The sequence below is a fragment of the Azolla caroliniana genome, unplaced genomic scaffold (genome assembly GCF_043228905.1).
Source record: "Azolla caroliniana isolate FFs.n. ecotype wild unplaced genomic scaffold, voAzoCaro1.0.p SCAF_11, whole genome shotgun sequence".
NCBI lineage: Eukaryota > Viridiplantae > Streptophyta > Polypodiopsida > Salviniales > Salviniaceae > Azolla > Azolla caroliniana.
In genome coordinates, this window is record NW_028230446.1 from 5,529,526 (window position 1) to 5,601,614 (window position 72,089).

The 72,089-nt window shown below is 43.0% G+C and overlaps 2 protein-coding genes across 2 annotated transcripts; both read right to left on the bottom strand.

Moving 5' to 3' along the window:
• Positions 1 to 36,609: 36,609 nt before the first annotated feature.
• On the bottom strand, positions 36,610 to 43,549 carry LOC147857639 (GPI transamidase component family protein / Gaa1-like family protein). Its single transcript, XM_087327413.1, has 6 exons — positions 43,335 to 43,549; positions 43,132 to 43,223; positions 39,165 to 39,258; positions 38,154 to 39,030; positions 37,868 to 37,995; positions 36,610 to 37,770 (listed from the first exon to the last, which is right to left on the bottom strand). The coding sequence occupies exons 1-6, from the start codon at positions 43,433 to 43,435 to the stop codon at positions 36,900 to 36,902; spliced, it is 2,163 nt and encodes a 720-aa protein (XP_087183539.1). The 5' UTR covers positions 43,436 to 43,549; the 3' UTR covers positions 36,610 to 36,899.
• A 3,836-nt stretch (positions 43,550 to 47,385) lies between these two features.
• Positions 47,386 to 50,061, bottom strand: LOC147857640 (uncharacterized). The gene is made up of 3 exons (XM_087327973.1): positions 49,211 to 50,061; positions 48,169 to 48,591; positions 47,386 to 48,024 (listed from the first exon to the last, which is right to left on the bottom strand). The coding sequence occupies exons 1-3, from the start codon at positions 49,793 to 49,795 to the stop codon at positions 47,707 to 47,709; spliced, it is 1,326 nt and encodes a 441-aa protein (XP_087184099.1). The 5' UTR covers positions 49,796 to 50,061; the 3' UTR covers positions 47,386 to 47,706.
• Between the last annotated feature and the right edge of the window lie 22,028 nt (positions 50,062 to 72,089).

Genomic DNA, 72,089 nt, shown 5'->3' on the forward strand with positions numbered 1-72,089 from the left:
TTGAGCTTTGTAGCGGTTTACGGAGCCATCGACGTTATACTTCACCTTGTAGATCCATCTGCATCCGATCGCCTTCTTGTGTGGTGAGGTGGGAACGAGATCCCACGTCTCGTTCTTCCGTAGTGCTTGCATCTCCTCTGTTAACTCTTAGGTCCGGACGATGGCCTAACACAGGGTGTCTACGGAAGACACTTCACCAAAGGGTGTTACGGCAACCAGATTAGACTCAACGCTTAATCCGATTTAATTCAGTTACTTAGCATGATCGTCTTTCATAATCACACGCGTAAGATATAACAATTATCTTATTGTACATCGTTGATCAGCTTTTCCTGGGTGGATCAGGTATTCCCTCAGCCTAGAAAGCGATGGTTTGCCTGTCCCTACCCGCGCCTCTACCTGGGGAGATGCTTTCTCCTCCTCAGACAGAACCCTTCGATCGCGTGATCAATAACTTTTTGATATTGAAATCTTTTTAGAGAGAGAAAACAACTACTCTCCATCTTCCGACTTACAGGCGAAAAAGTGGACATTCGTTGTCGACACTGTTTGGTACCATTCGTATACGTCTTACTGAGTAACTCCCATTGGTAGTAATAACAACTTGACCTCCCCAAGCTCCCGTGGTAAAATCTTATTCCCACGGAACCTGGATTTCTGATCCGGTCCACGGGGGGGGAAATAGGACGCAGGCCTCGACTCAGTGGCTCGTCACGGAACAAGCTGGCTAAGCCAGAATCACCGAGACGAATAACCTCTCTTTTCGTACATACCCCCGGTTTCCTCTCTCATTGCTGCTTCAGCATCATCGCTACTAGCAGGCCTCGAGCAGTCATCGGATCCTATCCCATAAAGATACGTATCTTTACTCACCTACTTATTAGGTAGCTAGGTTACCGAATCCCTCTCAGGTAGCCTCGTTGGAACGAAAGAAAGAACGAAAGTCAGATATCGAAGCTGTCTCCATAAAATAAAATAAAATTCCTTATCGAAGCGTATTTAATGATAACAACGCTAAAATTTTATTAATTAACCGCTCCCCATTACATTGTATCCGGGCCTTTAAATAGGTTTCCGGTCTGTATTACAAAACGGTGCCATCCGCACCTGTTCGGGATCGGTCCGGATCCGGAACGGCTTACCGATTCCAATCCGTCTGTCCACACTCATAGCTTAATTACAACCACATTCCTACTACTTAAATAACTCTCCGTTTCCCACTCTGGACTCCTTTGCCGGCAAGTAACACATGGCACGCCCGTGGGACAGTACCTTGTACGTCGAATCCACAACCGACCCTTGCTATTCTTCGTCCAAAATATCCAGAATGCTTTGTTCGAGAGTCTCCAATGGTTCATCTGGAATTGGTTGTTGTTGTTGTTGTTGCTGCTCTGTTGATGTCTGCTGCGACGGGTCCGTTGATGGCTACTGCGGCTGCTCCTCCGTTTGTTGCTCTAACACCGGCGTCTCCGTCGTTGCTCCCTTCGTCGTAGTGGTCTCCGGTTGACTGGTTCCAGGCTGGGACTCAGCCGGCAATGGTTCCTCATCACTAAGGTTAACCGTTGCCGCTTCCCGTGCTTTTTCTTCCCGAACCCGGGACCGCTCGTAGCTTTCAAACTGGATTTGAGCGTCCAACCTATCATCGTCTAGCTGAGCTACGAGCTGCCTGACCTGCGCCAGCTGTTCATCCGCCAGGACTTGGAAGTCGTCGGCCAGCTCGTCCCGTATGGCGGTGAAGTCCTCAGAAATCAACGTATAACAATCATCTCCTTCCTTCCGCCGGTTTGCCACGTCTGCCCATAGCAACTGGAGTTCCGTCGCGTTTTGTGCCCACTTTGTCCACCATTTTACGGAGCTTTCATTAATCAAGTGTTTTGTCTTATTCAGCCATGCCCGGAGGATGGACTGAATCCACGCCGTTCCCAATTGCGATTTGGTTTCCGCCGCTTGCTGTTCCTCCTTCAGTTGCTTGATGATTTTGACGTTGTCTTCCGCCTGCGCCTTGTAATGCGTCAATTGCTTTTGATATGTGCTTTGTAATTTCTGCAATACTGTTGACGCTCTCTCTTTTTCTTCTTGTTGCTGCCTCTAGAGCTCCATCCGGACCTTCTCCGCCTCGTCCAAGCGTCTTGTATTTTCCGCACGTTCGTCGGCGATCGCCGTCGCAGCCCGATCAACTTCCTGCTAGAGCTCGGCCATCTGCAACCAGAACGGACACGGCACCCACTCGTGGATTCCTAGGGCATCACACGTTTGGAGGCTTATTACATTCACCCCAGAGCCTCTGTCTATAACTGTGCCGGGGAGTTCTTTCCCTTTTACAATGGAAGTGATTACCAGACTGCTGGTGTCCACCACCGTTGGTCCCTCCTCCGGATTCGAGAAGAGTACCGGTGCCGGTGATGGTTCTCTTGCCGTCATGGCCGTCTTCAGTCCTTCCGTGAATCTTGGCACGAGTTGTAGGAGTCTTCCTAGTGGCAACGTAATCTAGCATTCTTGCAACGCCTGCCATGTCTCGTTCTCGGAGTGACTACCGCCAGCAAGCCCTACGGTGTTCTCCTTTTGCCGCTGTAAGTCTGTGACATTCTGCTCGTTTGCTTTCTTTACCCATTCCGTTGCTTGTTTCCGGATGGTCTCCTGCGTCTCCCATTCCTTGGCCATGCCCTTCGACCTTGTGGTCACCTGCTGTAGATCTGCCGCCTCAGGGACTACCATATTTACCGCCGGTCGTTTTTCATAGCTCTTCACCGGACATTGGTTACTATAATGGCCTTCCTGTCGGCAATAGTAACAGTAGGCTTTCCGGGTATTGCTAGATTCGGCATTGTTTGTTGTACCCGGGGCAGGTCATGTGGTACGCGTGGGGTTTTGGATCGGTTGGCTGCTTGGAGCTCCTTGTTCCGGATCCCGGGGGTAGCCACCTTTTTTAAAATGCCATTTTTTGTTATAGCTCTTCTTATTGCGGTACTCTTGACGGGGTTGCCCGTTATATCTGCCGTATTCCTCCCGTTGCTGATGATACCCGGGGGAGTGCTCCCGGTCGTAATGTTCGTATCGTCTATTGTAATCCCGGTACTGATCATGCCGATCATAGTTATCCCGCCGATCACCGTACCGAACATCATTCTCCCGTCGATCGCCATACCGGACATCCTGTGTCGGTCGGTCGCGGTCCATTCGCCGCCAGCGTTCCTCTTCTTCATCCTGGCTGCTGCGTGGCTCAATTTGTCGGACGGGTGGTGCTTGCCGGTTCAATAGATTATACTCGCACCTATCCGTCGTATGGCTCTTGGATTGACAGATTACACATTGCGTCCTCATAGTGCATTCTAGAGCTGAGTGTCCGGAATTCAAGCAGGTTGTGCATTGTATTGCTTGCCGAAATCGGAGGTCTTCATCGGACGGTAACGCCCGTTGGAGTGCTCCCAGTGTGAGCCAGGAGCTTGTCTTTTCCATCTCTCTCACCCGGTCAATGACCTGGTCGATGGTACTTGTGTGGAAGTCAATTACCGTGCAAACCGTGCATAGGGGTTCCCGGAGCGCGTTTAGGAATATAGTCCGTAATTCTTCCTCCAGGGGTGCGCGGGCAAGCTGACTATGCATCCGTTGAAACCGGATGACAAATTGGGGAATGCTCTCCCCTGCCTCCTGTCGGATGGTATAAAATAAGCCTACCATTACGGTCTGGTCCACCTCCTTTTGAAAAAAATGCAAGAATTTAGCTTTTAAATCTGCAAAGGTGTTGATCGTAGACGGGTCATGCGTCTGGCGCCATCTTGCTGCCGGTCCCTCCAATGTGATGCCAAATTCCGCTATCTTAGAGCGTTCTGCTTCATCCGGGGTCAATCGCTGGGACACATGGTTGGCTTCCCATGTCTGTTCAAAGGCGTGCACATGAGCTTCCGCGTCCGGATCATCTCTATACTTGGAGTACTGGAACGGCATGTCGTCGTCCGGTATCGGTGTGGAGGCTGGCAGTGTTGGTGCTCGTTCCGGAATTTTCTCCGGCGTCGGTGGTTTTCCCCGATTTGTTTCCGGCGTCGGTGGTTTTTCCTCTTCTTTTGGTGACGGAGGCCTCTCCTCTTCGACTTCCGGTGTCGGAGGTCGCTCTTCCTCTGCTAGTTCCGGGGGTTCCAGCGTTAGCATTTCCGGTTCCGATGTCGGTAAGGTATCCGATCCTTCGTCCTCCGGTCCGCCCGGGGTTTCGTTGCTGTTACGGTAGTTCGTGTGCACGCTGTATTCCCCGTCGGAGTCCGATTCATATGTTGAAAAGGCTTCTGCTTCGCCTTCTCCGTTTGCCAACGCGTGGAGAAGGGATTCGGTTTCCCGAAGGTTGCTTAGGCTGCTGCCGTCGTCCGGGTGCGATGTTTGCTGTAACCAGAGGGAGTCCTCCGCTACTCTCCGGATTACGTTGGAAAACGAGCAATCCGCTCTAATTTCCTGCGCCGCTTGCTGGAAAGCCTCGCGTCTCCTTTGCCTTTCGGCAAGGCATCGAGTTCGATCTGTAACCAGGTCGTGCGTTGATCTAGACATCCATTCGTGCCGTCGTTCGCTGCAAAAACAGGAATCGTGGTCGCCAAAAACTGTGTTAACTCTTAGGGCCGGACGATGGCCTAACACAGGGTGTCTACGGAAGACACTTCACCAAAGGGTGTTACGGCAACCGGATTAGCCTCAACGCTTAATCCAACTTAATTCAGTTACTTAGCATGATCGTCTTTCATAATCACACGCGTAAGATATAACAATTAAGACAGAACGGCAATTAACACAGAGAGATAACAACGCTAAACTTTTATTAATTAACCGCTCCCCATTACATTGTATCCGGGCCTTTAAATAGGTTTCCAGTCTGTATTACAAAACGGTGCCATCCGCACCTGTTCGGGATCGGTCCGGATCCGGAACGGCATACTGATTCCAGTCCGTCCGTCCACACTCATAGCTTAATTACAACCACATTCCTACTACTTAAATAACTCTCCGTTTCCCACTTTGGACTCCTTTGCCGGCCGGTAACATCCTCGTTCATTGCTTCGATCCATCACGGGTCCTTCGCGGTTTCCGAAAAGGTTTCCGGCTCCCGTACTATCGCTACCTTCATCATAAAGGCGTAATAGTATGCCATATAATCATTTCAGCTGAATCGGCTTATGAGGCTCTTCTCACGAGTGGATCGGCGGAGCTTTTCATTTGCAGAGATGACGGCTTTCTTAGCACGGATTGGTACATCGAAGCCGCCGACCTCACTATCGAGTGAGTGAGTCGATTCATCGTCATCGAAGCGACCGTCTTCTTATTCCGCCATTTTCGCCTTGCCTTTGTCCATCTTCGGGCTAGGCCGTGATGTGCTTTGATCTCTCAAAGGCTCTTGTGGTCCGCTCAGTCGGGTCGTGATCGGACTTTCTTCGATCATGCGCGTAGGGCAATCTTCATCCTCGATCTCCTGTTTGGCAAACTCCGGGTCGAGCGGAGGCGAAGTTGTCTCTAGTGCGTACCAGGATGCGGACTCCTCAAAAACGACGTCTCGACTTACTCGAGATTTTCGAGTTGAGGGGTTGTAGCACTTGTACCCCTTTTGCTCCAATGAGTATCCTACGAGGATACATTTCTCCGACTTCGGGTCAAGCTTTTGACGCTTCTCGTCGGGGATGTGCATGTACGCTATCGCGCCGAATATCCGGATATGCGATAAGTTCGGCTTCTTCCCGAAGAATTTTTCGTGCGGAGTGACCTCGTGCACGCCAGATGTTGTGCACCGGTTCATTAGGTAGACGGCCGTATTTGTAGCTTTGGCCCAATATGACTTGGGCATATGCTTCTCGTTCATTATGGCCCGCGCTACTTCGAGGATGTGCCAATTTTTGCGCTCGGCTACTCCGTTTTGTTGTGGAGTGTGTCGGCAAGTGAATTCTCGCCGAATTCCTTCCTTTCGGAGATACGTTGTGAATTCGTCCGAAAAGTATTCCTTGCCGCCATCCGATCGAAGGCATCATACATGTCGGCCCATGGCTTTCTCGATTTCTTTCTTGAAATTTTGGAAGTGTCCGAACACTTCGCTCTTTTGCCGCATCTGGTAGATCCAAGTGTGCCTAGTGAAGTCGTCGATAAAGAGCACGTAATATCGGCATCCACCGAATGTAACTGTCTGCGTTGGTCCCCATACGTCGGAATGGACTACGTCGAGTAGACCTTTGCTCATGTTCCGCTCTTTCGGGAATGGGTGTCGGTGTTGCTTGCCGAATTGGCACGCTTCGCATACACCTTCAATCTCCTTCTCTTTGAATGTCGGGAGTCCAATGACGACTCCTTTCGATTTCATTGCTTTGAGTTTGTTGAAATTGATGTGGCCGATTCGCTTGTGCCATAGCTCTATGTCGGAGTCGGCTTTCGTGTTTTTCGCGAACATGGCGGATTTCATCTCGCGTGAATCGAGAATGAACATCCAGCCCTCTCTTCATCCGCGTGCGATGAGTCGGCCCTCTTTTTCGATGAAGCAACCGCCTTGATTAAATCGAACTTGCATCCCTTGCTCTACAATTTGGCTGACGGAGACCAAATTCTTCGTAATGGTCGGTACATGCAAGACATTTTTAATGTAATTTTGCTTACCCTCTTTTCCGAACGGAACATTGCCAATGTGTCGAATCGAGTGCGTAGTATTGTCTCCAGTTTCGACATAGCCGGGTCGGTCTGGCTCTTGAAGTTCTCGGAACCATTCTTGATGCGATGTCATATGGTTCGAGGCACCGGAATCGACGAACCATACGTCTTCCGGACCGGAGGCACTAGTTGAGGTAGCAGCCGACATAGAGTTTGCTCTATGTTTCATCATGAACATTCCGCCACGGTCGGAGTTGTGCGCATACATTCCGCCACAATCTTCGTAGTCGGAGTTGTACATGTACATTTCACCACGGTCAGAGTTGTGCGCATACATTCCGCCACGATCTTTGTAGTCGGAGTTGTGTGCGTAATTCGTGAGCTGTCGGCTTGTGGTAGCCGATTCACGCATCTTCTTTGGGTACTCTTCTTCGTGGTGGCCGAGCTTTCCGCAATATCCGCATTCGGTTGTGTTTTGACGACTCGGGCCGGAGTGGAAGCTCCCCCTTCTTGCGAAGGTTCCTCGTTGTCCTCCATTTTGCGGCCGAAATTGGGAGTTGTTGTCGTAGGTCGAACCTCGTCCACCTTGTCCTTGGCCGAATCGGCATCTCGCTCGTCCGCGTCCTCTTCCTCCATTAGAGTGCGTGTAGAGCATGTGACCTTCCGACTCATTGCTCCTTGTACGCACGTGGTTTTCTTCGACCAATAACATTGATTGGAGCTCGAAGAAGGAGGGAGATTTCTCCCGTGCTAGAACGTCGGTTCGCATCGCGCTGAACTGTGATGCGAGGCCACCGAGGAATATTTGCACCATCTCATCATCATCTATACTTACGCTTATTGATCCGTGCGAGTTGCAAAGCTCCTTGATCTTCAAGGTGTATGTCGTGATGGACATGTCCCTTTGTTGAATGTTGTTCAACTCTTGGCGGAGTTGAAGCTTCCTCGCGGTCGTGTTGGCAGCAAAAATCTTTCGTAGATTTCCCCACGCTTCCTTCGGCGTCTTGGCTTCTCGAATGTAATCGAGCATGTGGTCGTGAACACATGTCGCCAAACAATACATCACGCGGCTTGCGGTTTGCTCCCATGTCGCGTATCCGGGAGCCGCTTCGGCGGGTCGGTCTTCATGTGCTCCTTTAATGTAGCTCCAATAGCCCTGTCCGACAAGGTATTGGTGCATCTTGTACTCCCAAGATGCAAAGTTGTTTCAATCCAACTTCTCGGTAGGGAGAGCGCTCCCCATTTGAGTATTCATTATGTCGATTCTTCTTCTTCTTCTTCTCTCTTCGAATGCGAGCTATGTAGCGAAGCTACGATAGCTATGAGCCAGTTCTTGGTCGTCGGCGTAGAGCACAACACACGATCACGATGAGGCGAAGGGGCTAGATCGAGCTACCAAATTGCTCTGATACCATGTAAAGAATCAAGAGATGGATTCTTGTGAATTGGAAGAGATGTGAGTTATGTGTGTGTGTAAGAGAGAGAGAGAGAGAGAGAGAGAGTGAAACACAGAGAATACGCAAGGTAAAAGTATATTGACAAAGGAGAAAGACTCAACATTATACAAGGTGGGAGGAGGGTGCTTTATGTAGTCACCCTCTCTCTTCATTAACTACAAGAGTCATGGAGCATGGGGAATGTGAAAGTTCATAAGTTATGTGTCATAGAATATGATTGTATGACTCATACTAAATGCTAGAATACAAAGTGGTGACATAATGGTGACTCTTGACCGTTGGAGTGTCTCTTCACTTTAAAGGTGAGTTCACACACTAGACCAAGTTGAGCTTGATTCTCAACATATGCCAACAAACATTGGTAACCTCATGTATTTAACTGTAGATAGATGGTATTTTTATGTGTAATTTTAAACTCGTAAGACTTTGTCTACGGGTAAGTGCATTAAATTAGCCCCACAAGCTTGTCGATATGTCACAATTCTCAAACATTTTGGTTTATTTGCATAAGTCATCCATCTTTTAGTTGTCAAAACACATCAAAACACACTTCCCTCAAATCGTCATTGCAAACAAACTGTTTAGAATCAAGCTCAACATAGTGCAACTTGTGAACACACCTTTTGAGAATCTATGATTACTCAAAGGTCAAGAGTCACACCACTACCCTCTACACATTAACTATGTGTCATAGAATCATATTCTATGACACATAACTAATGATTTACATATTCCCCATGACTATGGGTCTTCACATTCCCCACGAGAGAGTGGTTGTTGTAGTTAGTTAATGAACAGAGAGGGTGACTATATATAAAGCACCCTTGTAATGTATTAGAGATTAAGTACTAAAGTAAGCATAAAATAAGGATATATCAATGATAGATCTAGAAAGAATAGAGAGAAAAGAGAGAAAGAAGGGTGCCGATCCACCCGACCACCCCCGAGCGAAGGGATCGAGACGGACTCGAGCCTCGATCGGCGTCCCATACCACCGCCTTGGCGTCGAGTCGTACCTGGACGATAGCGCGCTTGCTACAAGAGTCGTTCCACTCACGGACAGAGTCTCGACGTAGTCAATGCATGCCCCAAATGAGGGTAGCTAGGCCTCTTATTTATAGTAATTCTCAAGGCCCCCAGCCATGTTCACACTTGGCCTCATGGGTTGTCTCAATCCCGAGGATTAAAAGTAATCCTCCCCTTCTTTAGACTCTTTGTTTAACCCTCACACTTATCCACGTGTATAGAATATTACGACAATTCTCACCACGAGATATTATATGGTCATGCCCGTAACATAAAACTACATATTAAGTATACACATGTATAGAAGGGAGAAGAAAAATTAGATAAAAAATTAAGGAAAATTTACCGAAGTTCTTTCGCTAATCCTTGTCTGCATGAAGGCGACCGCACAACGATCAATCGCCATCCCACGCGAAGACAAAAAGAAAACCAAAAGAAACGTTAGTACATAGGCTCTGATACCAAATATTAGAGATTAGGTACTAAAGTAAGCATAAAATAAGGATATATCAATGATAGATCTAGAAAGAATAGAGAGAAAAGAGAGAAAGAAGGGTGCCGATCCACCCGACCACCCCCGAGCGAAGGGATCGAGACGGACTCGAGCCTCGATCGGCGTCCCATACCACCGCCTTGGCGTCGAGTCGTACCTGGACGATAGCGCGCTTGCTACAAGAGTCGTTCCACTCACGGACAGAGTCTCGACGTAGTCAATGCATGCCCCAAATGAGGGTAGCTAGGCCTCTTATTTATAGTAATTCTCAAGGCCCCCGGCCATGTTCACACTTGGCCTCATGGGTTGTCTCAATCCCGAGGATTAAAAGTAATCCTCCCCTTCTTTAGACTCTTTGTTTAACCCTCACACTTATCCACGTGTATAGAATACTACGACAATTCTCACCACGAGATATTATATGGTCATGCCCGTAACATAATGCTACATTTTTGTATCTCTTATTCTACTTGTGAATATACATCTTCTTCTTGAGCACTTCATTATGTTCCCATTCTATCTAATCTATCTTGTGTTTCTCTTCTCTTCTCTCTTTCCTCTCACACATACACATAACACACATCTCTTCCGCTACACAAGAATCATACCCGATTCTTTACATGTTATCAGAGCGGTTTGGTATCTCGATCTAGCCCATTCGCGTGTGTTGTGTTCTACGCCGACGTTCAAGAAGTACCGGTCCATCGCTATCATAGTGCGACTACATAGCTCGTATTCGAGAGAGAAGGAAAAGAAAAGAAGGAAGAAATCTTCTTCGACAATGAATACTCAAGTGGGGAGTGCTCTCCCTAGCGAGACGCTAGATCGAAACAACTTTGCATCTTGGGAGTACAAGATGCACCAATACCTTGTCGACCAAGGCTATTGGGTTACATCAAAGGAGCACAAGAAAACCGACCCGACCCAAAAGACATCGACTACGCAACATGGGCGCAAGCGGCAAGCCGAGTGATGTATTGCTTGGCGACATGTGTTCTGTTGGGAGACAGGTCCCTCCGGATGGGAAGGGAAACCGGATGAGGAGTACCCGGCTACGGAGAGCCGGATGGTGCAGACCCGGCGAGAATCGGATGAGGAGTACCCGGCTATGGAGAGCCGGATAGTGCAGACCCGGCGAGAACCGGATGAGGAGTACCCGGCTACGGAGAGCCGGATGACGCAGACCCGGTGAGAACCGGATGAGGAGTACCCGGCTACGGAGAGCCGGATGGTGCAGACCCGGTGAGATCCGGATGAGGAGTACCCGGCTACGGAGAGCCGGATGGTGCAGACCCGGTGAGAACCGGATGAAGAGACATATTCATAAATATGTTTCTGAGAGTCCATCGAGGCTATATTTGTAAATAGCCGAAAAGTCATATTAGTATAAATATGACTTAGGGCAAACTTTTAGTTACTGTAGTTGTCGTTGACATTTCTTGTTGGTGCAAGAAGAAGAGAGAGCACGTAACAGTGTACAGAGAGAGAGAGAGAGGAAGAGGTCATAGCCTCTATTGTAACCGCCGCCTGTGGCGAGGATCGTGAGCACGAGGTCGTTGCCTCCGTGAACTCACTGTTGTACATTCTAACATAGCGATAGTTTGCAGCCTGTGTGCTGCCGTGGTTTTTTTCTCTTAGTTTGGGTTTTCCACGTAAACATCCTGTGTACATTTTTCTTCTCCTTTGTGTCGCATGTTTTCCGTTTCCTGTTTTTTCTGTGTATGATTCTAAGCTCGGTTGTGGCCGAGCGTTGTGCATAAGGAGCGTTGAGCTCCCGTCATGTTCACGACCACATGCTCGTCTACATTTGAGAAGTCGAGACGCCAAAGGAAGTGTGGGAGAATTTATGAAAGATTTTCGCCGGCAACACAACTGCAAGAAAGCTTCAACTCCGCCAAGAGTTGAACAACATCCAACAAAGGGATATGTCCATCACGAGCTACTTGAAGATCAAGGAGCTTTGCGACTCGATCAGTTTGATAACCGTAAATGTGGACGATGATGAGATGGTTCATATATGCCTCAACCGTCCTTGCACCACGATTTGACGCGATGAGGACTGCCATATTAGCACGGGAGAATCTGCCCTCCTTCTTCGATCTTCAATCCATGTTGTTGGTCAAAGAAAACCATGTTCGTACAAGGAGCAACGCCTCAGAAGGCCATATCCTTTACTCACACTCTGACGGAGGAAGAGGACACGGTCGTGCAAGAAGAGGCCGATTCAGCCAAGGACGAGACGGACAAGGCCCGACTTACGAAAACAACTCGTAATTTCGGCATCAAGACGGAAGCCATCGAGGAACCTTCGGAAGAAGGGGGAGCTTCCATTCCGGTCTGAGCCGACAAAACTCGGTCGAATGCGGATATTGTAGAAAAATTGATCACCACGAAGAAGAGTGCCGTAAGAAGATGCGCGAGTCGGCTTCAACTAGCTGACAACTCACCAATTACTCCACCAACTCCAACTATCATGATCGTGGTGGAATGTTCGTGATGAGACATAGAGCAAATTCTATGTCGGCTTCTACTTCAACTAGTGCCTCCGGTCCGGAAGACGTATGGTTCGTCGACTCTGGTGCCTCGAACCGTATGATGTCTCATCAAGAATGATTCCGAGAACTTCGAGAGTCGGAACGACCTGACTATGTCGAAACTAGAGACGACACGACACATTTTATTCAACACATCAGCAATGTCCCATTTGGCAAAGAAGGTAACCAAAATTTTATTAACAATGTCTTGCATGTACCAACCATTATGAAGAATTTGGTCTCCGTCGGCCAAATTGTTGAGCAAGGGATGCAAGTACGATTTAATCAAGGTGGTTGCTTCATCGAAAAAGAAGGCCAATTGATCACTCGCGAACGAAAAGAGGGCTGAATGTTCATTCTCGACTCGCATGAGATGAAATCGACCATGTTCACAAAGGGCACGAAAGCCGATTCTGACATAGAGTTATGGCACACACCGATTGGCCATATCAACCTCCAAAAGCTCAAGGCAATGCAATCGAAAGGAGTCACATCGGGCTACCGAAATTCACGGAGAAAGAGATTGAAGGTGTGTGTGTCGCTTGCCAATTCGGTAGGCAACATCGGCATCCATTTCCGAAGGAGCGGAACGTGAGCAAAGGCATACTCGACGTAGTTCATTGCGATATATGAGGTCTGGCTCAAACAGCTACATTCAGCGGATACCGATACTATGTGGCCTTCATCAACGACTTCTCCAGGCACACCTAGATCTACCCCATGCGGCAAAAGAGCGAAGTGTTCGAACACTTCCAAAAATTTAAGAATGAAATCGAGAAAGCCACAGGCCAACATGTATGATGTCTTCGATCGGATGGAGGAAAAGAGTACTTCTCCGACGAATTTACGGCGTATCTCTGAAACAAAGGAATCCGACGAGAATTCTCGTGCCAATACACACCTCAACAAAACGATGTAGCTAAACGAAAGATTCGGCACATCCTCGAAGTATAAGGGGCCATGATGAATGAAAACAATCTACCGAAATCGTATTGGGCAGAAGCGGCTAAGACGGCCGTATACCTCATGAATCCGTGTATGACATCGGGTGGCCATGAACTTACTCCGCACGAGAAGTTTTTTGGGAAGAAGCCGGATCTATCACATGTTCAGATATTCGGCTCCATTGCATACGTGTACATCCCCGGCGAGAAGCGACAAAAGCTCGACCCGAAATCAGAGAAATTTATCCTTGTAGGATACTCACTAGAGCAAAAAGGGTACAAGTGCTATAACCCCTCAACTCGAAAATATCAAGTAAGTCGAGACGTTGTTTTCGACGAGTCTGCATCTTGGTACGCACTAGAGACAACTTCGACTCTGATTCCGCTTGACCCGAAATCCGCCGAAATAGAGATAGAAGCCGGAGATCGGCTGACGCACAAATTCGAAGAAAGCCTGATTACGACAATGCTTAGTGGGCCACAAGAGCCTCCGAGCGATCAAAGCACATCTCGGCCGAGTCCGAAGCTGGACAAAGGGAAGGCGAAAATGTCGGAGTATGAAGACGATCACTTCGACGGCAATGAATCGATTCACTCCCTCGATAGTGAGTTCGAAGGCCTTGACATGCAGACAAATGGAGCGAAGAAAGCCCTCGATAGTATCCGCAAACAAGAAGCTCCACCGATCCACCTGTGAAAAGAACCTCGTAAACCGATTCGGCTACAACGATTATATGGCGTACCATTACGCCTTTATGATGAAGGTAGCGATAGTATGGGAGCCGGAATCGTTTTCCGAAGCCGCGAAGGACCCCAGATGTCAGGAATAGTACTAAAGTAGAGAGGGAATTAGTACTAAAGAAGAGAAGTACTATTAGTACTAAGAGGACGGGACTGCGTAAGATTCCCGAGAGAGAGAGAGAGAGAGTAGAGAAAAGAGAGATAGCGAGGAAGAGAGAGAGAGATGATGATAACAGCTAATATATTATATGAAGGATAAGTACAAAATGGCTAAGAGGCTTAAGACTAGCGTTGAACCAATTTGGTTCAACATAATGCCTAGTGCCTTCTTTTATAGTGTTCTCAAGAGTAATCCTGAAGCTTCTAGAATGTTCCAGAGAAATCTAGAATATACATTAATTTCCTATAATAAAACTTAAATGAAAATAATATCCTACGTATTACAATAGATGGTATAATGGTCAAGAGCTCGACCCATATAACATAAGGTCATGGGTTCGAGTCTTGCCATATCATGACACCAGATGGGTTGAAGCGATGAATGAATGGAGGAGATGCAAGCACTCTCCAAAAACAATACATGGGATCTTGTCCCCCACTCACCGCACAAGAAGGCGATCGGCTACAGATGGATCTATATGGTGAAATATAATGTTGACGGCTCTGTAAACCACTACAAAGCTCGAGTCGTAGCAAAAGGATACGCACAGACACATGGAGTTGACTATGAAGAGACATTTTCCTGGTGGCAAAGATGACGACTGTGCGGACCCTGATCGCACTCGCAAAGGAAAAAGGGTGGCACCTCCACCAAATGGATTGCAAGAACGCCTTTCTTCAAGTCGAATTAGAAGGGGGGGTGTACATGGTACAACCACCCGGCTTCGAATCTGGGATTCATCCGAAAGCCGTATGCCAACTCAAGAAGCCTCAAGCAAGCACCGCGTGCTTGGCATTCGAAGATTACGCAATATCTTCATCAAATTGGCTTTCTAATGTCGAAGTCCGACAACTCCCTCGACCTATGAAACAACTCTAGAAGCTCGATTGTCATCATCCTATACTTGGACGATCTGGTCATTGGAGGAGAAAGTTTAGTCGACATCAACAAGGTGAAATCCCTCCTCTCCAACAAATTCGAGATGACAGACATGAAGGATGTTGAGCGAGCAAGTTCAACCGAATCCGGATCGGCTGAATAAGCCAGACCCGGATCGGATTGAAACCGGTAGGCCGTTAGAGGCCTACGGATCCAGCCTAGTAAGTAGGCATATTTTTGGGAATCAGTGATAGTCACTCATGTGAGCATTGAAGTACATGTCAGTACTTCTGTCAGTCCTTTATGGACTTGTATAAAAGTGCTCTCTGTGCACATTCTATGTATAGAGATTTTTCAGGGTGTTATTTTTTAAATTGAGTTCATGCTCTACTCTCTCTGTCTCTCCCACGTGTATTCTCTATGTTAAGTTCTCCATTAAACCTTTTCTCATTTTCTGCTGCTATTCAGCTGAGCTGGTTTGTCGAACGCTTCCACACACTAACTTTCACAAAGGAACTTCATTACTTCCTAGGCATCGAAGTAATTCGGATTCCGACTGGCATTATGATCTCTCAACGACACTACATTCTCAACTTATTATACAAGTTCAGGATGAGAATGTGCAAATCTGTGGCAACCCCTCTCGCTCGAAACCTCAAACTAGATGCCAACTCCGGCACAAACAAGTGCGAGCCAACTCAATATCGACAACTGATCGGGAGCCTCATCTATCTCATGATCACTCGACCCGACCTCGACTATCTGGTTGGCCTCCTTAGCCAATTCATGCAAACTCCGCGAGATATCTATTTCGATTGCTCTAAGCGGGTATTAGGATACGTGAGCGGCGCAATGGATTACAACATCCTTTACGCATCGGCCACACCATTCGACTCGAAGGGTACACGTATGCCGATTGGGTCGGATACAAAGTTGATCGATGATCGACCTCTGGATTTGTCTTGTCGCTTGGTAGCGGCGCAATATCTTGGAGTAGTAAGAAGTAGCCTACCATCGCACTTTCGGGTACGAAGGCCGAATATAGGGGCGCAATCATAGCTGCATGTGAAGCCATATGGCTCAAGAGGATTTTGAAGGATCTAGGCATTCCCATCAAGGATCCGACTCCCATTTACTGCAACAACATGAGCAGTATATATCTCGCTTGGAACCCAGTGTTCCACGCACGCACAAAGCATATCGAAGTGCACTACCTCTTCATTCAAGAGTGTGTTCAGGCTGGAGATGTCGATCTTCTACACATCAACATGAATCTTCAAACAACCGATATCTTCACCAAGGCCCTAGGAGCCGACAAGCTTCGGCAATTTATGTCAGATCTTGGATTGATGATCCCTGACTTGCCAAGCTTGAGTGGAAGTACAAGGGAGAATCGGATACCGTTCGAACCGGGTACGAGCCGAAGCGGACACCAGAGATCGTCCGAACCGGATACCAGCCGAAGCGGACATCAATCGAAAGGAACCAACCCGAGTTGAGCTTGAGGGGGCATGTTGAGAATCAAGCTCAACATAGTGCAACGTGTGAACACACCTTTTGAGAATCTATGATTACTCAAAGGTCAAGAGTCACACCACTACTCTCTAAACATTAACTATGTGTCATAGAATCATATTCTATGACACATAACTAATGATTTACATATTCCCCATGACTATGAGTCTTCACATTCCCCACGAGAGAGTGGTTGTTGTAGTTAGTTAATGAAGAGAGAGGGTGACTATATATAAAGCACCCTCCTTATACTTCATACTAAGTCAATTGTGACTCCTTGTAATGCTACATTTTTGTATCTCTTATTCTACTTGTGAATATACATCTTCTTCTTGAGTACTTCATTGTATTCCCATTCTATCTAATCTATCTTGTGTTTCTCTTCTCTCCTCTCTTTCCTCTCACATATACACATAACACACATCTATTCCGCTACACAAGAATCATACCTAATTCTTTACAAGAACAATCTTTTAAAGTGAGGCAGTATGTTACGTGTTTAACCAAAAGTGATCCTGAGATAGGTTTTTCTTAGTTTTCCCTAATCTTATGAAGAGTAAGTGCGGGGTAATTTGGAAAGGAATGAGGTTATGGATCGTAATATACAGTGCTATGGTGTGGGATAACTTTTAAGTGTGTTATTGCTTAACCACTTCACGTAAAGTAGTCGTGTGAATACACTAGAGCATAGGGTTTCTACCTATATAGAAGGCTAACTAACTACCTTCTTATCAAGGGAGGCTTGACTTATGTTAAGACTATGACAATGTGACTACGGCTCTTGTTAGCTAAGCATGCGCAATCCTCGTAGAACCCAAAGTACGACTCACATGAAGATTGAGTCCATCTCACACTGTTGTTAGGGGGTGGTTGGGTGGTTTTAAACCCTAAACCCCGTTGTCATTTATTGGTCTATAATTCTTTATGATTTGATTAATTAATTAGTTAGACTCTAACACGGTCACATCAAACTCAAGAGATCCATTTGAATCGATAACTAAGGAAAAAAGAAGTGAGTGGGAGAAGAAAGAAGATGATGAACCCAACCTAAGCATGACATGTGCACGCATTGCACGTGAAGTTACTTCCCCACATGACTGTTACGAAGGCGCTACGGCTCTTCTGTGTGCACAGCGGATCGTGATGTGCTGGATTGTTTAGCGCTCAAGACAGAAAGAAAGGGGGAAGGAGACTTACCTCTGCACAGTCCAAAAGCTTCTACTATTTCATTACACGTAGAGCTCAACTTGTTCTCGTTTGTTTTCTGTTCTCTGTTCTTTTTCTTTTTCTTTGCACACTCTCACTCTTCTCTTCTACTACTTACTATACTTACTTTTTACCTAAGTTATTAGTGACTTATATATGCAGCTAATTAGCTGCCAATAGCTAATTAGCTGTTGTAGCTAAATAGTTGTTAGTAGCTAAATAGTTGTTTCACCTTTATGTCCACTAGTAGCTAATTAGCTAATAGCTACTATAGCTTATTTCTCAATAAGCATCACATACCTTTGTTGAGCTTGTTTCTCAACTATTTTTGCAACATATATATACCACTTTCAGATCTGATAATCTCAATATTGAGAAAGTATCTCAACTCTCCCAAGTCTTTCATATGAAATTGCATTTCAAGATTTTTTTTCAGCTTGCTTATTTCATCCATGGAATCACCTCCAATGATTAAATCATCAACATAAATCAAAATAACAACAATGTAATCATTTATCCTTTTTACATACAATGATGGATCTGCCTTTGACATTTTGAAAGCAAATTTTTCCAAAGATTTTGAAAGTTCTTTATGCCATGCCCTTGGTGCTTGTTTCAATCCATAAAGAGCCTTTTTCAGCTTGCATACATATTCTGGATGCTTCTTATCTTCAAAACCTGGTGGTTGACACATATACACTTCTTCTTCCAAGTTACCATGTAAAAAAGCATTTTTTACATCCATATGGTGCAAAACCCATCTTTTGGCTGCACTCACAGCAAGTAGTGTTCTCAATGTTGCCATCTTTGCAACCAGTGCAAATGTTTCATAATAATAAATACCTTGCATCTGGGCATATCCCTTTGCCACAAGTCTTGCTTTATGTCTACTAACATTTCCATTGGAATCATGCTTTGTCTTGTAGACCCATTTGCAACCTACAATATTTTTCCCTTTTGGTAACTTTACCAAATCCCATGTTTTGTTTTCAGCCAATGCATCTATTTCTTCTTGCATTGCATTCACCCATTTTTTCTCAGCTTTTGCTTCATCAAAGTTGTTTGGATCAGGGACTTGTACCACTTTATGCATAATGCATAGCCATATATGTGTCATAACCAAATCTTTCAACGATCTTTTTCTCTCTATCTGATCTTCTCAGTTTGCATCCTTCATTTCCCTTTCCATACCAAGGATTTTCAGGGATCCTATACCAAGCTCATCATCCAATGATGTATCTGAATCTACATCTTCCATGTTTCTAGATCCATCATCAAGCATTTCATACTCTGGCATCTTCTGTTTTCCCTTTTTATCATCATATTTTTTGTGTCTTCCATGTTTTCCACTCCATGCATTAGATTCAGATTTACTACCTAAGCTTCTCGATGGTCCAGTACATTCCATTGATGTTGAACTTTGTTGTCCAACATTGCTTCCATCTCTTTGGTTATCTCTTACATTTTCAGATTTATCCGTGTCTTCATTTTCAGTCTTCATCAGTTTCTACATTTTGTTTTGGGTTGTACCAACTGCCTAACTCATCAAATATTACATCCCGACTTACCACAATCTTTTTTGTCAAAGGGTTATAGCATCTATACCCTTTTTGCTCCTTTGAATATCCAACAAAAATACATTTTTCAGCTTTTGGATCAAGCTTACTTCTCATCTCAGCAGGTACATGAACATAGGCAAGGCATCCAAACACTTTTAAGTGTTCTAAACTAGGCTTCCTGCCATAGAAACATTCTTCAGGAGTTACTTCATGTACTCCAGATGTTATACATCTATTTAGAATGTAGTTTGTTGTGTTTACAACTTCTGCCCAATAATACAATAGCATACTTTTTTCTGTCATTACCGCCCTTGATATGTTCATCAAAGTTCTGTTTTTTCTCTCAGCAACTCCATTTTGTTGTGGAGTACATCTACATGTAAATTGTCTCCTTATCCCTTGATTACATAGAAAATCAGAAAATTCATTTGAGAAATACTCTCCTACATCAGATCTTAAGCATTTTATCCTAGTTCCAGCCTGCTTTTCCACCATACATTTAAACTTACGGAAACAATCAAATACTTCACTTTTTTCTTTCATGAAGTAAACCCACATTTGTCTTGAGCAATCATCAATGAAAGTTACATAAAACTTACGTCCACTAATTGATGCATTTTTTGTTGGTCCCCATACATCCGTATGTACCAAATCCAACAAATTTTTGCTTACATGTCTTTCATGAGGGAAAGGCAACATGTTTTGCTTTCCATATTGACATGCTTCACATACTTTTCCCATCTCATAGTCTTTGAGCTTAGGCAGTCCAACCACTACATCTTTCCTCAACATATTTTTCAATGTTTGCATACTTATGTGACCGATTCTTTTATGCCACATTTCCACATCTAAGATTACACTCATTCCTTCTGCAAACATGGTTGTAATCTGTTTAGGCATATCCACATCTAACACAAACATGTTTCCTTGTCGTTTTCCTTTTGCAATGAGCTTTCCATTTTTCTCTATGAAACATCCACTTTGCTTAAACTTAACTTGCATTCCTTGCTCTACTATCTATCCAACAGAAATCAAATTTTTTGCAAGGTTTGGCACATGCATAACATTCAACATATATTTTGTTTTTCCTTTTTCTTCCCACAAAGGGATATCTCCAACATGCTCTATTTGGTGAGTAGTATTATCACATGTTTGTACATAACCAGGAATCTCTGGTTCTCTTAGACTTTTAAACCAGTTTGCATGTCCTGTCATATGATTAGATGCCCCATAATCTACATACCACGTAAACTCTTCATTGCATCTCTATGAACATTCAACCATTGTTGTTGTTTCATGTTGCACCACAAATACACCATCTTTATAACAATCTTCACTAGTTAAGGCATAATTATTTTGCTGTCTCTTCCCTCTTTTCTCATCATTTTGCTTTTTGTAGCATTCAGCCTATGTATGGCCTAGTTTTCCACAATACCAACAGCCATCATCATTCAAATGAGTTTGCTTACCTCTTCCTCGATTGCTCCCCCTACCTTTGATGTTGTTTCTTCCGCATGTAACCTGTTGTCCTCTTCCTTGATAACTATTGTTGTTGGTTCTAGCTGAACCAAATCTTCCATGGCCTCTTCCAGCACTATTGTAGAGGGCTTGCCCCTCAGTCTCAGAGTTTCCTTTGTTTACATCATGAATTTGATTTTTTTCTCCTACTACAAGCATTGAAACTAGATCTGGAAAACTTGGGATACTATCCCTTGTGAGAATAGATGTTTTGAAACTCTTGTATTGAGGTCCTAACCCTCTTAAGCATATTTCCACCTTATCATCATCTTCTATCTTCACATTAATAGAAGCAAGTGATTGACATATGCTCTTTATTTTCAGAGCATACTCATTCACTGACATCTTAACTTTTTCCAAGGTATTTAACTCAGTCTTCAACTAAAGCTTTCTTGCCTTTGTATTCACTGCAAATAGTTTTACCAAACTGTCCCAAGTTCTTTTGGGAGTATAGCATCTTGTATATGTCCAAGCATCGAATCTGAGATGCTAAGTGACAACCAATGCAATACCTTTCTTGCCCCTTGGTTCCATTCTTTAAATGCTTTAATCTATGCAGCAGTTGCATTTTCTTCTGGAATCTCTGGAGCCTCTTCTAGTTCTCCTTCAATATAATCCCAGTATCCTTTCCCCATAAGGAAGTTTGTCATTCTAAATTTCCACGCCGCGAAATTGTTTTTATCCAGTTTTTCTGTAACTATTTGGCTTGCATTCTCTGCAACCATTTTCTCTTTCAATTAGGGTTAACTTCACAAACAAGTCTCTCTTATTCAGATCAGCAACCAAAAATAAACTTCTCAGATCTCTATACTATTCTAATCTTCTTTACGAGCAACTCTGCTCTGATACCATGTTACAAAGGCACTACGGCTCTTCTGTGTGCACAACGGATCGTGATGTGATGGATCGTTTAGTGCTCAAGACAGAAAGAAAGGGGGAAGGAGACTTACCTTTGCATAGTCCAAAAGCTTCTACTATTTCATTACACGTAGAGCTCAACTTGCTCTCGTTTGTTTTCTATTCTCTGTTCTTCTTCTTTTTCTCTGCACACTCTCACTCTTCTCTTCTACTACTTACTATACTTACTTTTTACCTAAGTTATTAGTGACTTATATATGCAGCTAATTAGCTGCCAGTAGCTAATTAGTTGTCTGTAGCTAAATAGTTGTCATTAGCTAAATAGTTGTGCGTAGCTAAATAGTTATTTCACCTTTATGTCCACTAGTAGCTAATTAGCTAATAGCTACTATAGCTTATTTCTCAATAAGCATCACATGCCTTTGTTGAGCTTGTTTCTCAACAATGACAACAAGAGAACTTTGAAACATTATATTGCTAGGACAAATACAAAAGGAAGATACCGAAGAGATTGAACCCAATGAAGCGGAGGATTTCATAAATGTATTTAGGTTGGCGCCTAAATGAATGCCAATACAACTACAAATCCACACACCTAATTTGGTATGGAGAGATGTGTAATTAATAGGATTTGTCGAAGATGACAAAGTTTATGGGCTGAGGTTAGAGTCAAACTCTAGGAATGTGACAATCCCTCATGAGATCCTCCCCTTGAAATATGTTTCTTAAATAAGTACAACAAGTCTTGGTGGTCTAAGTAAAACAGAAAAGTGACAAGTGAAGAGGTATTTTCTAAAATTCTTGACACCATATATCGTTGCCAACAACTCTCACTCGATTTTGGAATAATTTTTTTCCATTGCATTAAGTTCAGAACTAACAGATGTTACAACGAACTCTAGTTTTGTTTACTCTGGGTTGGACATAGCCACAAACACAGGGGTGTCCGTTCAGGACACTTCACCAAAGGGTGGTTAAGGGAATGATGATATCGGTCATAGATCCGATTCCAATCCGGGTATTTTCCGGATACTCTCCGGATGATTGATACACAACTAATTAATGAAAACATGTGCAAGATTATGAATGGAAGCATAGAATAGGAAGTAAGAAAGACACACAATAGAATTAAAGTAGAACGCTCAAACTTGTATTACTTCCGCCCTCAATTACATCGATTCCCGGATCCTTTTATAAGCATCCGGTTGGAAATACAAAACGATGCCTTACCGGCTACGAATCGGTCCGGATCCGGATCAGTACAACTATTCCGGATCCGTTCGTTCCAATAATATTCCTAATTAATAATTAATCTAATTATAATATCAAAGTCGTCCCTTTCCACATTTATCCTCCGGATCATACTCCGTTCAACAAGTTTATCATCCCTTGGTTGAGCTAGTTTGCAGTCCCGAAACTACGCCAAACGCAAAGGTAGAGAGGCATTTGTGTGGACATGGAATTCCTTGTCTCAAGTGGGTGATTTCAAGTTAAGTGCATGTGCCAAGTACTCTTTGAGGATCACCTTTGTGTATCCATTTGTAAGTTTGAGTTCTTTAAGCAATGCGTAGAGGCCTCTTGCTTTCTTATTAATCTTTCTAATGAACTTCTTATAGCACCCGTAGTATCCCATAAATATTTCTAGTTGTCTCATTGGTTGGCAGGGATATCTCTAGTCTTTGTTTGACTTTGGTTTCATTGGTTAATATCTCATCGTGTGACACTAATTTCCCTAGAATAGGCCATGTTTAATCAAGAATTAGTATTTTGGTGGGTTTAGGAAGAACTAGTATTGTTGACTTCTTTCAAAGGTCAGGGGTTAGAATCTTATTGCTCTTTTTCAGGATGAACACTATACAAGATCTATAAAAGTATATTATGCCCACAATGAGCATCTTCTTGATATCAGCCTTCACTTGTGCACTGTAGTTACATAGCTAGATAGATGTTTTTAACCTCCATAGAGAGGTCAATATTGACTCATAGTTATCTTGATGTGTGTCTCCTTCCTATGAAGGGATATTCATACTTTGAGGCATCAAGTCTCGATGTGTGAATAAGGAATAAACATATGAGCTCAACCTTCTAGGTGTTCTCTTTAGTGTGATACTTAAAGTCATCACCCCCTCTTAATATATCATCATAGCTTTCACGAATTGCAGTTAGAAATGAAGAGCATGTATTTAAATCAAGTGATATTCATCCTCTACTAGCCCATCCTTGCGCTTTCGGCGTAGGGTGAAAATCTTGTACTTTATGGGCTTTGGCTCATTGGCTTTCAGCTCGCTTCAGCTCACGATTTGGTGGCTTTCAACCGCGTCAGCCTCTAGCTCACATTGGCTTTCAGTTTGGCGGCTTCCAACCATGTCAATATTCGACTCGCCTACGATGTTAGGGTTTGGTTGAATAGCATGACTTAAGTGATGATTCGTGATGCTCGATTTGGGGACTATATGCGAGATTAAGACAAAATTCCAGCTAAAATGTACATGATATATATTACATAAAAAAAACTAGTTTCTACAACAAAACGGCTCAATGCCATGACTCTGGTTGCTTTTACAAGAAAATCATCAAAGATAAACGAAAGGCTAACTGATGAAGGTGATTCAAGTGAGCCGTCGAGACAACGACTACCACTATCGGCCAACCCCCGAAGACAATGTAATGTTCCCATGTCATATTGTCCTCCCTTCAATGATCGACTGTCATGTTAGCCCGCTTTTCCTGAAACCACCGCAACATGGAGCACTCTCTATCGTGGAGAGGATGTCCAGACCATTGAGAAGCCCGCCACCAGAGTGTTGAAAAGAGTCATCGTTGTAGAAAACACCCAAACCAAACCAAAACCTCTCGAATAACGAAGAGAGAAGAAACCTCGAACACTAACAAGAAAGAACCCTCACAAAACTCACACCCACAAGAAGAACCAAAGAGACCATATACGAAGAAGCCCTAACTCTAATTCCTTTCATAGGAGAACATGAAACCCTAAACTCAAAGAAGTGTTGGGAATTCGGTCCCTCCGGATGGGATCTGAATGAGAACCATACAAGCCGGATCAAATGAGCCGAGGAAGGAACCGAACCGGATGGACCTGGAAAATATCTGAAAATTGGGTCGGATGGATCCGGTTGGTATCCGGCCAGACATTAGTATATGGATATGGTCGATGTGACTATTTGAGGTCATATTTGTAAACAACCCTAAAGTTATATAAGTAGGGAAATGTTGTTAAGTGGTTGTTGGCTGAGAGTTGTTATCGTTGTACAGAGAGAGATAGAGAAGGAGAGAGACACATAAAGCTCTTCGGTTGTAACCACCGGTTGGTGAAGATATGGAGCTCGAGGTCGTTGCCTCTGAGTCTCGTATTGTACCCTTCACCTCTCATAGTGATAGTTGGAGTCTGTGGGCTCCCATGGTTTTACCCGATTAGGGTTTTCCATGTTAACATCCTACGTAGTCTTGTCTTAACTTTGTAAGTGCATTCTCTCTTTTGTTTCACCTTTTATTTCTTCCATAGAGTGATTGAGACTCAGTTGTGACCGAGCACTATTCCGCACAATTTGGTATCAGAGCATGGAAGATCCATTCGACGGCATGTTCAAGCTCACCGGCGCCAACTACCCAATGTGGAAGTCGAAGATGAGGGACATGTTGGTGGTCAAAGATCTCTGGTTTTCGGTACAGTTTGGAGACAAAAGACAAGATAAAATCGATGTCGCAAACTAGGAGGTGATGCATATGAAGACGATGGCATACATTCGATGCTTCATCGACATGAGCCTATTCAACAATTTTAATGAAGAGAGTAAGGCTCATGTGCTCTAGGAAAAAATCAATACCATGCTAGAGAGCAAAGATGTTGTGAATCGGGTCTCAGTATTCCGGAAGTTAGTGAGACTCTGATACCAAGACGGATCCAATATGGCAGAACACATGAATGCCTTCCAGGGCCTATAAATCAAGCAACCTCATTGGAAGTACCTCTAGCTGATGAGGTACTCCCGTTGTTGTTGCTCGGTTCCCTCCCGAATAGTTGGGAGACGGTAGTTGTCACTTTGGGCAATGCCGGGCCGGAAGGAAAACATCTATCCCTAACAAGGGTAAAATCAAGCTTTTTGGACGAAGAAGATCGCCAAAAGGATCGAGAGTCCAGAACCGATCCAAAGGCCTTGGTTACGGAAGAAGACCATAATTGGGGAAGAGGTCAGAATCGGAGTCCTCAGAACCACGACAAATCGGGGACGAGGTCGAAGTCAAGGGGGAGGCCCACTTGCTTTTATTGCGGAACGCCGGGGCACTTCTAGAAGAATTGCCGACACTTCCGAAAAGCCAAAGGGGGAGCCGACATTCCGGAACCAAAGAAGATTTTGGAAAGGAGAGGAACGTTGGAAATCGTGACAAGTGAAGAAGAGTTGTTGCTTATAACCGAGGAGAGTGAGCTGCATCTTGTCAGTGACGAGACGACATGGGTGGTTGACTCGGGAGCGTTCTCCCATCTGACTCCTGACCGGAAATGCTTCTCATCCTATAGAGCCGGAGATCACGGTTGTGTCCGGATGGGAAATGAAGGTGCATGTTGGATCGTCGGCATGGGAGATGTGTGGTTGATGACGTTAATCGGGTGCAAGTTGCTACTGAAAGATGTCTAACACGTTCCGGAGGTTCGGTTGAACCTGCTATCAGTCGGTCGGCTGGATGATGAAGGCTACACAGGTAGCATCTTGAACAGAGTCATGAAATTCAGCAAAGGAAGCTTGATCATGGCCCGAGCCCGGAAGATCAACACGTTATACCTGATGCATGCCCAGATATGCCGTGAAGAAGTGAACGTGGTATCCGACACTGCCGGTGAGTTGTGGCACAAGAGGTTGTGTCACATGAGCCAGAAAGGGATGTGCAAATTTGTCGAGGATAACCTCATTCCGGAGGTGAAAGACGTCTAGCTCGAGAAGTGCACCAACTGTTTGGCCGACAAGCAAAACCGAACCTCTTTCTGAACAAGACCACCGTTGAAACAGAGTGCACCGCTGGAGCTTGTGCATACCGATGTATGCCAAGTGGACACGAAGTCACATGTTGGGTCGCAGTACTTCGTGACGTTCATCGATGACCACAACCGGAAGCTGTGGGTCTCACCGCTGAAGACGAAGGATCATGTATTGTCCGTTTTCAAGGAATTCCATGTGAGAGCGGAAAGAGAATCCAGTCGGAAGCTGAAGGCAGTTCGAGTAGACAACGGAGGAGAACACCGGGGGAAATTCAAGGAGTATTGTCGATCGAAGGGAATCCAACTCGAATTCATCGTGTAGAAGACGCCGGAGTTGAACGGACTTGTGATGGAGAGAGTCTAGAGTATGCTAGCACATGCTAAATTGTCCAAAACGTTTTGGGCTGAGGCACTAATGACGGTGACATACGTGATAAAAAGATCACCCTCGACACCCTTGGACGGAGACACACCACCAAGAGTATGGACCGGTAAAGACATGTCTTACCGGCATCTAAAGGTGTTCGGTTGTCTCGCCTACATGCATGTAGCAAAGGACAAGAGAGAGAAATTAGATCCGAAGTTCCGGCCATGAATATTCCTTGGATATGGCTATGATGAGTTCGGTTATCGAGTATGGGACTTGGTCGACAAGAAAGTTTTCCGGAGTCGAGACATAGTCTTCATGGAAGGCAAGACCATTGCCGACTGGGAGTCGGAGAAGAAGATAGTGGACTCTGGGTCGACCGACAGAGATCGGGTGGAAGATGCTAGATCACATCCGGTCGGAAGCCGGATGTCAACCGAAGACCATGATGAACCGGCCAGATTCAGACAGAGAACCGAATCGACCGAAGAAGAATAATCGGACACCAAAACCGGACAAGACCCTGAATCAGATTCGGATGAAGAACAGATGCCGGAACCGGTTGTCGAAAACCAAGGACGGAGATACCCTCTAAGAGAGAGAAGGGTCCCTCAGAGATTTCCGGATGTAGAGCATGTTTTATTGACCGACAGGGGGGGGGAGCCGGAAAGCTTCGAAGAAGCAAAGAAAGACACCCACAGTCGCAAGTGGTTAAGTGCCATGCAGGAAGAGATGGATTCCCTACATGAGAACCACACACATGAATTAACAGAGTTGTCGAAAGGAAAGAGAGCGCTCTGGAAAAAGTGGGTGTACAAGTTAATATTGGGAGACATCAGAAATCCACCGAGATACAAAGTCGGCATTGTGGTGAAGGGCTTCCAACAGAAGGAAGGAGTGGATTTCTATGAGATCTTTGCCCCGGTAGTAAAGATGACATCCATCCAGACTGTATTGAGCATTGCAGCAACCATGAACCTCGAGGTAGAGCAACTCAAGATGACGTTCCTACATGGCAACCTCGAAGAAGAGATCTACATGCAACAGTTGGAAGGATTCGTCAAGAAAGGAAAGGAGAACCTGGTGTGTCTGTTGAAGAAGAGCTTATACAGACTGACTCAAGCTCCCCAATAATGGTACCAGAAGTTCAACTCCTTCATGATTGATCAGGGATACCACAAGACACAGGCCGAACATTGCGTATTCGTGAAGAAATTTGACGGAGGCGACTTCCGTATACTCCTGTTGTATGTGGATGACATGTTGATCGTCAAACCGGACCAGATCAAAATCGAAAATCTGAAGAAGGCCTTGAACCGGACCTTCTCAATGAAAGATTTGGGTCTGGAGAGGCATATATTGGGGATGCACATAGTCTCAAACCGGTCAAAGAAACAGTTGTGGTTGTCACAGGAGAAGTATGTAACAAAGGTGCTTAACAGGTTCAACATGTCGGATGCTAAGCCGGTCGGGTCGACACTTCTAGCAAACTGCAAGCTGTCCGGGAAGTAGAGCCCGAAGGCAGAAGCAGAGAAGTCAAACATGATGAAGATACCATATGCCTCTGTCATTGGAATCTTGATGTACGCAATGGTGTGTACCCGGCCAGATATCAGATATGTAGTCGAAGTGGTCAGTTGGTTCATGAGAAATTCGGGAAGAGAACGCTGGACCGCGGTCCAGTGGATACTCTGATACTTGAAAGGCACCTTGAGTATGTGCCTCCAGTTCGGCACCGACAAACCCCTATTGGAAGGCTTCACCGATTCGGACATGTCGGCTGATGCAAATACCAGCCGATCTACATCCGGATATGTCATGACATACGCCGGGGGGGCATATCGTGGTAGTCGAGGCTGGAGAAGTCTGTTGCACTGTCGACAACGGAAGCGGAGTACATGGCAGTCGTGGAAGCCAGCAAAGAGGTAATCTGGATGAAGGACTTCATAGGAGAGCTAGGGATCCAACATGAGGATTTCTTGTACTACTACGACAGTCAAAGTGCCATCCACCTTGCGAAGAACGTGGCGTACCATTTCCGGACCAAGCACATCTAGAGGAGATACCACTGGCTCCGGGAGAAAGTAGAAGATAAAGAGTTTTCACTGATAAAGATCCACATGGAGGAGCATGGGTCGGACATACTGACCAAGTTGTTGTCAGCAAAGAAGTTAGACATGTGCCAGAAACTGTCATGAACACATGACCATTATGGCGTCACCCGGACTTGAACCTCGATCCTTGTAATCCATAATTGAAAACCACAACCATTAAGATAGTTTATTGTCATATGAGAGGATAAAAGCTACTTTTTGTATTACATTGATTATTGTAAAAACTCTAGATCATTCTAGAATGTTCTAGAATTTCCTAGAACATTCTAGAACATTATAGAAATCTCTAAGCTATTCTATAGGAACCTATAAATAAGGGCATACATGTATTCTCAAATCAATTCGAATCAACACCAATCTTTATTTGTCATTACATATCTTGTATCCATTCTCTTTCTTTCTATATCTTAATACGCCCATTCTTCTCTTAGCATTTCGTTCCTTTCTTCTCGTGTTCTCTTATATCCTTCTTCCATCACTCTATCTTTTATTCTTGGTTGTGACAGTTTGATTCGAATTCTCTCTCTCTCTCTCTCATCCTCCTCTATAACCATCATGAAACCATGGTCACCATTAACTCAAAAGAATATCTCACCCTTGTTGCAGAAATGGAGAATCTTAAATCCAAGTTAGCATCTCTTGAAGTAGAGAATCAACGTCTACTAGGGGATCTACAAAAGGTTACTATAGAGAAGCAACAACAAGAAGAGAAGTTCACGCGACGGGTTCAACAGTTAGAGTCGACAATTGTAATGTTACAACAACAAAGGGTCGAAGGTCAAGGACTTATCAAGGAGCCCAAAATTAGCCTCCCAGCTAAATTTGATTGTTCGAGGGCTCATTTCCGAGGTTTCTTGAATCAAGTACGGTTGGTGATTCAAATGCATCCCACGCGTTATCTGACAGATGCATCACGAGTCGGGTTAGTGGGCACCTTATTGATTGGCATAGCGTTTTCGTGGTTTGCTCCATTGCTAGAGACAAATTCTCCTCTATTGAATAATTTCGAGGAATTTACCAAAGAATTTAAGGCTTGTTTCGGAGATACTGATGGGGCAAGAACAGCTATCAACAAGATTTGTACACTACGTCAAGGTGATCAACCAGCTTCGACATATGCAACCAATTTCCGTCTCATCGCAAGCGATATTCCTTGGGATGAACAAGCCCTAATGGAGCAATTCCGTTCAAGCCTTCGAAGTGATGTCAAAGACTTACTTCTTACCTTCCCCGAGGATCCAATGTCACTTACAGAAGCTATTAGTCGAGCAATACGGTGTGATAATCGCCTTTTTGAGTGTCGATGTGAGTGACTACAACAAATAACAAGATCAAGATTCACACCAACTTATGCATCAGTAATGGCCCAATCATCCCCTATTCAAACATATAGCCCTGCTCCAACTCCACGCCAAACACGTAGTCCAGTCCCAATGGATAGTCCTACACCCATGGAGATCGATATGAATCAATGACAAGGACCGTTGTCGGACGAAGAGAAGCAACAACGCCGAGCAAACCTTCTATGCTTATATTCCAGAGGTCCAGGACATATAGCCATTCATTGCTCCAGTAGGCCGAGACGTGGTAAATCAAATTCACTATGACAATAAAAATGAGTACAACATTTTAGAAGCAGTTAGTGAATCTAATATTATGAATAATCCACCCTTGTCCAATAAGTTTGATGTCCTAAGCCAATTAGAAGAGGAGTCAAACGAATAAATCCGGCCAAAATAGGAGCCATTTGGTTGGACAACCCTAGATATGTACAACCTAGTGTGGGTTCCATTTCTTCCAAGCATGTGAGTAGAGTCTTCTCAGCCCAAGTACAAGTTAGGACACCGATTTTTCAACTTCAAGTCCAAGCCCTCTTAGATACTGGAGCCAATTCTTGTTTCATGGATAGAGAATTTGCCCAAAAACACCAAATATCCTTGCATACACTTCCTTGTCCAGTTTCGGTAGTAGTGATTTATGGATGTCCCATAGCTTCCGAGAAGATACTCGAAGAGTCTGAGCCAATACACATACTCTTAGGTGATTTAGGATGTGTAGTTTCCTTTAACATAATCCGTAGTCCTAAGCATCCAATTGCCCTTGGTTTGCCATGGTTCGAGCTACATAACCCTAGAATCAATAGGAGGAAGCGAGAAATTTGGTGCCCTTTAGTAGAAAATATCATTGCCAAGGATCGAACTCAGGATTATTCTCTTGAAGAATATAGTTCTACCAATGCATCGTTTCCTTTTCATCAAACTTCATCTATCACATTGCAACAATTGCACCAAGTGGGAGGCAAGGAGAACCTTTTCTTATTTGCAGTATTAGTGACACCTTCTAGTGCCACTCAAGGGAATTCAGACATCCAAATTCCCAAAAAATATCAAGACTATGTTGATGTTTTCGACAAAGTCAAAGCTAGTGTTCTTCCAAAGCATCGGTCGTACGACTGTCCTATTGATCTCCAACCAGGAAAAGAGTCACCGTGGGGTCCGATTTACAATTTATCTTCCACTCAGCTTGAGGTTCTTCGAGAATACATCAAGGAAAATCTTGCACATGGGTTTATTCGACATTCAAAGTCTCCAGTTGGTGCTCCTATCTTTTTTGTGAAGAAAAAGGACAGCTCCCTTCGTTTGGTCGTGGACTATCGAGGCTTAAATAAAGTCACCATAAGGAATATGTATGCTCTACCTTTAATCTCCAATTTCTTAGAAGGCATTGGTGGGGCAAAGAATTTTACCAAAATTGATCTAAGGGGTGCATATAATCTTGTTCAAATTTGATCGAGAGATGAGTGGAAAACTGCATTTCGTACTCCGAATGGTCATTTCGAGTATATAGTCATGCCTTTCGGGCTCACAAATGCACCCACAATATTTCAACATATGGCAAATGACATTTTCCAAGATTTCTTGGATATCTTTCTCATCATCTACCTAGTTGATATGTTGATTTACTCTAAAACACAGGAGGAGCATGATATACATGTGCGGAAAGTACTTGAATGCCTAAGAAAGTATGGTCTTTATGCCAAACTTGAGAAATGCAGTTTTGATTGCAAACAAGTCGAATTTTTGGGATACACTATTTCATCCAAGGGTATTTTCATGGATCCGACAAAAGTCCAAACAATATTGGAATGGAAACCCCCATGCTCAGTTCGGGACGTCTAGTGTTTCCTTGGATTTGCGAACTTCTATCGCAAATTCATACGTAATTATTCAAGCACTGTGTTGCCCCTCACCCAACTCACCAAGAAAAATCAAGCATTATTTTGGAGTATCGAAGTGGACAAGGTTTTTACTTAGCTGAAACAAGCATTCACATCAGCACCTATCCTAGGGAATATTGATCCCGAAAAGCCATTTACTATTGAGGCGGATGTGTCAGACTTCGCATTGGGGAGTATCCTATCGCAACCAGGCAAGGACGGGCAAACAAGACGACAAGCTCGAGTATTAAATAGACGACAAGCTCGGTGGACCCAATTTCTAACGCGTTTCGATTTCAATATCATTTTTCGCCCCGGAAAACAACAAGGGAAACCAAATGCTTTGTCTCGGCTTTGTCTCGGCGTTCGTATCTAGATCTTTGACCTAGAGATCCAACCTTTGACAATCAAAAGTATATTCTCCTCGGGCCATCAAAGCTACAGGCAACAACAATTTATGCCACGCCACTTGATTCTAGCCTTCTTGACACTATTCGGCCACAACTTCACTCTGATGATTTCACTAAGGATGTCTTAGCCCACATTGGTTCAAGTCGTCCATCTTGCTCCACATTGCAAGGGTCATCTCAACATAATCAGGACTTCAAGTGGCAAGATGGCTTACTCTTCTACAAGAATCTCCTTTACGTCCCTGATGGATCACCCCGACTTCAAGTGTTAGAACATTGTCATGATGCCCCCATGGCTGGACATTTTGGTATTGCCAAGACCATTGAGTTTGTGAAACATTCATTTTGGTGGCCCCACTTGCAAAAATTTGTCAAAGATTACTTTCGCACATGTGACACCTGTTGTCGCGCCAAAATACCCAGCCTGCATCATCCTTATGGCTTACTACAACCTCCCAGCAAGCCACGGCCGTCTATTTCTATGGATTTCATTACAGATCTGCCACCTTCCAAAGGCTTTGATAGTATTTTAACATTAGTGGATCGGCTCACAAAGATGACACATTTTGTATCGTGTGTAAAGACCATTAGTAGTGAAGAAACTGCAGATCTCATTATGCGTTAGGTGTTTCGCCATCATGGTCTCCCAAATGATATTATTAACGATCGAGGTCCTCAATTTATCTCACACTTTTGGAAGCACCTATGGGCAGGCCTCAAAATCTCCTGCAAACTCTCTTCGGCTTATCATCCACAAACTGACGGACAAACAGAGTGCACAAATCAAACGCTCGAGCAGTATCTTCGATGCTTCATGAGTTATCAACAAGATGATTGGAGTAATATTTTACATCTTGCCAAGTTTCAATACAACAACATGGTACACTCTTCTACCAAAGAGTTTGCATACAACAACATGGTACACTCAACTAGAAGCTCTGAGGCAACAACGTCAAGATTCTACTTCGTCAACAGACGGCTACACAGTTACACACTCTCTCACTCTCACTCACTTACTGTTACACAGTTTCACAACGACCTTCTGAGTAACTTTAAACAATAGCTCCTCACAATCATCATGATTGCCCTAAGTACTTATACTAGTACACCTTTTGGGTTATTTACAAGTGTAGCCCATAAGGGCATATTTAGACTATTTACAAGTATAGTCTTCCGAGTTGGTTGTCTACACGATTTCGGTTTCTCATCAACTCGGCTCTTCTCTTCCCATCCGAAGGGACCCGTTTCCTAACAAACTCCCCCTTCACTCCAGCATGGGGTATTGCACCAATCCGATCTTCCGTCGGCAAGCGCACAGCTTTTCAGTTGGTAACACTTTAATCAACATATCTGATCCATTTTCGGCCATGTGAACCTTCACTAGAGGGAACTCCCTTTCTCCTACCCTCTCCCGGAGCCAATGATACCTCCGTTGGATGTGCTTTTTCCTCGAGTGGTAGGCGGCATTTTTTGCAAGGTGGATGGCACTCTGATTATCACAATAGAGTCGGAATTCTTCCTGCCGAATTCCCAGCTCACTGATAAACTCCTCCATCCATACAATTTTCCTTGCCGGCTTCCGTTGCGGCCATGTACTCGGCTTCCGTGGTCGACAACGCCACGGCCTTCTGCAACCTCGATTGCCACGAGACAGCTCCCCCCGGAAGCCGATTCATTCAAATCGAAGTATTTTGAAGACCTTTCGTTGCACAGAATCACTCTTGATTCTTTACACCTTCAAACCCTAATGGTGCACCTCAAGCTACAAAAATGAGGGACCCAAAATAAGCCCTCCTCCCCCCTTTTAATAGAAGAAGCGGAGCCTATGTTCGGAATTTTCCAAAATTATTCCCTCTCTTTCTTCAAAATAAAGGGGAATAAAAGACTCTTGATTCACGCTAGGTCCTAGCCAATAGGTCATTAATACTTCTTTGTTTTTTATTTCTTTTCATATTTACACGACCTTGTGAAATGTGCGCCCAACGTCTTTTTCTTACTTTTTCTCACAGTTGACACGCCACATCACGACAACGATATGGGGGTTTAGGGTTCGTAGCACATCACAAATCAGAATTTTAATTTTAGATGATGAAAAAGCATTACCTCCATAAGCTTTCCCAGGTCAAACTCTCAATCCGATTGGGCCTCTTCTTGGTGAGATCAATGCAAAACATTCTCAAGGTATTGTCGTCTCAGTAGCCTTCACGTCAACATGAGCTTCAATACCTAAGAGATTGCCACTTGCTAACAAGGGATCGAAGCTTGTCTGTAGAGAAATCCATACCCCTAGAACAAGAAAACGCAACTAGAGTTCACTACAAGCGAGATCAAACTAAACAATATGCAAAGAGAAAGAGAAATCATACACAGCTTTGCAGAACATGCTCCCCCACTCACCCACAATGGGATTCAAAGCCTGCACCTTATCATTCCCACCATTATGTACAGATTGTGCTAGTTGAGCTATCTTTATCAGTTGGTTCCATTATGTACAGATTTTGCTCATTCAGGTGGTTTCATTTTGCTAGTTGAGCTATCAACTTTTCCTTAAACGGTTTGGTTTCGGTTAGGTTAGGTTTTTTTGCCTTGAAACTGAACCGAACTGAAACCGAACCGTGCCTATTGCTAGTTCCATACACCCCATTAACTATCTCTATATCAGTCAGAGCTACGATCAAACAGATTCAGGTGATAACAATTGAAATGGATGGATATTGTGATCCATAACCCTATACTGTTTTAGAAAAACATAACGTCAAAATCTATTACTAAGTAAATTAATTGTTTTTCTAATTCAATTGAACTTCCATATACCTATTTTCTTACAGCCTTGGCGTGTCCACCAGTGCTATACAATCATTTTGAACCTGTAATAAAAATGCCTTGTATACCTTTTTGTTGGGATATGCTATTTCAGAGGGGTTTCCATTCTAGACTATCCGTTACCCAATCCTCCTCCAAGCTATCATTGTCATTTTGACCATTGTTGAATAGAAGATGAAATTGCTCCATTTCCATCTAATAACTTTGTAAATGATACTATTCTTGAAAGACTTAATTCAACCATTGTTTGCTTTTGATTTACCTGACTATTATGTACAACTATGAGTTGATGCGTATTCACACCTTATAATGTTGACCTGAACCTAACATTGTAGATTAAATAGCAGAGATATAATTGTTGTAACTTTAGCGGTTGGGTAATCCCACATACTCCCATATGTTATCTTGGTCAATCACACCATTTCAAAGGTTGTGAGATTCCCTGTAGCTTCTATCCTATTAATCCTTGCACCATCATATTAATCATTCTCTTTAATGGTCTTATTCAACTCAGTTTTTCTTATAAACTGTGAACAATGCCAAGTTCTTGGCTTGGACCAAGAATGCAAACAGTCGTCACATGTTGATGTATGAGGAGTGCATGAGGGAGGGATATAAGTGCCGACATCAGGATCATCATCAACACCACGGGAGGTGGTTAAAGCCCTTTTTTCATTTTAAATAATCTCTATGAAGCACTGCATATGGCATATATTCAACATATGCATCGGCTAAAAACATGACACTGAAACTTTTCAATGAGAGTTGGAACAATTTCCTTCATTGAGGCATTTATTGGTTTACATTGGGTACCACCCTAAATCCTAGTGAAATTTCTATACCGCTATCTTTTATAATGCTTGCTTTTCGTGTCGACACCCATGCCTTCAGTTGACATAAATCTAAAAATATGGGAATCTCTAGCTGTGTTTTGTGACAAGGGAAAATAATTCTACAACTATGTAAATATTTAGCTAATCTACATTATGAAACCCCTTGTAAGTGTACTAAAAGCAACCCAGGCTTTGAGTATGGCAATGAAATCAATTATTTCACTAAAATGACGAAAATTTCTTCATCACCAAATTTTATTTCCCTATTGCAAATACTTCAGCAATCTACTTTCTATCTAAAACTAGTCAGAGCTGAGACGAAAAGAAAACATTGTGACGACGCAAACTGCAAGAGGAAGTGATGAAAACTCTCTTGAGATATACTGTAAGTAAAACAATGTAACAATCAATTCAGTGTGTGCCAACCCAAGTGGCTTAAGCTAGAATTGGTGTCTGGATTTCAATAGTCTTGCATGGTGAGTAGTCTGAGTAGTCTGCTAGATATAATTTTGCCAACACCAAAAACCCATACAACATGCTCTCTGGCCACACTCTATTTTTGCTGCCAATGATTTTTTCACATATTGGGCCAATGGATATTCTCATCCAGGCACACCAAGTCTAAACCTGGCCTTACTGTGAAGAGGTTTCAACTAAATATCAAATGAGTACAAAGAACCAAACAGGGAAAATGCACAAGAAACAAGTAGAGATATGTGGCACTGCCCCAATTCCACATGCATTCAACCCATTCCCATGTAATCATGAGGCTTGATTCTGAGGGTTTGGTAAATCCTATAAGGATAAGGAAGATGAGTGGGGAAGAGGCTATCAAGGTAAATATCAATGCCAACAAAGCTATAGCAAATGAACCCACTTTCTTTGTTTTATGCTTGATTGGATATACAATCAAGCACATAGGTACAAGCATAACAGCTCCAACAAGAGCTGCGGCAAAATTAATCAGTGACATAATGCCGATGCCGATAGTTGCTGCTCCAAGCGTAGCAGCTTTTACAGCAATCCAATCAGTCCCCACATATTGCATCCCTAAGAAACTTTTCGCATATAGCGAAATAATGACGAGCATTGGTATACTTATGATGAAGAATGCAACCCAAATACCTGCTTTAAGATTCGGGTATTCAACGACATAGTCAATAAGTGGTGGACTGATGCCGACAATGAATGACCAGAACTCCACAAAGCATACAATTGGAACCGCTGATGACCATCGAATAAAGCTCGGAACACCATCTCCTGAAAGAGCTTCTGGTGATAATGATCCTTCTTGCAACTTATCTGAGTCTTGTGAGGGCCTTTTGCCACATGATAGAACATTTTCCGTAGCACATACAGCTGCAGCTTTGAGAGGCAGTGTTATCAGCAGCAACAATAATGGGACAATATACACACCAACTGATACAAATTTGTTTGGTCCAGTCAGAAAGTACAGGAAAAAGGATTGGTGAAACTTCTCGAGTAAATTATTCACTGACCGTATTGTTCCCTCCAGCAGTCTGAAAGCAGAAGTTAAAAAACATCACAGTTGCAACAAACTAGATTGGTGAATGAGTAAAAGTTATGATGCCTCATAAGTTCATAATGAATGCATACCTGCCAAATTTGATCAATGAACCAATATGAACAGCATTATCTTGGGATGAAGCTGACATGGCCATGGTAACTGCATCAATTTGATAATCTCCAAATGCCCCATGTGCACCAGTAGGAACCCCTAAAGCCTACAAAAAATGCTCTGACTAAGAAAAATATTACTAAGCTTTAATACTGTTTAAATATCAGGATAGAGCTGATATTCAGGTATATGAGAAACACATGAGTACCAGTAAACCAAGACGTCTAATATCTCATTCAGATGCCATTAGGAGGTATACCTTACCTGAAGAGTCAATGACCGCGATAAAGTTGCAGCACCCTGAACATATTCAGAAGCAGGAGGGCTAAATTTCCACCCCACATTTAACATCGCTGCCATTTGTCCCAATTTCTCCAGAAAATCACCAACAACATGAAGCCATTTCCATTCAAGCATGTTGTCCAAAATATCCAACTTCATTTGTAATCCTTCTCTGTAAACAGCCAGATTGTTGACAACATTTATGAGGTCCAGATTTGGCATCTGTCCATTTGATCCTTCGGCGTACAATTTTATTGAATCACCCAGCCCCGGTCCCTGCGATGCCTGAAATTTAAATATTATACCTGCCGCAATAACACCTGCCCTTTTAAAATCTCTCATATTGGTTTTCTCGAGTAAAGAAGCACCATTTTCATCGAGTGTTTCATATATATGATCATATGATCCATTGTCAGAATTCAGAGAAGGCTCATGATAATCCCTCAACCATGCAGCAACACCAGTATGAAAACCAAATTCTGTATCCGCAGCAAGCCAAATAATGTCCTTTGCCAACCATTGTGCTTCCTTGAGAAGATGAAACAAGGACAAACCAAGCCCCAAAGAAAACGCATCTGCATCTGTAAGGGATCGTGTGCTAAATGGAGTGACAAGAACAATCGCTTCATTCCCTTCTCCGCGGGGTGCACGAACTATCCCAATTACATTGACACCCAGTACTTCTGAAATGTTTGCATTATTATTCCCAGAAACCATTTCCTTTAAACCACTTTGCGAGGAAGACTGCGAGGAGAAAAAACACATTGGTGAAAATGGAGAGCCAGGAGCAGCGAATGGGTGCAAGTAGAAATCTGCACCCATAGCAATAAGATGCTTGACCAAGACATTTCTGACAACCCTGGCAAAACAAAGCTAGAATGTATCACATAAAGCTAATGGATATAAAAAGCTTTAGAATGTCTCCTTAACCCCTTTTTTTCAAATTCTTATTGCACAAATTTGTGGATATTTATCCGAACATTTAGGATGTACCCATCCATGTTCTTTTCTCTTAGCATTTGCAGCTCCTTGGCTATTCGAGATGCATCCAGTGAATGTTGGAGAACAAATTTCGGACTGGCAGAACCTGTAATAAGTTTTAGAATTTCGATAATTTCACTTGGATATCAATGGTTACTTAGATTCAAAGAGTGACACTATCTTGCAAAATCAACAAATGTCTATTAACATCTACTTATTGCCAAGTTTGGCCTATGAGACAAATCACAATTACAAGTATGGGTGAATTCATCATAGCTATTTCAAACAAACATAAAAGCCCTAGTCTAGGTTAATGATCTTAACGCATGGGGAGGACTGATTCTTGAGATGGTTTACGAGAATAAAGTCTGAAGCTAATACGTATTGGATTAGTGTCAGGGGACATGGTATCCAAAGGTTGGTTGGTGTATCCTCAACAGAGTCTTGCATGACATTGATGTTAACTAGTTCCACTCCAGAAAAGGACGCTAGAATAGTAAGAAAAGTAAGGTTGTAATAGTACTAAGCAAACATTTGGGTGAAGAGCAGTAATATGAAAGAAATGTAATAGGATTAGGAAATGCCTTTTAAGGTTGGATCCTCATTGCTGTGAGAAATGGAAAAGAAAGTGTTTTGTACACAGATCAAGCCTGGATAAATTTCTTATAGAGATTCTTAATGGTGATTTAGCTATACATAAATGATAGTAGAAAGAGCAGTAGTATGAAAGAAATGTAACAGGATTAGGAAATGCCCTTAAACAACTGAAAGTAGAAAGCATGTTATCAGTAAGTAATACAGCAAATAGACCCGTTTTTTCTCCTGAAAATCAGGTTTTTTAACAATAGTATGATAAGAAAGGATCCTCAATTTATGTGTGAAAGGGAAAAGAAAGTGTTTTGCACATAGATCAAGCCTGGATAAATTTCTTAAGGATGATTTAGCTTTAAACAACTGACAGTAGAAAGCATGTTATCAGTAAGTAATACAGCAAATAGACCCGTTTTTTCTCCTGAAAATCAGGTTTTTTAACAATAGTATGATAAGAAGTGTGTGCCAGATGTATATGATATGGAAAGACTTGGTAGCCAAGTGTAGAGCAGATAACTGCTGAAAGCATCTAAGTAGGAAGCCCAGCTCAGGATGAGTGTCTCCTACTCGTACTTAAGAAGTCTCTAATTTGGGAACCCGAGATAAGGTCACGGCAAGACTAGCTGTTTATAACCTGGTCTGCCCCCCATGCTCACCAGGGAAGGAACAAGTTGAGGATTTAGTATATCTGTGTGTTTAAGGGCTGTGGCTGATACTAGTAATTGTTGGTTGTGGGGGCTGGCTCGTACCATCAAGCAAGCTGATTCTCAATCTATTCTTCTTTGAAGAAGAATCGATCAACCTCCAATCATATTAGGATGTCATTTGAAATCACGGCCATGATTAGGAAGAGCCAAGTTGTTTTTAACCTGGTCTGCCCCCATGCTCACCAGGGAAGGGACAAGTTGAGGATTTAGTATATCTGTGTGTTTGAGGGCTGTGGCTGATACTAGTAATTGTTGGTTGTGGGGGCTGGCTCGTACCATCAAGCAAGCTGATTCTCAATCTATTCTTCTTTGAAGAAGAATCGATCAACCTCCAATCATATTAGGATGTCATTTGAAATCATGGCCATGATTAGGAAGAGACGAGGGTGGTGCTGATGCTGATACTAATGAGTGGCAGTGGTGGTGGCGCATTGATGATGAGGATGAGGATAATGAAGGAATGTTTATCGAGAGTTGGGAATTTCCACTGATGTTTGACATTATCATCTATATACTGCTTTGTTGTTTTAATTTGGTCCAGGATTCAGCCTTCAATAGTCCACTCTGTGCTTTTGGTCATGTTTATGTAGATTGTTTAAGTTTCGACAACAGGATTATTTAATTTGTTCTTTTTCAGTAGATATTTGTATGAAGTTTGGATCTGTGTGCATTAAATTTGATCCTTTCTTATTTCTTATCTAACATACTCCTTTTAGATTTATTATTTAGGTTTCCATGTGATTTACCTTGTATGGTATGCCCACGGAGCCTCTCTTATTTCATACACATCATATTCCATCGATATCATGATGGTGGTGGATGATAAAACATATGGAATTTCACAGAGTTTGAGCCATACTTTAATTTCATTTCCATTCCATTATAACTTTGGAGAAACTATAGCAGCAAGTGAGAGCGAGAGATCTTTTATGAAATAAATATAATATGCAAAAGCCTATATACAATAATGTACATGGTTAGAGTCACATTAAGCCAATGTTGTACCACGCAGACTCCAATTGGTTCATATTATTTCTCAGAAAGTTCTGGGTTCTTAACTCCAGCTGCATGGACTTCATTCTCTGCCTTTAAAACAAGTTCAATGCTGCTGGTTTAGCATAATTGTTGTGTACCAATGACAATTTTCAATAAGAGTCGATGAAGGCTACAGATGGTTGTTAGAATCTAATTGTCACAGGATGGTTAATACAAACCAATGACTCAGTCGAGGTTGCCTTAAGGCTTCTCTTACACAGACGTCTCTTCCAGTGCATCGGTGAAGGCTATCCATGACTTAATACAAGACTCACCTGGTGCAACGGTAAGGCTTGTAAACTACTTGGCAAAAGCTATTTCATGTTCTAGACCTTTGACTCTGACCCTTCACTAATCCCCCTGAACCCCATAACAAATGTGCAGCTATACCAGTATACATCTGTACAATAGACTAGGTGTCGAACACCTCATGATAGTTATACCAGGAACATTCCGACTGGCTTGAGATGTCAACATCACACTTTACAATGCTAGCTGCAGTCTGAAACACAACGATTTGGAATGGATATATAAAGGGCTGGATTCTCTATTCTATGATGTACACTTTTCTACTTCTAGGAATTTCCTCAGAGAATGCCTCCTCCATCATATCAGAGATAGTTGCTTGAGCAATCATGTATACATATGTGTATCCAAGGTAAGTACTAGAAGCATCTACTCATGGTATGGACGAAGTTTAAGCATCTAGCATACTGAAGAGCTAAGCCTTAATTTCCATGATCATCCAAGAGACCATGAACATGGTGCAGTCAGAATCATGTTCTATTAGATTCGAATGTTAGTTAGGATATTTATATGGTGTGAGAAGCAATTATGAAACTTGCATGAATTCATTAAATAAATAAAATGAGTGTCTCCCAGAGCATCTTTATCATCCTCTGGATTCAAGTCCATGGTCTATCCTGGAGTTACTCAGCGCCTTAGCAAGCACCAACAGTGTTATTATGTATATGCATCCATTTGCGGGAGATATAGCACCCCTCTCTTTAGGCCTATGCTTGATCTTATACATCATGCTTGTATGGCAGCCCAATGTTACATGAGAATTTAGTTACAAAGGACGTCATGCCAAAGTGGTACAAATTAGAGCTTCACTACAATTTTGTCTTGTTTATCATCTTGGAGGTTATGTCTCGTCAAGCCTTATCCTGAGCTTGTTTTATTTCATTTTGGCAGTTGTGGTAGAGATCAGCTCCATTCTGCACTGTAAAGGGATTGAAATTATAAATTCCTGGGGAATCCCTTTCTAAAGGTCCTTATTCTGTTAGAAGTTTCCGGTTATGGTATGCTTAAGCATCAAGCGATAATAATGAGCCTTGGCTGGATAAGAGAATTAATACTCTAGCCATCAATTGCCTTGATAGTCTATTTTTTGTTTTGTTTTGTTTTATTAGGATGTCAAAGATTAGGCTCTTGATCTTTCCAACATAACAACACGCAAATATACACAATTTCCTTTCCAATATCGAAGGAGGACCACATTGTATGCTTCAATTATAAAGATAATCATGTTTACTTCATTTGATTAGTATGATAAATGAATATCTTGATCCTCACAGTAAGTAAAGGCACAATTATACACAAACCAATAACATCAAAAGTCAATGAAGAAACACCAAGAATACCTGGAATGAGAGCATTTTCAGAAATGTAAGTGTTCTTTGCTAATGCAGGAAGCAAGAGTAGAGCGACAAGACCAACAATACAGCAGGTTACACTGTAATCGAAAATCACAAAGATAGATCCAATTTTAGGGATTTTCAGAAAGGAAAACCAAAAAAATATCGAGATAAGGGGCATTATTCCGAGAGGAGAAGGGGACGCTTACACAAGGAAATCGGCGTGTCGGATCGCAAGGGACGCGAGCTTCGGAAGGAGTCGAGATCCCTTCCTCTGTCTCCCGTCACAGATGTTCTTTTCTTCTGCCATGGATTGGTGATCCCTCGAGATTTCGTCTCCTTACATACACACGCACAAGCACGCAATCTGTGTCTCTGTGTCTCTGTGCCAAAACCCTAGGAAACCCTAGAAACAAAACACAGGCAGAAAACTATTGTCTGTTGTGAAAACTGTGCATGAAAGAGAAGACAAATGAGAGAAGACATTTATGTAAATATCAAAAACACTACACCTCAATTTTTCTTCATCTTTTTTGGTTCTTTACCTCAATTATTTTTCCTCATCTTTTTGGTCCTTCCTAGGTTTCTTCTTAGAGCAGCAGGTCAGGTCTCCTGGACTGTATTATTTCGGTAAATCTTTTGCGAGTTTCAGTCAAGTGCTTGCAGTAGCATGTTCCTTATTGTTCTTGGTGTGATCTCAATTTAACATAAAAACATACACAAAACAGTGGGACAATGTGTCGAAGTCCACTTTTTGTTTCGAAGAAAAAAAATTTGATACAACTACTACATTGGACACTAGAAACACTCAAGAATAAAGGCCGATGTCAAAGATTCACGCATCACAACAATCTGTTTTTTTTTCGTGAGTATCACATTTCGATTTGGTTCAGGACGAGATGGAGTCCACAATGCAGAAGCTTTCTCGACTATCTTTGAACATCATGTGGCATCAATAGGAAAGATTATGGAAAACGGTGACTATGGTAAAGTTATGGGCATTATGGAAATGTAGATGTAACTCAATTTATGATGCAGCAAATCTTGGTCTCTCAGATGTATTGCTCGAGATATGTTAGAAATTGATGGTAGTAGTCCATAGTCAATCTGATGATATGCATGATTCTCCAGAAAATGTTACTAAGAGAAGGAAGAAGCTTCTTCAGTTCTGGAGAAAGTTGCCCCTCTTCGTAGTGTTGGATCAGTACACCATGGTAGTGTGCCTCATCAAGTTTCAAAACCTCTTTATAAGTTCCTATATTTGGCGTTACGATAATTGTGCATAAAACATTGTAAGCCCCTAGGCAAATAACTTCAAGTTGTAGCATTCGGGCGTTTTTTCTTAATACTACTGAAGAAAATCTTTGAAGGAAAAAAAGGAAAAAATATAGGAAAGATTGTACAAAATATCCAAGAAGCTTCATCTATTGGTGACCACTTTCTTTTAGCATTGTTATTGCCAAGTAAGGGATTATTATGTGTCCTTGCAACCAAACCAACAAGTAAATTACCAACTATTGGTGTAACAATTTAAAGCAATGCATATTCTTCATTGCAATGCGACGAAAGTGTGGGAGGAACTCTTTCGTTTATTAATGTCATTAACAATGAAGTATGTTGATGATGAGAGGGCGTATACTAACCAATGGACTACATGGGTTCGACTTCATGGTGGAACCAAGGATGAATGGTTCAAGTTAGATCACCTCAAATTGGGATTAAGCCCACATTTTGAATTTGAGGCAACTCTAAAGAATCCCACAACTTTCCAAGCACTTCGAAAATCTTGTGAAGCTTAAGTAGACAGTTAGAGGTAATCTAATTTCATCTCCTACTCTTCAACAACCATCAATCATAAACGGAGAGCAAGTCTTCCTCAATGTCTTTTTGGCCTCGCTGATGACATATCAAGCTAATATCCTAATGATGCTAGAAGCTACTCAACCTATGTAATGGAAGGAGGCCTCTCAAGACAATTAATTTTGGCATCTCCATGAAGTTACTCCACAAAGCCATCACATGGAAGTGAATTTTAATGCAAGTCAAACTCAAGATGTTCCAAGGGAACAGACATTGATTGTGTGCTACACATGTTGTGTTAAGGGACACATGTCCACTATGATTTTCTTAATGAAAAGGTAGTTGGGGTGGACGCATGTATCAACTTCAAAGAAATCAAAACAATACTAATACAAATATTAACAAACTCAACAAGCAATTTGTAGAAAGGGGAAAGTACATTGGTACAAATTCCAACAATTCTCCTTGATGTATATATATATATAGAGAGAGAGATTATATCATCATCTTCAGAGGTCAACTATAACCTACAAGACAAAACAATTAACATTTTCATGCTATAATATGAGAGTAACAACTCTCAATGTTCAAGAACTTTACTAAGGAATATTGTAATTGAGGGATTTGGTTTAGTCAAACATGTCAAACATAGTTGAATATGATTAATGTTTGATACTCAAACTCTCAAACTTGTTTGCGGAAAAATGTACCCCTAATGTCCCGTCTCACATCATAATGAGTGTGAACTAAGTCATATAGAAGCAATAGTTCAGATGACATGCAATGGGATGGGCTCTAACATGCATTGACGTGTGTAGTTTATGCATTTGACAAAGAATATGGTTTCATAATTAGGTGTAACAGATGTACTATAACGTGTTAAGAGAGGCGTTTATGAACCTTAACCTTATATTCAACAACCTTTTCCATGGCCATAATCTCAATGGAAAGTGATATTGTCTCAAAAAGTAAGAGGATGTATAGCTTTTGGTTCTTGACTTAAAGAAACTTGGTAAGAAAATGCTTTTGGACATTTTCAAACTCTTTCCAAGTAGATTTAAGGATGCTACTAGCCCATACTTCCACCCCATAGAGAAGCATCAGAGTCACCAAAGTGTCGAAAAGGTATTTCTAAAGGACCCAACATTTAAATTCTCCACTATTGGAAGCTTTCTCAAATGCATTAACTACTCTCTTTCCCGCCTCTAAGCGACGGGTAGCATATTCGTTCCATCTATGCTTTGAGGGAACCACACATCTCTATAATGTATTTAAAGTTTCCCACAATTTCAAATGGCTTATTATTGTAGATAATGCATGGTTTATCCTTATTTCTTCAATACCTTCTTCCTTTACAAACTTGGAGCAAGAGAGCAAAAAAGTCAAGAGATCCTTGATGATGCACTTTGCTCAACTACTAAGGTTGTAGTGTAACAAAGGTGTGAAAGTCGAATGTAGAACCCAAAGCTAACTACAATGAGAGAGAGATCATTCTATTGAAATAGGACTTGCAAGACCAAATGTAAACAATTTTATCTAGAATGTGTGTCATATAGTGACTCTTGATGTTCAAGCATTCTACCAATGAACATTACAATTGAGAGCACAAGATCCGACTAAAAGAGGAATGTGTTTAGGGAATGAATCGGGTTGACTACGCATGGAAAGCAAACTAAAATGTGGACGGTGAGAGATCATTGTGCTCATAAATCATGGATTATTTGTACTTATGAGTTTTCATAAGCATAACTTTTGTTTAAGAGCTATCGTTCATTCATTTTACTATGTATGAGAAAATTTTATAAAATGTTCATATGCTTTTAGGCACCACACCATCTTTATGTGACAAAATCGCAATTGCCACATTCCCAATGGCAGCTTCCCTCAATGGCTTGTTGATTTACAAACTTGTCAATCAAAAAAATGAAGGAAAAATGAATCCAATTAACCTCAATTTACCGCAAGGCAGTCTTAACACAATCACCTACCTACACATGACTTTCTTTAAATGCTGAAAAATGTTTTCCAGCATAATAACCTTTAAATGCCAAACAATGTTTTTCAGCATAGTCCCAAAGCAGACTCTGATTTCATTGTTGGTTCCCCGACATGAAACTGTTTCGGCTTAAATTGGTCCCTGAAAGTAGCAACATAAATATGGAATCCGCAATAACTATTTGAAGATGGTGGGCATCAAAACAGATCATTGTCGCAAACAATAAATCAATGGCTGAAAAGACGCACAAATTTTCGGTTACACGTATCATCTTATTTATCATTTATTATCACTCATCAATGATTCCCTTCAATCATAGGGTGTCCCTGCTGCGGCTTTTATTTTTCCAAAAGTTAAAAGCAAACACTCTCGCTTTTCTTTCTCGATTGATTAATTGAAAGAGGTGGGGTAGAATGATGATCTAGTCACACTAACCAATTAAGCCAATCACATTATGCAATCCCAAAATATAGAAGGAAGCTTCATTTTCACCGACCAACAGCAATACAACAAGATCTCTCCCACACGTATTAGATGAGAAGAAAGAGAGATGGAAGTAATGAAGGTGCAAAAGGGCATTATCAGACTTCTCAGCCCCTTTTTGCTTTTTCATTGGATTAAGAACAATATCAAACAAAAACAAAAGAAAAAAGAAACAAAGGGAAAAAAGGGATGGGCATTAAGACATGAAATTTCAAAGGATTGCCCCAAAATGCTCGGCAGCTCTCATTCATCGAGACACAAAACACTTTGGAGAATTAGTGTAGTGGTGTGACTAGAATCATCTAATAAACAAGACCACATGAGAGGTGCATTAGTAGCACTGCAGCTTCTTCTTCATCTTCAGCAAACACTCGTCTTACACTTTGATGCTCAATGTCAATGTTTGATAGGCTCTTCAGCCTCGACGGAAAAGGATAGCCATAAATACTCTTTAAGGGAGTAGACCCGAGATGGTGGTGCCATTTCCTCTTCCTCTGTTGTTTAAGGCTCAGCTCAGAGCTCCGATTCGGCTTCACCATCGTATCGGACATAATAACATCACTTTGGCTGGGGTAGGATCTGTACTTCTTGTACCTTATCCCGCATGCATTGCACAATGACTACAAGCAAAAACAAAAGAAAACAAATGTGTTCATAGACCCATAATTTGGAAAGTCACAAGAATTGAATTGAACCACACTTTGATTTTCTATATATGCCTGCCTGCTTATTTTGGAAAACAGAGAACATATACTAATTAGTACCTTGGGTCCTTGAGGGCCACTTCTCCACATGGGTGTCTTTGTTGCTCCACACAAAGCGCACTCTTTAAGACTAGGGTTGAGGTAACTCTTATTGGGGGATCGATTTCGGCTTTCTTGAAGACTAGCGGCATTCGAAACTCGAGCTACTTCTAGAACTTTGGCAAAGTCCGAGAATTCTGGAAGTAAATCAAACTTGGAAGGTTGAGGAATGATTAACCGAACTTCATCTGACTCCGAAACTTGAGTAGCTAACTCCGAATTTCCATTTACTTCATTGTTGACACGAATAGCTAGCCTCGGAGATAGTTTCTTACCACCCGGATTCTCGGGTTCTTCTCCACATACCGCCTCCATGATGCTTGTTGGGCTACTGTAATGTGTCTCATTGGCATTACTTCTCCCACATGGAGAAATAAGAGAATCCTGCAAACAGGAGGAGAAGAAATGTAAAGAACGGTTTGATATAAGCATGAACACCATCATCAAAACTTGTTACATGTTCACAATTGTTCTATTCAACATACAAGCTCATCAAAGAAATCTAGGAAGCCTTATTATATACATTAAACGATATGTTCTCCACATACCCTGATGGAAATATATCCACCCACACAACCTGACGGAAAGGCATTAACTATTACCCAAGACTACATTTGTTGTTTGCGTTGCTCCAGGCTATCTATTTTTCTTCGACTTAAGCTCTGCTAAGTTATGATCATACTTCTCGTGCCTAATGATAAGGATCGCCATTACGGTTTTAGTTAAGTTTTTTAATGTTTATGCTTGGGTTTATAATGTGTGATAGATAATACTCATTAAAAGATGCTCCGCCACGGAAAAAAGAAAACCTAATAACAGTTAAGAATTAAGGGTTCGCCCTCCATCCATCCAGTCATGCATAGCCATGATGAGGGTTAAGATTCAGCTTGCTATCAATCCCCCACAATTTCCCTTTAAACCCTAAATTTCCTATAACCTTAAGGTTTAGAATTATCTTCTTATGCAAACCATACGGAGAAGAATACTGGTAAATTAAACTAACCTGATGAAAATGACGATTGACATATCCAATGCCAAGAGTTTCCTCTTCTTCTTCTTCTTCTTCTTCTTCCTCTTCCACCGGGGATGATTCAGAACAACCAAATCCATCTCTCGTCACAGAAACACAGTATTTGTTCTCTTCTTCAACCTCAGAAGCTACATTAGAGCAATAACTTGACCTTAATGAAGAACCAAAATCACAAGATGAAGTCGAAGAAGAAGAAGAAATGTTTGAGGGAATTATATCTATGGAGCTTTTCTTCTTCTTTCTCTTATGCAAATTCGATGCATTCTCCACAGTGCCCAATTCACCTTCTACATCATCATCATCATCATCATCCTCACTAGAGAAAGCTGAAGCAAAATCTTTTCTCTCCGTATTTCCTGCATTATCTCCATAGCTTTGCGAGCTCCTTCTCGAAAGCTCTGTGTGTGAGCTTAATTCTGAAGGTGAAACAGGAGATTTCCTAACATCGTCCTCAATGATTCGGTTCTCACATGTCTTGCTCTCTTTCTGCGTTTGCAAAAGCCAGAACTTCTTGATGTGGCCGTGGCCACACACTCGGGAGAGCTGAGAAGAATCCATTAAACTAGATCTAGCCTATCTTGCCAGACTATGATGGAAAGGCAGTATGTCAGGTGAAGAAAGGTCGAAATTCAAGCAGGAGCCATAGCTCAAAGAAGCAAAGAAAAACAAAATTGATGCAGGCACAGAAGATGGGAATGGGAGGAAATCAGGGTTTTGAGCTAGAAAAACGAGGAGATCCGGGATTTGAGCTGCGCAGAGAGCTTCAAGGAGGAGGCGCGAGTTTGGGAGTTGGAGCTGTCTGGAGGCCTTCAAGGAGAGACGAATTTTTCAGAGAGTTTTGAGCTGCACAGAGAGATGACTCACAGAGACGAAGAATGTTAAAGAGTTTTGAGCTCGCAGAGAGCTTCAAGAAGAGGATGATACAGTTTTGAGCAAGTGGTGAGAGCTTAAAGGAGAGGAGAGCTGAGGCAGTTTCAGGACCGAAAAGGGGGGGGGGGGGGGAAGGATTAGGGTTTTAGGATGCAGAGAGAAAGAGAGAGAGGGGGGTGTCGAGAGTTAGGGTTAGGGTTAGGGTTAGGGTTAGGGATTGTGGAGAGCGAGAAGAGCAGAGAGGGAATTAGGGTTTCCGGCTGCCGAGTGCCGAGGTGAGCGGAGAGTTTCACAGAGGCGGAGGAGGAAGAGGAGCAGCAGAAGGATTTAGGGTTTAGGGCTGCGGGGATGAACACAGAGAGAGAGAGAGAGAGAGAGGGTTGGGAAAGGGCGGGGAGAGTTAGGGTTTGGGGGCGCCGTCAGGCAACTGACTGACGGACGGACGGACTGACTGACGGCCTTCTTTCCTCCGCCGTCCGATCCTTGCCTTGCGTGGCCTCATCTTCACCGTCCGATCTCTAAGTTCTAACCAAGAGGGGAGTAGGGAACAATGAATGAATGAAAATGAGAGAGATCTGAGAGAGAGAGAGAGAGAGAGAGAGAGAGAGAGAGAGAGAGAGAAGAAGAAGAAGAGTCTTGCCCAGATGGATGTAGCTCATTTGGTAAGGTTGGCCAATGGAGACCAGGTGGTTATGGGTTTAACCAGAGAGAGAGAAGAAGAGTCTTGTCCAGGTGGATGTAGCCCAGTCAGTAAGGTTGGTCAATGGAGACCAGGTGGTTATGGGTTTAACTAGAGAGAGAGAAGAAGAGTCTTGCCCAGATGGATGTAGCTTAGTCGGTAAGGTTGGCCAATGGAGACCAAGTGGTTATGGTTTTAACCAGAGAGAGAGAAGAAGAGTCTTGCCCAGATGGATGTAGCTTAGTCGGTAAGGTTGGCCAATGGAGACCAGTGGTTATGGTTTTAACCAGAGAGAGAGAAGAAGAGTCTTGCCTAGATGGATGTAGCTTAGTTGGTAAGGTTGGCCAATGGAGACCATGTGGTTATGGTTTTAACCAGAGAGAGAGAAGAAGAGTCTTGCCTAGATGGATGTAGCTTAGTGGGTAAGGTTGGCCAATGGAGACCAGGTGGTTATGCCATTAGTTTTTTATTTTGCAATGCTGAGATGCAAATGACAATTCACGTAGGCCAAGCAAACCATCTCAATTCTCACAATTCCTACTTTGTTAACTACTTGTTTCTTCTATGACATTATGTTATGCATATTCGTATGTGTAGAGCCACACCCCCAAACATTTCACTAGAGTGGTTCCTTCTCTTTAAATTTCACAAAAAGATTGTCCTTTATATATCGAGATATCGTTAAGGTGTATAAGCTAGAGCCACATGCAAGCAGAAGCCTTTTATACTTTAATGTTGCTTGAATGTTGCGGTTTGATATTTATCAAGGACAACATGTTCATTACAATGTTGCCAACCCATATCATTGTAAACATTGTCACCCTTTTAGATATAAAATAGTTTCGCGCGCTTCGAAACCTATGCTTACAATAAAGCTGCATTTAAATTGTATGGCCAAGCTCATTTTCAACCAAAGGGGATTGACTAGCTCTATATGGTATGGCGATTGGGAAAAGGTACATTAAGGATCAACCATGGGGTAGTGATTGCAAGTTATTATTATTCAAGTTCAAGCTTTACCAATACTTTAAAGTAAACTACTTTTGAATTGTATAGACATTTTATTTGTCAATGTAATCTCTAGTTCTCATCCTCGAAAAAGAGGGAGATCACTTTTGAAAGAGTATCCTTTTTTGAGATATGTTTTCGCATGGTTTTTTATATTGTAGCTCTCAAACACATGAAATTTTAACCTCATTAATTGACAATTCAAGGTGAAGGGGCTTTTCTACAGACGATTGGTTTGACCTCTCGTTGGTAGCGCACTTGCATATGATGCCAACTGCGGTTTTGTTGCCCCATTCATTCAATGGTCACAATATATTCAAATAGTTTGTACATGGTCCCTAGCTTTTCTCATGGGAAATCTGGTGTTTGGTTCTCGAGTAAATTATTAGGTTTGTATAGTTCAGAGCACATAAGTTTTGGTCAAAGAGCTTGACTTGGAATCGTACTTGAATTACAAGTTGGTTAAGGATTGGAAGCTACTCGATGTGCTCAAACTAGGTCTACATTCATGATTCTTTATGGGCAAGTGATACATGCAAAAGGAACTTCTAGGACGTGTACTAATTTATTTCTTTCCCCCAACTCTAGCTATTATAATTCCTCTCCCCAACTCTAAGTTCTAACAATACATCATGGCAATTGCTCTTTAGATGAACAACTTAGATAAATTATCGGCTCCCTCCTAGATAAAATCACTTCCATGCGAAACTTCAGTCTTTGTTCTTGACTTCAAAATCTAAGCTAAAACATCCACATCATTGTCACTTTTAGTAAGAGGAAATTTTCGAGACACTTTGTTGGCGGTGTTGGTCAACTAAAAATGATGAGTATTTTAAGCCTTTCAATAGAATATCCACCCAAACCATATGATAACATATTTATTTCCTTTGAATGTCCTTGGTATCTAATAACTATGATGCTTTTGGAATTATTGCTTACAAAACATCATATAAAGTTACTAGTTTCCGATTTATGCTAAACTCAAAACAACCTTCTTTGGGGACACATTTGACCACAACATAATAGAGCCAAGAGGTAAATATTGTCGTTGAATCGGTTTCCATTTTATGTAGGAATATGTGAAACCTTCACTTAAATTATTTTCTTCGTGCCCATCCAATGAAGGGCATTCCCTAACTCATTTATTTTGAAGCCCTCCTAATCAGACAAAGTTAATACATCCTCTCGTTCATACAAAGTTTGTAGAGCAAAGTTCTCTCTAACCTTCTTCTTTCTTTCTTTCTTTTTCCAAAATGAAGCTACTTTCCCATTAGTTAGGAAAGATTATTACATAGAGAGTCTACAAGGAGACTTATACACACATCGGGGAGTCTTCCTCCGATCAAGTAAAAGAAGATGAGCCTACTTACAATGCCTTGTGGCCTAACTTAAATGTAAGAAGCTACCTATTTTCTTGAAAGTTCACTTCAAGAACACTATCGTTTCTAGGGCAAAAGAAATATCGCACGCTAAACCACAAGGTGAATTGTTTGTCTTTAGCATTTACTATCTAAATGAATACATACACGATATACGATGTATGTATGCGTGCATGCATGCATAGTTTGTATATGGACACATTTATTATGTGTTGCCAACATAGCTTGCACGTTCTACCAACAAATTAATTGCTAAGTTTTGGAGGATTACATATTTTTAATGGATTTCCAAATATGTCTAAAGGTAAGGCGGTAAACCACAAAATTTAAAGTTTGAATGTCAACCTAGAAAGTCCATTATCGAATGTACACATAATAAGTATGTAACAATGTCTCTTATCCACAATCATGGATAATACAATTCTTTCCCCAAATCACAACTTCTAAATGTTCACTTTTCACAACCCTTTGGGTTGAAAACAATGCAAATTTCTTCCTTACTAGTACATATTCCTCAGCTCTATTGGTTTCTACATTTTTCAATTATTGTTAGCCTATCTTTCTACTCAACTTAATATTTATTCTCCTATGCCTTTCCATGTCCCTACCTTCATCATTAAGTCTACTATAGAAAACACTCTTAAAAACATTCAACTTCCCGCCATTAGAAGGTTGTAGATATTGACAATCACATTAGAAATGTTTGGTTACTAATGCTATTGGAAGTGTGTTGCAATGCCTAATAGGTCTTTCTCACAATCGAGTCACAATTATATTGTATGTCTTCCATTAATTTGTGTATATTATAGTCAAGGGATATCCAAGAACAATGGAGAAGATAACAATATTACACTGAACCTCCCTTATAAATGTATATCTTCCATTAATTCGTGCATATTATAGTTAAGGGATATCCAAGAACAAGAGAGAATATATCACTATTAGACTCAACCTCCCTGCTTAGTTTAATCGTGTATTGTAATACTAATAGCTTGCTATAAAAGCTTTTCTTTTAAACGCCTGCCATGAGCGTGCCAAAATTATTCAATAATGCAAAAGTGTTAAAAGTGCAAATATGCTAAAAGTTTACTAGTTCTGAAGTAATCCATGTGCAAGTGTCACCTAGAGATAGGGCATCCCTGATGTTAGGGATTTCACCTAGAGCAAGAGAGATTCCATGGGGCGCCCTTCCTAGGGTAAGAATAGGTGCATGCTAAAAGAGAAGGCAATGATGCAAAATTCCATAAAAAGACGAGAACTTATTGACTTGGGGATTTGGAGAGAAATGCCAAGGTTAGGTGCCCTTCCTAGGATAAGAATAGGTGCATGCTAAAAGAAAAGGCAAGGATACAAAATTCTCTAAAATGGCAAGAACTTATCGAGTAGGGGGATTTAGGAGAAGGCTTTAACGATGGATGAAATGAAATGAGACAATGATTCAAGAGGGTACGTTGGTGGGCTACGATTACACAAGTTGACGACCATTTGGGCAGCATTAGGCACCCTTGCTAGGATCAGAATAGTTGCATGTTAAAAGAAAAAGTAAGGATACATGGTTAAAGATGAACTACTATTTTTATCTAATAAGGAACTCCAAAATGCTATAAATGGTGCAAGAAAGCTCATTGACAATATGGGATTGAAGAGGGAGACTCAAGCTATGACGATGAATGAAAGAAAATGGGACAACGATTCAAGAGGGTCTGTTGGTGGGCTATGACGACAAAAGACAAGGTGGCCATCAATCAATACCTCGTTCACAAAACTCATAATCTTCTTCTTACATTCCCATTTAACAGGATGATCACTATTTTCAAAAGCGATTTGTATTTTGAACTCTTGTTCTCTTAGATTAATGTGATTTGTTAAGGATGTTTCCCATTTTTTTGTATTAAAGTGTGATTGAAGTAATTGTGTGGCTCATGATCAAACAAGATCCGCTACAGAATTTTTCACCTACAATTACCAACACAGAGGGGTAATCTACACGATAAATTGTCTTAGTTCCATGGGAGGCAAGCTTTCTATCTGCTCATTGAAGTGTTCAACATTTTATGTCTTGAACGAATTGCAGTGAAATTTCAAGATTGCAAAGTAGATTTCATGGTAAAAAGTTATGTTCGGAAGATTATCTTTTGCAAATGATGGGAGTTGAACCCACAACATCAACTTTTGAGAAACTTGACATCTCGCAAACTGGGCGGCATTCACATTTTAAGGGAGAAAGGAACAATGAGGTCAAATTGTTTGCATCCGACATAGAAGACTAGAACCCTCAAGGTTATTCCTTGAAGCCTTGACTACACAAGCTTTCAATAATTATGTGTTCCCATTAATGTGAGCACTTGAGCTCAAACCACAAGCTTTGTTCTTCTACCACATGGGAACCCACACCACCAATCCATGATTAAGTGAAGGGTCAAGCACCCAACCCTTGGTTGGGCTTCAATCATCGACAACAGCCTTCTCCAAGAAGAATATTGGCTCACGTCTCTTACCTTTGTGGAGCACCTAACTCCCAAGACATGAGAACTCATACTAGATCTTTGAATGCATGAAGCTTGATTACTCGACTACCCTCCTCGAGGAGGGCAAGCATTCAACATCTTAGGGTCAAACGATACGCTGATCTTAATCCTTGAGGGTGTTCGAGCTCATTCATTCCCCCTTTTGAGGGCCTCCTACGCAAGCCTTGAGCTTTATCCTCCTCGATTTGAGGGTTGGGCCCCAAGTTTTACTTTCACATTATAAGAACATATATATGCACCCATATTTCCCAGTTAAACAAACATCCATACCCAGATTTTACACATTTTATATTTACTTAGACATATATTACGGGCATGACCATATAATATCCCGTGGTGAGAATTTATCATAGTATTCTATACACGTGGATAAGTGTGAGGGTTAAATGAGAGTGTAAAGAAGGGGAAGATTACTTTTAATCCTCGGGATTGAGACAACCCATTAGGCCAAGTGTGAACTTGCTTGGGGGCCTTGGGTCTTGTTATGAATATGAGGCCTAACTATCCTCATTTCATCATCTCTTGACTATGTCGAGACTCTATTCTTGTGGTGGGTCAACTCTTGTAGCGAGCGCGCTAGCACCAGGTACGACTCGACGTCATGGTGGTGTTATGGGACGCCGATTGAGGCTCAAGTCTGTCTCGATCCCTTCGCTCGAGGGTGGTCGGGTAGATTGCCACCCTTCTCTCTCTCTCTCTCTCCTTTCTTATTTCATATATATTATATCCTTATTATATGCTTACATTAGATCATAACTCTAACAACATACATACATATTTATGCACAAACACTTACTCACATGTACTCCCCCAACATAAAACAATTTACTTATACTTATTCATATTTACGTACACACATTCAATTACATCTTTCCCTTTGACATATTTATGACTTTCCCATGCACGCGAACATACTTTAAACAACTCATACCCATTTTCCCATTTCACTCATACCCACACACTATCACACCATTTTGACCATTTTCTCTCACTACCCCATTTTCAATAACTATAAACAGACTAATTTACAACCTTTGTATACATACACGTGACATACATATTCCCATAGTTAGCACATTTACATGAAAATATAAACCCTTCGCTACATGTACAACAATACATACAAGTACATTGAAACAAGTATACACTAATTCACATAAACCTTTGTATACATACACATACATATACTCATAATTAGCAGTGAGCAACACATTTACATGACCCTTAGCTACATATACACCTATATGTACACCTACATTGAAACAATTACTTATTTACTCATCTTGACAAACACACACTCATTTACATAGATATATTTATGAATTTACATACATGACTTTGGCACATATTTCCTCATTTAGGCACACACTTACATACATCTACATAATTAGATAGGCATAGAAAAATACAAGCATCTTACACATTCTCATAAACCCATACACATACTTATTCACAACGGCATGTTTATGAATATACGTGTATTTATTTGTGTATTTTAGTAATGTTGGAAGAAGTGTACATGAACGGAACCCACACAAAAAATGCACAAAGTGCACGCCAATAAAAGGGCCTACATCCTATAAGAAGAAATAGCCCTCTTTACAACAATCATTCTCCATGACTTCTTGCTCGGCAATTCCATCACTCTTTGCTTCAAGGGCTTGTGCGATATTTCCACAATAGCATTGGTTCCAAATGTCGGATTGATGCACATGACTCAATACGCATCACACATGCAAACAAAACATAATGCAAGTGTGGAGTTGAGTGAAATAATGCTTGGAAGAAGAGAGGACAGAAAACATAAATTTGTGGTGACTTACACACATGTTCACCTTCCAATGAGGGAAGGGCTACATTTATAATTATTGGAAATTGGAAGCCTTTCCACTCACTCCGAGTAGCCAGCCTTTCTCATCAAAGGAAAGGCTATACCCACGGTCGTCCAAGGGTTTAGGGTTCCATGGAAAACCCTAAACCCTAAACGTTCGATCGTAGCTTTTAACTCTGCGCCGCCATCGCCATCGCCATCGCCATCGCCATCGCCTTCGCCTGCTGCTACCATCTCTCTGTCTATCTCTGTCTGTCTGTCTGTTCTCCTCTCTCTCTCTTTCTCTCTCTCTCTCTCTCGACCTTCTCCCCTTCCTTCACCTTCCACACTTTCTCTTCCCCACTTTGCTTTCCTTCCTTTCCTCCCTTTCTCTCAACTTAAAACTCATTCCCTTTATTTTCCTAAATACCCCTACCTACCAATGTTTTAAAATCTACATATACTTTCTTACGGAACACACACTTACCTAATCCAAATAACACGTCCTTGAAAGAGTACAAAGCCCCCAAAGACAACAACACTTAGGAATCTCGTTCCAAGGCACGAAGACCATGGAGCCAAATTGACCAACGAGTGGGTATATACATAAACTAAAGAGGAATGAATTATTATAGGTTCTATGGCTAGGAATAAAGCAAGGCTTGTGGCACAATGATTCCTCAATCCAATGGAGTTGACTATGAAGAAACATTCAACCGTGTTGCAAAAATGACCACAATTAAGGGAATCATTAGAGTGGCCACATCTTTAAGAATGCTTTTTCCATTGCTAACCAATGTGAAGCAGTGTTTTTTTTTGGAAAAAAAAAAGAATGCTTTTTCTGAATGACGACGTGCTTGGACATGACTCAACCATTATGGTTTGAAAACCCTCAACATTCAAATTTTGTTTGTAAACTTAGGGAAGCATTGCTTGGTTTAAAGCAAGATCCTAAGGCATGGAATCAAAGGCTTGTGGAGTATTAGTGTAGGTGTGAATACAAACCAAGTGATGTAGATCCTTCTCTATACCTAAAGAGGGAAGGAGAACCAGTTGTCTGCATATGCATATATGTGGACGACTTGATAATAACAAGAAGTGATAAAGTAGGTATCAAATGGATGAAGACCAAGTAAGGAATTGAATTCAAGATTTCCGATCTTGGAGTCAAAGCTATTTATGTAGAAGACATTGTATACCTGGCTCAAAGAAAATATTTATTAGATGTACTCTATAAATATGGTATGAGTGGATGTAAGCCATTCACACAACAACCTATGGATCCAAACACAAAGCTATGTGCAAATGAAGGGAAACCCCTTGAAGATATTCTATCAAGCATAATTGGAAACTGTAATTATGCTACTATCACATGATGTGATTTGAGTTATGTTATAGGAGTTTTCTAGCACTTTTTCAAGTAGTAGTTTTTATTAATAGGATACATAATCAATCACTAGATAGGATATCCTATCAAGCTTTCGAGGCATCTCGATTACTCTATGAGTTTGGAGATACTAGCTCTTGGTATAGTACTATGGTAAGTTGGATTTTCCTAAATGGCCTAGACATTAATAACCTATGTCCTCTTAAGTACGACCACGAGACCAATAAAAATTTCATCTCTCATTAAGATCGTAACAAAGTGATATGCCAAGAAATATGGCAAATTTATACTTGACATGAGTGAGTCAACCCATTAGAACCACTCGCATATAAAATGTTGTACTATAAGTAATGATCGACAATGGTTCGGTTCGGTTCAAAAGTCTCAAACGCAAACCGGTTTAAACCAAACCTTTAAGAAAAAATTGAAACTTAAACTGAACTACGAAACCATTTAAACCGAAACCCTTAAAAGAAAACAAGCTTAAATCAAACCGCTATGGAGATTTATAAACCGGTAAGCCGTTAAACTGCAGTTTCACGGTTCGGTTTTGGTTTTAGTGTAAAACACATTCTTGATGATTTTTCAAAGATACACTTAAAATCATATTGTTAATATTTTTCACAAGATTTTCTTGTAAAAACTTCAATTACATGGGAGACAAGTTCGAAATTCATACCATTTTGAATTTTCACATTGGTATAGATGTTTAAATTAAAATAAGATGTATATTTCAAGGATTAAAAATAATCTTGTAATTTTACAATGTAAGCTTATGGGGGTAGATTTCTTCACTGGAACAATTTTCATCTATTTTAGAAGCTCATAAAAAACATTCCCAAACCAAATCCAAAAATCGCATTGGTGTTTGTAAAAGAAAGCTAGATGTTGGTGACGAACCCTAGGGTGTAAGCTATCGGTTCCAAAATCTGGTGAATTTGTTGACTACCAACTATGTAAATATAGCTGTGGAAGCTTGTAGACAAAGCCGGCTTCACCAGATAGCAATAGTAAACAAACACAGGTTTAATGGAGAGCTTGGAACATACAATGTACACGGGAAAGACAGAGAGAGCAGAACAACATAAACTCAATTTCAAAAAGACTTTGTACATACAATGTGCTCAGTGAGCACTTTTATACAAGTCCATAAAAGGACTGACAGAAGTACTAACAAGTACTTCAATGCTCATATGAGCGACTAACACTAACTCCAAGAAATATGCCTACGTACTAGGCTAGGATCGTAGGCCTCTAACGGCCTACTAGTTACAATCCATCGTTCTCTTGCTTTCGGATACCGATTCGACTCTGACTTAATCAGCCGATCTGGATCTGGTTGAGCTTGTCTACTCAACACTCCCCTTCAAGCTCAACTTGAGGTCGGATCGTGGTGTCAGTGTTCACCGGTCCTTTTCCTCGGTTCCGCTTGGTGTCCTCTTGCCTTGCTTGCGCTCCTCGTCCCGTCCCCTCTGGTCCCACTTCCCATGACCCGTCCGGTTTCGTGCTCCTCGACCTTCTCGGTAGCTTGTCTACTCATAAGGGTTGATTCGGCTCCTCCGAATCGAACACCTCTTCCGAATCAGGTGCCTCCAATTCGTTCCAACTCTTGTCCGAATTGGTTGTCTCCAATTCGTCGTCAATCTTTAGGCCCTTTACGACATCAAACCATGTTTAGGTCTTGGCCTTCTTCTTCCGGTCAACTTTGTCCTTCTTCACTCTGCCAGCATCGCCACTTCTTCAGTTGACTCGGCTTTCTTTTTCTTATTGTCTCCCCATGTTTTAGTTGTTTCCTTCTCTTAGGCTGATTGTCCGGTGCATTTGCCTATTTTCCTAGTTTTCGTTCCCATTTTGGTTTCCTCCTATGAGGAATAGTACTAAGACAGAGAGTGAATTAGTACTAAGAGGAAAAGAGGGTGTAGAATGAGAGAGAGAGAGAGAGAGAGAGAGAGAGAGAGAGAGAGATTATATTATCGTCTTCGGAGGTCAAATATGACCTATGAGACAAAAAATGTTACATTTCACATGATACATGTGAAAGTGAGTAGTGACTCTCGATGTTCAAGAACTTTACCAATGAATGTTGCAATCGCGAGTGCACATTGTGGTTGTAAGAGGAATTCATGCAAGGATTGGGCTTGGTCGAAAAGATGTGGAAAGCATGGTTGAATATGATCAAAGGCAGAGCATTGTATCAAAGTGTGATACTCAGACTTGCGAACTTGTTTAGGGCAAAGTGTGCATAGCCGACCACTCTTATCACTTGTGCCCCAACGCCCTATTTCACATCGCAATGCATGTGAGCTAAGTCACATGGAAGCAATGGTTCAAATGGCAGATAATGGTATGGGCTCTAACATGTATCGATGTGTATGATTTCCCCGTTCCACAAAGAATATGGTTTTGTAGTTAGGTGCAACATGTGTAGTATAATGTGTGAAGCGTGAGCCTCCACATTTGTCCCATGTCATGATACATTGGAGTTGCAAAAAGGCCTCATTTACAGAGGAATCTAATGATGCATCATGAAGCAAGTGTCTCGCATCCCATCTACCAAACCATTTTTCTATATCTTGCATCCAATTGGAACACAAAATTTTGCTTTTATGCATCTTTTGAATCTTTTTGCTTGCTTCCCACACAATTCTAGGAAGTCGATGTGAGGGACTTTTTTGAACCTTAAGCATGTATTGAACAACCCTTTCCATGGCCAAGATCTCAATGGGAAGCGATCCTGTCTTAAGGAGGAGGAGGGTGTAGGGCGTTTGTTTCTTAACTTGTAGAAACTTTGTAAGAAAATGTTTTTGGACATTTTCAAACTCTTTCCAAATAGAGTTAGGGATGCTACCACCCCATACTTCCACCCCATAGAGAAGAACCGGTGTCACCAAAGTGTCGAAAAGATATTTCTTGAGAACCCAACACTTAATATCTCCAAGATTGCATGTGTTCTCAAATGCATAGTATGCTCGCTTACCCGCCTCTAAGCGGCGTGTAGCACATTCATTCCATCTATGATTTGAAGGAACTTCAAGGCCAAGATATTTGAAGCTTTCCACACATTCAAGTGGCTCATTTTTGTACATAATGCATGGTTTATCTCTTTTTTGGCTCTTCACAAGCATAATCTTTGTTTTAGAGCTATTGACACTTAATTTAGAATGCATGCAAATTTTTTCCAATGCCATCATAAGCTTTTGTGCATCTCCTAAAGTATTTGCAAAAAGCACTACATCATATGCATATAGAAAAGCATAATCACAACATTCCCAATGGCAACTTCTTCAACACATTCTTCCTTTGCAAACTTGGTAACCATTTCCAATTCATCAATGCATAGACCAAATAGTGTTGGTGAGAGTGGGCATCCTTGCTTAACACCAATAGTGCTTTTGAAAAAATCTGAAAGTTTATCTCTCATGCGCACACAACATATAACCTTCTCATAAATTCAGGATATTGCAAACATATATTCACTTGGCACCTCAAGTTCTTCCATTCGCCTCCAAAGATGCTCACGAGGTACTGTTGAGAGACAAGCTCAACATCGGCCGGATCAGCTGAAGAAGCCGAGGACCGGATCGGTTGGGACCGATCGGTTAGGCCGAGTGCGTAAACCGGGAGGTCGTTAGGAAAGATATTCCGTGAGGAATATATTTGGGAGTTAGTGTAGGAGCTCTTGATGAGCATTGAAGTACTGTTAGTACTTCGGTCAGTCCTTCTAGGACTTGTATAAAAGTGTTCACTGAGCACGTCTTATGTATAGACAGAGTATTATTGTTGAATAGAGTTCTTGTGTTCTCTCTCACTCTCTCTGTCTCTCCCGCGTATACTGCGTAAGCTCAAGCTCTCCATTAAACCTGAGTGTTCTTCCTTCTGTTCGGTCTTCATACCTGCTTCCGCATGCTACTTTTTACATGGTATCAGAGCGTGAGGGTTGAGAACCTCTCTGCAGCCGACACAACTTGACGAAGAAGAACAAGAAGAACGATGGATAGAGGCATGGTGAACTCGCTTCCAACAGAGAAGCTCGACAGAACCAACTACGCGTCTTGGTCCTACAAGATGCACCAATACCTGCTCGGGCACGGCTACTGGAGTTATGTCGAAGGAGCTAATGATGCGGCACCTGAATCGACACACAGAGCCTTCCCGTCGTGGGAGCAATTGGCGAGTAGGGTATTATACTGCTTCGCATCGTGTGTGGGCGAACAACTATTGAGCTATGTTCGGGATGCAAAGACGCCGAAGGGTGTGTGGGAAAATCTGAAGAAGATTTTCGCCGCGAGCACCACAGCCAGGAAGCTTCAGTTCCGACAGGAGTTGAGCAACCTACGACAACGCGACTTGTCGGTGGCAGACTTCACCTCGAAGATCAAGGATATCTGCGACTCCCTCGCCTCCATAGAGGTGAACATCGAGGAGAGGGAGATGGTCCAGATCTGTCTCGGAGGTTTGGCGTCGAAGTTCGGAGCGTTCCGAATGGCTGTGTGTACCCGGGAGAATACATCGTCCTTTTTCGACTTACAGTCAATGCTCCTGGTAGAGGAGAACCACGCGGGTGCGTCTACAAGCACGCACGCCGACAGTAGAATGTTGTACATGGAGGGAGATAGGCCCCGTGGACGTGGAGGACGAGGCGAGTCGGGGTGCAATGGAGGCGGCCGACGAGATCAAGGAAGAAGGCACCGAAGTGATGCCAACAGCAACTCCGGACCCTCCGGAAATAGGGGGAGTTGAAGCGATGAGAACCGGCAAGAGAAGGCCATCGCGGAGTGCTGGTACTATGGCAAGAAAGGCCACAGGGAAAGTGAGTGCTGGAAGAAGCGCGCCGATTCGGAGAGAACCGGTTCCGGAAACGGCTCTGGATATACCGACAAGGGAAATCGGCAGCGATCGCACTACGCCGAAGACTCCGGGAGAGCCGGAGAAGGGTCTGTCTTCGTGACGAGACACGAAGTAAACTCAATGAAGCAGACCACCCCGAGATCAGACGAGGTGTGGTACGTAGACTCCAACGCGTCAAACCATATGACGAGCCATAAAGAGTGGTTCTCGTACCTTGAAAAAAAGATACAACCTGGAGTTGTCGCAACTGGAGACGACACTACGCATCCGATCGTGAATGTCGGAGAAGTTCCCCTTAGCCATGTCGGGCAGAAAGGAAAACTCATGAACGTGTTGCACGTCCCGACAATCATGAAAAACTTGGACTTGGTCGGACAGATCGTCGACCAAGGGATGGAGGTTCGGTTTACACACCTCGGGTGCTTCATTGAGGAAGAAGGCCATGTGATTGCGCAAGGGTGCAGAGACGGGAGGATGTTCATCCTCGACTCCACTGACGGTGGCACCGCAATGTTCGCAAAGGGAAGAAAAACCGAGTCGGACATCGACTTGTGGCATAAGCGGATAGGCCACGTCAACTACCAGTGGCTTCAAGATCTGCAAACGAAATAGGTAGTATTCGGATTGCCCAAATTTAGTGGCCGAAAGGCACAAATTTGTGAAGCCTGCCAGCTCGGGAAGCAACACCGACTTCCTTTCCCAAACGAGCGAAACCGGAGCCGGAATAAGCTTGACCTTATACACTCCGATGTATGGGGGGCGGCACAAAACGTTAATCTTGGCGGGAGCCGATATTTCGTCTCCTTCATCGACGACCACACGCGACACACGTGGATCTACCTCATTGAGAGGAAGAGCGAAGTCTTCGACTGTTTCCGGGACCTCAAAGGGTTCGTGGAAAAGGAAACGGGACGAAAGATGAAGTGCCTGCGGTCGGATGGTGGGAAAGAGTACTTTTCTGGTCAATTCAACGGTTATCTACAACAAATGGGAATTCGGCGTGAATTCAGTTGTAGATATACGCCAGAGCAGAACGACGTGGCCGAGAGAAAGAATCGGTCGATTGTGGAAGCGGCACGGGCAATGCTGGAGGAGAAGAGCTTGCCCAAGTTCTACTAGGCCGAGGCGGTAAGGACCGCGGTATACATCCAGAACCGGATCGGAGACAAAGTGTCGGCGCACCAGCTATATTTCAGAACGAAGCCGAACTTGCGACACTTGAGGGTGTTCGGTAGCATTGCGTATGTGCATATACCGAAGGAGAAAAGGAGGAAGCTGGACGCAAAGGCCGAGAAATGCATCTTGGTCGGTTTCTCGGACGAGCAGAAGGGTTATAAGTGCTATAACCCTCGCACCAAACAAGCGCGTGTCAGCCGTGACGTTGTGTTTGACGAGTCCGCATCCTGGTACCAGCCCCCGACTCCGAACCTCGACTCCAATCCGAGCTTTGACGATGAGGTCAGAGAGGCCGAGATGCCTCCGAATGAGCCCGAAATCGAGACCCGCGATTAGAGTCTGATTTCACTCCGGTTAGGTGGACCGATTGGACGACTGAGTCGGTACGACCAGTCCGATGAAGAGCCGGTGAGTAATGGAGACTCAGCCGTGCATTCCCCGTGCAGGAAGCCGAGGAGACGGCTTACGCGCAAAGAGAAAGGGAAGAAGAAGGTGTCGGATTTCGACACGGATAGGAACGAGTCAGACCGACGCGAGTCCGACTCCGAGGGAACCGGTGACGGGTCTTTAAAGGTGAAGACCGCGTCGACCGAGAAGGCCTCGACATCGGCTAATGTGAGATTACGCCGATCTACCCGCCAGAAGAATCCTATTTTACGGTTCGGATACAACAAGTACATGGCGCATCATTATGCGTACATGACCCGTGTAGCGGAAGTGCGTGAGCCGGAGAGCTACGTAGAAGCGGCTAAAAACGCGAATTGGCGTGCCGCGATGGAGGAAGAGATGCACGCATTGGCAGAGAATGAGACCTGGGACCTGGTTGACGCACCAACAGGGGTAAAACCGATCGGGTGTAGGTGGGTGTACAAGGTCAAGTACAACACTGATGGCTCCGTTAACCGGTACAAGGCTCGGCTAGTGGCAAAGGGCTACGCGCAGAAACACGACATCGACTACGATGAGACGTTTGCGCCGGTCGCGAAAATGACGACCGTCCGTGTTTTGCTCGCAGTAGCTGCGGCGAAGGGGTGGCACTTACATCAGATGGATGTAAAGAATGCATTCCTGCAAGGTGACCTTGAGGAACAGGTGTACATGGTACAACCCCCCGGATTTCACTCCAGAACGAACTCCTCGGTAGTATGCCGACTGAAGAAGTCCCTTTACGGACTAAAGCAAGCCCCGCGTGCCTGGAACGTGAAGATCATGCAACAACTGCGTCGGATGGGCTTCGTCACGACAAAATCGGACTCTTCCCTGTTCATCCGGAAAGGTCGACTCGGACCGATTAGTATTTTACTATATGTTGATGACTTGGTCATCACCAGCGCCGACCTAGGTGAAATCGATCGCGTGAAGCTCCAGCTTGCGGCATCGTTCGACATGAAGGATCTGGGGGACCTTCATTACTTCCTCGGGATCGAAGTGATCCGTACCCCCGAAGGCATATTGATTAGCCAACGTCATTACGTGCTGGGTATGCTCTTCAAACTCGGGATGGCCGACTGTAAGTCTGTCTCGACTCCTCTGGACAGAACCGTCAAGCTTCGTCCTGATATGGGAAAGGTATGCGACCCGACGAGGTTCCGATAAATTGTCGGAAGCCTCGTATACTTGACCATCACCCGACCCGACCTCAGTTATCCGGTCGGGGTGATCAGTCAGTTCATGGCGCGACCTACCGAGGAGCACCTTCAATGTGCGCAACGCATACTTCGGTATGTCAACGGCACTAAGGATCGGGGACTGCTATATCGGACCGGTGCAGCCGCTCAGTTAGTTGGCTACACCGATGCTGATTGGGCTGGCAATGCCGCCGATCACCGATCCACGTCTAGATACGCGTTCTCCCTCGGGAGTGCCGCGATCGCGTGGAGCAGTAAGAAGCAGCCGACAGTTGCACTGTCGAGCACCGAAGCTGAGTACCAAGGAGCGGTTGTCGCGACATGCGAAGCCATATGGTTGAAGCGGCTACTTAAGGACCTACAAGAGGAGGTGTCAGATCCGACGACGATCTACTACGACAACCTCAGCAGCATCCAGCTCGCGAAAAACCCCGTTTTCCACGCACGGACCAAGCACATTGAGGTGCACTACCATTTCGTCCGTGAGCGTGTCCTTTTCGGTGAAGTCGAACTTCAGTACGTGGCGACGGATCGGCAGATTGCCGACATCTTCACCAAGCCTCTTGGTCTGGACAAGTTGCGGCAATTCTCAGGTGCGCTCGGATTGCATCACCTCGACGTGCCAAACTTGAGGGGGAGAACAGTCCCGAACGACCAAGCAAGGCAGCAGGAAAGGAGCGGAGACCGCGACACCACCGAGTCAGTTGACTCGTTTGTCGAGTTCGACTACTTCGGATCAGCTGAAGAAGCTGAGGGCGGACCTGCGGAAAAGTTCGGAAGAGGACAGAAGGGGAGCAGCCAAAGGAGAGAGCCGAAGCCAACCACGCATGGGGAAGATGACGCCATCGAGGGCGAGAAGACCGAAGACGAGTTGGAGATAGCCAACTCGGACGAGGGCGAAGACCAATCGGAGGTAGCCGAGTCGGTTCGGATGTTTGATTCAGATACGCTGAATCAACCGAGGCCCAAGCGGAAGAAAAGGCAGCAGGAGAAGCGTCAACACCCCAACAGCAGAAGAGCTGATAAGGGCCACATGAGTAGACAAGCCGACCGGAAGGGTTGAAGCGCGCAGAGTCGAACAGGTCGAGGAGCGCGAGCGAGGCGAGAAGCCAGGAGGAACCGGTGTTGTGAAGATCCCGAAGAGCCTCAAGTTGAGCTTGAGGGGGAGCGTTGAGAGACAAGCTCAACATCGGCCGGATCGGCTGAAGAAGCTGAGGACCGGATCGGTTGGGACCGATCGGTTAGGTCGAGTGCGTAAACCGGGAGGTCGTTAGGAAAGATATTCCGTGAGGAATATATTTGGGAGTTAGTGTAGGAGCTCTTGATGAGCATTGAAGTACTGTCAGTACTTCGGTCAGTCCTTCTAGGACTTGTATAAAAGTGTTCACTGAGCACGTCTTATGTATAGACAGAGTATTATTGTTGAATAGAGTTCTTGTGTTCTCTCTCACTCTCTCTGTCTCTCCCGCGTATACTGCGTAAGCTCAAACACTCCATTAAACCTGAGTGTTCTTCCTTCTGTTCGGTCTTCATACTTGCTTCCACACGCTACTTTTTACAGGTACCATATCAAAAGCTTTCTTGAAGTCTACAAAGCAACAATATAAACCTTTACCTCTAAGGCGACTTTCCTCCATTAATACTCGAAGGGTGATAAGGTGATCAATGGTGCTATGGTGTTTCCGAAAGCCAGCTTGTCCATAAGCTCTCTTACCATTTTTTTCAACCCATACACTTATATTTGATTCCATTATACATCCAAATAGTTTTGCCATTAATGAGCCAACCATGATGGTTCGATAATTGTTTACATTATTTATATCTCCACCTTTATGTAAAGGTTTGATCCAATTTGTAGTCCAATCGTACAACATACCATGTTGCAATGCATCATTAAACATATCTCTTATCCATATATGTGCTTCCTTTCCCATCCATTTGAGCATTTCAGCCTTTATACATTGAAGATCGCTTGCCTTTTGAGAGGCCAATTTCTTAAGCCCTATGCATATATCTTCAATGTGAAAGAGAACCATAACACATCATCTTTCCTGCAAGTACACATAATCAATATGTTGCCGAGTAGGCCTCTAGGACTCCAAGTACCTCAGGAATTATGGACTGGCAGGAAGCTAAATTAGACAAGCTTAGGATTTTCGGATGTGAGGCATACACCCTCATACTGAAAGATGACCATTGAAAATTAGAACCGAGGTTCGGGATATGGACCAGACAACAAGTTCGGATACTGACTTTGGGACCTAGAGCATAGACAAATCGTTCGAAGTTCGGACGTAGTGTTCAATGAGTTGGCTATGCACAAGACAACCGAAAAGGCCTATTGATGTCCAAAGGGTAACGTTTTCTAAAGTGCCAACCCCTCATGACGGCCCAACCCATAACACGAGGTCGGCTTCATGGGTAGCCGAATCCTCTAGCACCGACTCGGCACAACCGAACGATTCGGCTTTGGACCATCCGACATCGACACCGGATGCGACTAGTCCAATCATACCTCGACGATCCGAGAGACTAACGCAACCCCTGGAGAGGTACTCTCCTGGAGTCTTCTTCACGGATGCTAGTGAACCGACGTCATACGAAGAAGCATCGGCTTTAGCCGATTCCGCCGCATGGCATCTGGCAATGGAGTTAGAAATGAACTCCATTTGGGCAAACAAGACTTGGGACTTGGTCGAATTACCGAAGAATCGACATGCTCTTCCATGCAAGTGGGTCTATAGACTAAAAGAGACATCCGATTCAGCCACCCCAAAATTCAAAGCCAGACTAGTAGCAAAGGGTTTTCGACAAGAATATGGCGTCGACTTTGACGAGATCTTTTCACCAATGGTGAAAATGATGACCCTCGCTTTATGCTCGGTGTAGTGGCACCGAGAACTTGGAGCTGATTTAGCTAGATGTAAAAACGAAAATCCTCCATGGTGACCTAGAGAACGAAATTTATATGGAGCAACCGAAAGGCTTTGTGGTATCCAGCCAGGAACATCTAGTCTGCCGACTCAAGAAGAGTCTATATGGCCTGAAACAAGCACCGAGATAGTGGTATAAGAAGTTTGATGACTTCATCCAATCAATCGGCTTCCGAAAGAGTGATGAGGACCACTGTCTCTTCACCAAAACAACTCAAGATGGGTCACCCATCTTCCTCATCATATACATGGATGACATGCTACTCTCCGCCCGGTATGCCGGTGAGCTCGCCGAACTTTTTCAGCAACTGCAGTTGAAGTTTGCCATGAAGGACCTTGGTCTAGCACGACACATTCTCGGTATGAAAATAAACTGTTGAAATCAAAATCGATGACAATTGTTTCTGTCTCAATCCAACTATATCGGCCATGTCCTAGAACGCATCAACATGCAGTTGACCCCGCTCCCCATTAATGTTCGGCTATCTTAGCGAGATTGCCCGACATCCAGTCCGGAGGGGGAAGATATGAAGTCTGTATCGTATGCACTAGCAATCGGCTCCTTGATGTACGCGATGGTCGCGACACGACCAAACATTGCTCATGCCGTCGGAGTCGTCAACAGATTCATTCACAACCTCGGCCAATCGCATTGGAACGTAGTAAGGCATATGTTCATATATCTAGTGGGCACAAAAGACTATGGCATCTTATTTGTCCCAAATAACACTTTAGGCGTATTCAGATACACCGACTCAGACTTTGCCAATTGTGTGAACAGTCAAAAATCGACAAGTAGATATTGTTTCAAATTCGGCAATGGAGCGATCTCGTGGAAATCGAAACTTCAAGAGTGCACTGCCACATCAACAATCGAGGCTGAATACGTAGCCGTGTCCGACGCGGTGAAAGAGGCCTTATGGCTCGGTCGGCTGGCATGCATGTTTCAACAAGCCAAATCCGGTTCATCACAACGCCTCTAAGCATATCGACGTTCTATATCACTTCGTTCAAGACTGCGTCATTGTTACCGTACGAGATGTACGGGTGATTGATAAGTGTGATAAGTGAGAGCGAAAGATGTAATGTGTTGATATGTATGTGTGATTTTATACGATTATGAGTGTGAATGTAAGTGTGAGTGTGGTAGATACAAAGAGGTGTGAGTGAGTGACTAGGTGTGAATGCCAAGGGGGCTTGCACCCTTGTGGATCTACCCCTTTGTACCTATTTAACCCCTTATGGGGAATGAATGAATACATGAATAACCATTTCTCTTTCTCTCAATCTCTCTCTTGTCATCTCTCTCTTCTATCTCCCCTTACGTTGAACCCCCTTGGGAGGGGGGTGGAGCCATTCTAGGCACCACCCCCCACCCCGCAATGCTTCTCAATGCACATCATGCTATCACCCACAATGATTCTTATCGCCATCACCATTTCCATCTTCATCACTATCAATGTCATAATCAATCTCTCAATGCTTATCACCAATCATCATAAATGTTAACCCTAAAACTGACAACACCTTATGGCGACCACTAAGGCGACCCCCTTTGGAGACGGAGTCAAACAATAATACGCGGAGATTCGAGGCATAGTGACGATGATATGTGAGAGACGAGCAAGAAATGATGATGACATGCACCAAATGGCAACGACGATGTGGGAGAAGCAATGAAGATGTGCAAAAAAAAAAGAAAAAAATGGAATCGATGATGTTGTGCAAAAGGCGACAACAATGTGCGAAAGAAGTCCAAAATGGAAGATTAACTGCCGCATAATTCTACAACGAACTAATCTCTATATGCGTATGTTTTGTTTGGTCTGTTTTTGTGTAAATGTCCAAGAAATGGTGCCAAAGATGTACGAAAACAATGACAATGTTGAGAGGAAGTCACGGAATGAGGACGTTACGTGAGTGTGCGAGAATGGAAACGACAATGTGCAAATGTGCAGTTAACGACATAGTGCATGTGCCAGAAAGCGTGGTGTGAGAGACAACCAAAAAGACACAGACGAACAATGACCGGGCCGAATAGATGGTGACAGGCGACGGACAGAATAGCAAGGATGATCAAAAGGTTGCAGAGGCAGCCGAAAAGACACAACCGAACCGCAGCCAGAACGGCGATGGAGATGGACAGAACAAGCGGCGACAGTGCGGCAGTCGAAGAGAAACCAGACCTACGGCCGGATGAAGCAACGGCCAGAGCGGCAGCCGCTAGATCGATTTCCGGAATGCACAAAGACACATAACGGCCGAAGCGAGGTCAACGACCGAACGATGCAATGGAAAAGACGGCTGACGACGACTAGACAACGGCCGCAGCCGGAGTTGCCGGAATGGCTGAATGGAGCGGCAGCCGAACAGTGGTGCCAGCCGTACAATAGCTAGACAACAGCAACGATCGGAGGCGGCGACGGCCGGTAGACATTGCCAAGCCGCGACACATAAAAAGGAGCGGCGACAGAGACGCGGCCAGACAGCAATGAACGGTGCCTGGACAAGGCCAAGCGTCGAAGATGGAGAGAGGCCGGAATGGCCGGACAGTGGCTGGAATAGTCAGACAGTCGTCAGAGTGGCCGAACGGTGATGGCCAGACA

What these genes read in the sequence shown, in the direction of transcription:
- LOC147857640 (XM_087327973.1), bottom strand. Translation starts at nt 49,795, where the DNA reads ATGGATTCTTCTCAGCTCTCCCGAGTGTGTGGCCACGGCCACATCAAG. An exon ending in TCAATCGTCATTTTCATCAG is followed by an intron (nt 48,592 to 49,210) that starts GTTAGTTTAATT and finishes TCCTGTTTGCAG; the next exon opens with GATTCTCTTATTTCTCCATG. An exon ending in GTGGCCCTCAAGGACCCAAG is followed by an intron (nt 48,025 to 48,168) that starts GTACTAATTAGT and finishes TTTTGCTTGTAG; the next exon opens with TCATTGTGCAATGCATGCGG.
- LOC147857639 (XM_087327413.1), bottom strand. Translation starts at nt 43,435, where the DNA reads ATGGCAGAAGAAAAGAACATCTGTGACGGGAGACAGAGGAAGGGATCT. An exon ending in CGACACGCCGATTTCCTTGT is followed by an intron (nt 43,224 to 43,334) that starts GTAAGCGTCCCC and finishes TTTCGATTACAG; the next exon opens with TGTAACCTGCTGTATTGTTG. An exon ending in AGAGAAAAGAACATGGATGG is followed by an intron (nt 39,031 to 39,164) that starts GTACATCCTAAA and finishes TTGTTTTGCCAG; the next exon opens with GGTTGTCAGAAATGTCTTGG.